This window comes from Apium graveolens, chromosome 4 (assembly GCF_009905375.1).
Source record: "Apium graveolens cultivar Ventura chromosome 4, ASM990537v1, whole genome shotgun sequence".
NCBI classification, from domain to species: Eukaryota; Viridiplantae; Streptophyta; class Magnoliopsida; order Apiales; family Apiaceae; genus Apium; species Apium graveolens.
The window spans coordinates 259,286,252-259,358,340 of record NC_133650.1 but is presented as its reverse complement, the minus strand read 5'-3'; the positions used below and the strand labels follow the sequence as shown (position 1 = coordinate 259,358,340).

The following is a 72,089-nucleotide window of genomic DNA, read 5'->3' as shown; positions in this document are numbered from 1 at the left end:
TAAATTTTAATTGATTATTTAATTCGAGTTAATTATTTCTTATGATTTAAAAATTTCGAAAAATAGTTCGAGCTTTAAAATATTATTTTAAATTATTTTCCAAGCTCAATAATTCTTATAAAATTATTTTCGAGTGTTCGAGCCCTATTATTTAGTCATAAAATGATTCGGAGACCCGATTTAATTCCGAAAAATATTCAAAAATTCATAATAAATAAATTGTTCATCCGTATATTACGGAACGAACGCGTATAGACTCAGAAAAATATTCTGCTTCTATTAAAAATACTTTCGAGACCCAAATTCTTTTGTTTCGAAAGGTCGCTTGTTTTACGAATCATTCTGAGTCGATTTTTGATCGATAAATCCTATTTTTGACCCGATTTCAGTTTTAAACGTACCGAGTCCTGTGTTATATGAATTATGTGATACGTGAGTTATGTGATTACGTGTTATATGAATTATGTGTGTATGTGGATCAAGAGTCCTGTGATTGTCTGTTATATTTATGTGTTGGCTATCGTATGGGTAGACGATAGGCTTTTGATGCGCAGTTCGTCGAGTGATTATCGTTTAGACGATTAAAGTTCTATATTTTAATTATAGATGCGGATCTCTCAAGTCGATCAGGACCAGATGGAATGGGTGAAGAGTAGAGTTGAATAGTAGGGAATCTTGGGTTGAAGCACTGCATGAGCAGCAGACCAAATGATTAGTTGAATAAAGACGGTGATGTTTTGAGGCAGAATGTCATAATAGATGCGTCTTTGCGATTGTGACTAACTGCTAAAACCCAAAGGCAAGTATCCCTATCATCACTTATTGTTCAAGTGATATTTATCTTGAATCCTATTATGCAAGTATTGCTTTCCCTATTCAGTTCGTAATAGTTAAATGTTTTACATATCATTGAATTAAATAATTCTGTTTATACAAATGCTCATCTGCTATTCTATATTCAGAATAGGCAAGTGTTTTTACTTATCCAATTATCGGATTTATAAATGTTTTGGATTTTGAGAAAAGTGATTTGGTTGCGAATATTCCTACCCAAGAATTGGGGGAATAAAATTATTTTGGGTGTCGATTATTATGACCCCATTTCAATAAAAGGTTTTAAGATTGGATCATAATTGCGTAAGTGACCGGGACGGACGGTCCAGGGGAGGGCTATTTCTAAGTGCCATATGAAATATTATGACACAACTTTTGCCACAGGCAGGTATATTGCCTTTTTATTTGCGTACTCGTGTTTTTGGGGTCACGTTTCTATGAATCATGACCTTGTGTTATCACACGGGCTGATCAGCATGTGATAGTACATCCGTCGGAGGATGATCCTAATCTAACTTAACATATTTTTTTTGATATTCATAGAATAAATAATTTATCAACTGTTTCTGTTTTGGAATAATGGTAAAGTTTGGTTTTGATTCAAATTTTGATTTATGCTGATACTTACGATGTTGTTAAATATCAAAGGTGGTATTAGTGTAGATGAATGATGTTGACTTCAGTATGGAATGTTGTGAGCATCAAAGTTCGTATTGATGTCTAATTTGATATGACAGCAAAATAAGTATTAATTTGAAGAGTTCGGTTTTGAATAAAGTTTATGATTCAATCCATAATCATTATCTCATGTTATTGTGGTTTTTGATATTTCCGTAAACACTATTTAACGAGTTTTATTCTCATCAAGATTCAAAGTATTGCTGAAGCATCTCGCTCAAAAATATCAAATTGGTTTTGAATACAATTAAGGAATTAAATCTGGGATTCCTCAACCAAAATTTTATGATTCAGCAACTATGATTTTAAATGTTCTGCTCTAATGCAGATGTCGGTTTTATATCAAAACGACCCTATATATGTCATAATGATCTTGCTGAGCATTTCTTTCGCTCATACTTGCCTGTTTTTAAATTTAACCTCCAGTGAGGATTAGCTTGCTGTTTAGCCGCGTAATTCGAGGAAGCAAGAAGAAGCTCTTGGAAGGTGGTTGGTCCAGGGTTTGCGAATTACTGTAAGTTCTTTTGTGTAAAGTTGTTTATATTATATTATACTATAATTGTATATTTTATAGTTGAGCCTAGTATACTTCATTTCGAAGTTATACTAGTGGGTTTAGTTTTGAGTTGGTATTTGTTGAAAAGAGTTTTAAAAGTAAAAGAAAGAGAAAAATTATTTGTGGAATTTTGATTTCTTGTTTCTAGAACTGTAACCTTAAAAGATCTTGGATTAATTGGGGTCATTTATGCTAAATATCTTCCGCTGGCATTTGTTTATTGATTAAACAGGTTGATTTGGATTAAAGTTTTATAGTGACGACCAAATCCTCTGACCCCGGATTTGGGAGCGTTACGGGTTGGTATCAGAGCTGAGGTTATAGTAAACTAGAAACGAGAGTGTGTAGGAGTGTGTATAGCTATGTGAGGACGCTTGAGCTCCTATCGAGTTCTTGTTGGACTATTGGATATAGTACCAACGAATAAGTTAAGATAGGCGCATTCGTTCGAGATGGTTGTGTTGAGCAGGATGGAACTCCGTGAAGCTGCAAACTTCTATGGTGGAATCTTCCGAGGCTACTACGATTCGACGACGATGAAGATTATCGATATCCTTGGAACATGAAGAAGTGTCTAGAATTGGATGATGAGTCAATAAAAGGGTTCAAATAGAAGATAAGTATTAAGACCTTGGCAATACCTTCTCTTTCTATAATTCCTTTTGACATCTCTCAAAAAGAAGTAATTGTTAGAAGATATATTCCCTAACACTCATTTTCAATTATATCTGTGTTTCAAATATGCCAGAGGCTGTCATGAAGCCTATTTTTCAGGTTTTGATAGCTCTGCCAAGTTATGATAATTTAATTCCACTTTTCTAATTTGATGGATAGTTTCTTGGTGATGTGACACCACTTGCTCATTTGGTGCCAGAATTTTGTTCTCTGGATTTCATTTCCTCTAGAAATATTAGCTTTGAAATCTTTTCATTTTTATTCATTTGATTTTGGATTCCTTTGATATTCTTTTATTCTGACTGAGATGAACAACCCTAACTATAGGGGACACAAGGTATACATGTCTGTGTGATAGGAGTTGGATGGGACGCCATCACTTGTGTGTGTTGTGAATACATGAAGGTTAACAACCTTTAGTAGTGTCCTAATTTGGGCACGCAATACCAAGTTCATTTGATCATATTGATCTCTCAGTTATTCTTTTATTTCAACAATACTTTTTCTCAAATTCAGATTTTGGTTCCGTTATGGTATCAAATTCTTTTCTTTTTGAAATTCCATGATTTTATTATCTCAAACATTCGAAGGTATGCCAATCAAGTTAAGTTGAGTATCCTGGTCAAGTCAAACTAAGGCGATGTGATGGAATTACGAAGGATGACAGTGGACTGCAATGCGATTAGAATATCAGTGGCATATGGCGAAGTCAATCTGTTCTTTTATTTCTCTCTCTATCTTTCTTTCTTTTCTTCTCTCTATCTTTCTCTCTATTCTTCTTTCTCGCGATCAGTAAAAGTAATTCTATTGAGGATTTGGAAAAAGGATGTAGACGGAACAGTGGTACATAGTGAAGCTCCTGTAAAAGTTTTATTATACAAGGAATATAAGATTTGTTTGAGATTATGGAAAATTGAGGTTCTTTGGAAATGGAAAGTTGGTTAGAAAACCCTTAGGGTTCTCTTCTGCTGATTCCGAGGACGGAATCCTTATAAGGGGGGTAGATTGTGATATCCCGTATTTTCAGAATTATTATTATTATTATTTGAATATGTTTAGGTGATTTTCTGATTTAGAAAGAATAAAATGGTGGATATTTTATTCCTAATTGACGAGTTTATGTTATTAAATGGTAATGTGCTAATTGTTGAGTGTTATATCGATCCTTGTTAATTTCTAAAAACATTTGCTTAAATGTATTATTTTCAAAAGTTATTTGAAAGCCGATTTTATTGATATCGGTAAATTGAGTTCGTTTAGTAATATTAGGGATTGAATGGATATTTTGTCTGCTATGTGTTATATATAATATTAATCGTTTGGGACTTAGTTGTGATTGAGGATTATTTGTATTATTAATTAATGAGTCGTATCGTTTTGCTTTTGTATTTAAAAGTGATTTTATTGAAAATTTAATTTAATAAATATTTAAATTATCTTAAAAATTATTTTTACGACTTTATAATTACAATAATTATTTTTGGGATTTTATAAAATTTAGAAATTAATATTTCATCAATTATTTAGCCCTGTATGATTTTCTGATTTCATTTATTTGTAAAATCCGTATTTAATTCCAAAATTCTTCAAAAATTACGAAACTCAGATTTATTTAAGTTTGGAATATTCTGAGAATTTTAAAATTATTTTGGGAATTTTTAGGATTAATTTTATTCGCGCGTTGAATCGTTTAATTGCTAAAAGCGGGTATAAATTGCGTTTCAAAAATTGTTTTAAAATTTCAAAATTTATGTTTTTATAAACTTCGGGATATTTGTAACATTTTAAGACTATTTTCGTAATTTTCTGAATTTGTTTCAAGTGCAGCTCGGTTCGTTAATTGTAAAATGCGGGTAGGACGCCCAAGTCAAAAATGCTTTAAAAATTATGAAAATTTTATTTTATTAGTTTCTAATTATTCCGAGAATTTTAAAACTTATTTGGTAATTTTCCGGTTAATTGTACCCGTAAATCTGCTCGTTAAATTCTAAATTTTGGGACAAAATTAGGCTTGTATGTTGATAAGTACTGCAAGTAGTACAGTCGATAAAAGAAAAAAAAAAAACAAAACAAAACGTGTCAAATAGCCACCCACCCCCTGCCACCTAACCCCCCTTTACCCCGTCCCCTTATTTCCTTTCCTTCCCAACTTCCCTCTCCCTTCTCTCTGTCTCTCTTTCTCTCGTATTATTTATTTACTTTTAACTTTCAAAAATTCATATCTTCTCAACCGTATATCCAAATTTCAATTATTATATATATAAACGATCAGCGCTTCGATACCTACGCATAGGTATATATATTGTAAGGTTTTGAGAAGAAAATTTACGGGGCATATTTCCGTTATATTTCCTTTTTAATTTATTTTCGGGGCATAGAAAAAGAGTTTGGAGGCGGTGATTACTCCACATGGCATCTCAGCGTGTATACGTTTATGGCTATTAATTTCGAATTTTTTTGGAGATATTTTCCGGACATTAGATATTCTCTTCGGGGTGATCAGAATTTATTTTGGGTAACGATTCCGAAATTCCGCCTTCGTACTTTTGTATATTATAGCATGTTAGTGTTTATATATTTATTTCATAATTTTTAGAAATTGTTGGAGAAGTCACTTTTGGTTCGAGTTTTGGTTCAGGTGGCCGTGTTATTCATTTCTGGAGTGTTTATACGCGTAAATATAAAGTATTGTGTTGATTGTTGTTGGTTGTGTCGATATGATATCGACTGGCAGTCCGAGAAATAGAGGAGGTGCTGTCCGATTTCCAAGAAAATATTATTTTTAGTTCTGAAGATTATTATTTTTATTCTTATTCGAAAATAAATCCAAATTATTTAGTTAATGAATTTTAATTGATTATTTAATTCGAGTTAATTATTTCTTATGATTTAAAAATTCGGAAAAATAGTTCGAGCTTTAAAATATTATTTTAAATTATTTTCCAAGCTCAATAATTCTTATAAAATTATTTTCGAGTGTTTGAGCCCTATTATTTAGTTATAAAATGATTCGGAGACCCGATTTAATTCCGAAAAATATTCAAAAATTCATAATAAATAAATTGTTCATCCGTTTATTACGAAACGAACGCGTATAGACTCAGAAAAATATTCTGCTTCTATTAAAAATACTTTCGAGACCCAAATTCTTTTGTTTCGAAAGGTCGCTTGTTTTACAAATCATTCTGAGTCTATTTTTGATCGATAAATCACATTTTTGACCCGATTTCAGTTTTAAACGTACCGAGTCCTGTGTTATATGAATTATGTGATACGTGAGTTATGTGATTACGTGTTATATGAATTATGTGTGTATGTGGATCAAGAGTCCTGTGATTGTCTGTTATATTTATGTGTTGGCTATCGTATGGGTAGACGATAGACTTTTGATGCGCAGTTCGTCGAGTGATTATCGTTTAGACGATTAAAGTTCTATATTTTAATTATAGATGCGGATCTCTCAAGTCGATCAGGACCAGATGGAATGGGTGAAGAGTAGAGTTGAATAGTAGGGAATCTTGGGTTGAAGCACTGCATGAGCAGCAGACCAAATGATTAGTTGAATAAAGACGGTGATGTTTTGAGGCAGAATGTCATAATAGATGCGTCTTTGCGATTGTGACTAACTGCTAAAACCCAAAGGCAAGTATCCCTATCATCACTTATTGTTCAAGTGATATTTATCTTGAATCCTATTATGCAAGTATTGCTTTCCCTATTCAGTTCGTAATAGTTAAATGTTTTACATATCATTGAATTAAATAATTCTGTTTATACAAATGCTCATCTGCTATTCTATATTCAGAATAGGCAAGTGTTTTTACTTATCCAATTATCGGATTTATAAATGTTTTGGATTTTGAGAAAAGTGATTTGGTTGCGAATATTCCTACCCAAGAATTGGGGGAATAAAATTATTTTGGGTGTCGATTATTATGACCCCATTTCAATAAAAGGTTTTAAGATTGGATCATAATTGCGTAAGTGACCGGGACGGACGGTCCAGGGGAGGGCTATTTCTAAGTGCCATATGAAATATTATGACACAACTTTTGCCACAGGCAGGTATATTGCCTTTTTGTTTGCGTACTCGTGTTTTTGGGGTCACGTTTCTATGAATCATGACCTTGTGCTATCGCACGGGCTGATCAGCATGTGACAGTACGTCCGTCGGAGGATGATCCTAATCTAACTTATCATATTGTTTTTGATATTCATAGAATAAATAATTTATCAACTGTTTCTGTTTTGGAATAATGGTAAAGTTCGGTTTTGATTCAGATTTTGATTTATGCTGATACTTACGATGTTGTTAAATATCAAAGGTGGTATTAGTGTAGATGAATGATGTTGACTTCAGTATGGAATGTTGTGAGCATTAAAGTTCATATTGATGTCTAATTTGATATGACAGCAAAATAAGTATTAATTTGAAGAGTTCGGTTTTGAATAAAGTTTATGATTCAATCCATAATCATTGTCTCATGTTATTGTGGTTTACGATATTTCCGTAAACACTGTTTTATGAGTTTTATTCTCGTAAAGATTCAAAGTATTGCTGAAGCATCTCGCTCAAAAATATCAATTTGGTTTTGAATACAATTAAGGAATTAAATCTGGGATTCCTCAACTAAAATTTTATGATTCAGCAACTATGATTTTAAATGTTCTGCTCTAATGCAGATGTCGGTTTTATATCAAAATGACCCTATATATGTCATAATAATCTTGCTGAGCATTTATTTCGCTCATACTTGCCTGTTTTTAAATTTAACCTCCAGTGAGGATTAGCTTGCTGTTTAGCCGCCTAATTCGAGAAAACAAGAAGAAGCTCTTGGAAGGTGGTTGGTCCAGGGTTTGCGAATTAGTGTAAGTTCTTTTGTGTAAAGTTTTTATATTATATTATACTATAATTGTATATTTTATAGTTGAGCCTAGTATACTTCATTTCGAAGTTATACTAGTGGCTTTAGTTTTGAGTTGGTATTTGTTGAAAAGAGTTTTAAAAGTAAAAGAAAGAGAAAAATTATTTGTGGAATTTTGATTTCTTGTTTCTAGAACTGTAACCTTAAAAGATCTTGGATTAGTTGGGGTCATTTATGCTAAATATCTTCCGCTGGCATTTGTTTATTGATTAAACAAGTTGATTTGGATTAAAGTTTTATAGTGACGACCAAATCCTCTGACCCCGGATTTGGGAGCGTTACAATAGATGATTTATTTGATCAGCTGAAAGGAGCTAAGTGCTTTTCCAAGATTGATTTAAGATCAGGATACCATCAATTGAAGATCAAAGAAGACGACATCCCGAAGACAGCATTCAGGACAAGATACGTATATTATGAATTCTTAGTAATGTCTTTTGGTTGACTAATGCTCCTGTAGCATTTATGCATCGGATGAACTAGGTATTTAAAAAGTATTTGGACAAGTTTGTAGTGGTATTCATTGATGATATTCTTATATATTCAAAGTCAGAAGAAGAACATATGCAGCATCTATGGTTAGCATTGGAGATACTCCGACAAGAGAAGTTGTATGCCAAGTTTTCTAAGTGTGAGTTCTGGTTAAAGGAAGTTCAATTTTTAGGACATGTTATTGGAAATGAAGGAGTCAAAGTGGATCTGGCAAAGATTGAGGCAATTATGAGTTGGGAGAGACTAAAGACACATACGAAATTGCGAAGTTTTCTAGGATTGGCGGGATATTATAGAAGGTTTGTTAAAGATTTCTCGAAAATCGCCATGTCATTGACTAAGTTGACTAGGAAGAATCAGAAATTTGAATGGAATGCAGAATGTGAAAATAGTTTTCAAGAATTGAAATAGAGGTTGGTTACAGCTCTGGTACTAGTATTACCAGATGATCAAGGAAACTTTGTGATTTTCGGTGATGCTTCATATAAGGGCTTGAGTTGCGTGCTAATGCAACACAACAAGGTGATCGCGTATGTGTCAAAACAGTTAAAACCACATGAATTGAAGTATCCTACACATGACTTGGAATTAGCAGCTATAGTATTTGCACTTAAGATCTGGAGACATTACCTTTACGGAGAAAGGTGTGAGATCTACACGGATCATAAGAGTTTGAAGTATATTTTCACTTAGAAGGAGCTCAATATGAGGCAAAGGAGATGGTTGGAATTAATTAAGGACTATGATTGCTCAATAAATTATCATCCGGGAAAGGCAAATGTGGTAGCTGATGCTTTGAGTAGGAAAGAGAGGTTGAATATGGCAGCGGTATCAAATGAATTATCTGGAGAAATCAGGAGATTTGAATTAGAAATGTGTGTTTACGGAAAAGCTGAGGAAATACTATGACTTTTCAGCCATCATTGTTGGAAAAGATAAAGAAATGTCAGGAAGAAGTGGTGAAATAAGAGAATAATCAACTAACCGTAGAAGAGATTTGTACTCAAAGGGATGAACAAGGTATAATAAGGTTTTCCTCAAGAATTTGGATTCCTCATGTGACTGAATTGAAGAATGATATATTGCAAGAAGCTCATAATTCTAAATTTTCAATCCATCCGGGAAGCACCAAGATGTACCAGGACTTGAAGCAGAACTTTTGGTGGCCAAATATGAAGCGAGAAGTAGCAGAATGGGTTGCGAGGTGCTATACTTGTCAGAAAGTGAAGGCAGAACATCAAAGACCAAATGGATTAATTCAGCCTTTAAAGATTCCAGAATGGAAGTGGGAAAACATTGCCATGGACTTTATAGTAGGATTACCTCGAACGAAATCCGGACATGACGCTATATGGGTTATAGTTGATCGCCTTACGAAGTCGGCACATTTTCTTCCAATTAACGAGAGGTCTTCACTGGACAGATTGGTCCACCTGTATGTGCGTGAAATCATATTACGACATGGCGTACCTGTATCAATAGTTTCGGACAGAGATCCATGATTTAACTCGAGATTCTGGAAGCAATTTCGAGAAAGTCTCGGCACCAAGTTAAATATGAGTACGGTGTATCATCCGCAGACTGATGGTCAAAGCGAGAGGACAATTCAAACAATTGAAGACAAGTTGCGTAGCTGTGTGATTGATTTTGCGGGAAGTTGGGACGACCACCTGCCATTGGTAGAATTCTCCTATAACAACAGCTATCACACCAGTATTAGCATGCCACCATACGAAGCTTTATACGGACGGAAGTGCATATCACTAACCAGCTGGGATGAAGTGGGAGAAAGAAAGATTTTAGGCCTGGAATTGGTACAACAAATACATGAGACAATCAAATTGATTCAGAAGAGATTACTTGCTGCTCAAGATAGGCAAAGAAAGTATGTAGATCCGGCACATAAGGATATCAGATTCCAAGTAGGTGAAGCCGTATTGCTGAAAGTATCACCGAGGAAAGGATTATCTCGATTTGGCAAGAAAGGGAAGTTAGCACTTAGATATATTGGTCATTTTGAAGTTTTGAGTCAAGTAGGGAAGGTGGCCTATGAATTAGCTTTGCCGCCTCGGTATCAGCATGTGCATAACGTGTTTCATGTGTCATTACTTAAGAAGTAAAATCCTGATGCCAACCATGTGATAGAATATGAACCTATAGAGATTCAGGCAGACCTGTCATTTGTGGAGCAACCTGTCAAAATACTCGACTGGCAAGAGAAGAGTCTTAGAAATAATTTGGTCAAGTTGGTAAGAGTACTTTGGAGAAATCTCAAGGTTGAAGAGTCAACGTGGGAACTAGAGTCGTATATGCGTAGCCGGTATCCTCACTTATTCTCCTAGATTCTGAGGACAGAATCCTTAAAGGGGGAGAGGATGTTACGACCGGTATTTCTAAACCCTATCTATATATAATTGTGTGTTATAATTAAAATTTAAATTATGTGGAATTGTAAATGTGGATGATCTATATGACCGAGTGCCTATAAAAACTAAGTGTTTAATGTATTAGTTTATATAAAAAAAATTGAAAAGAAAATCTTATCATTTAGTATTTTTAAATAATAATCAAAATTACTTCATTATATATAAAAAAATTAATTTTAAAAATCTTTTAACAATAAATTCTCAAATTTTATATCATAAATTTCTAAAATCATAAGCTATATTATGATTTTTATTTTGTGATTTATGGAGGTGCATTTATATTTATAAAAATTATTTTATATAAATTAGTTGATTTTTAAATTGCAAATTACTTAGTTGCCCATACATGCAAATACCTTCCAATTCAATTTAAAGGGCATAAGAGACAATTCATACCCCATTAACCTTCTTCTATCCACCAAAAGACTAAACTACCCTTGCATGCACTTTTGCTTGGTTATTGGAGAAGGGCACTTTAGTACATTCCAAATTCCACTATTGAATTAGTGCATGATGAACCATAAAGAGAGGAGTTAACCCAAAATCACACTCCACTCAAGCTCATCATTTTCACTCTCAAATTTTTTCTCCTCCCCCTCTCTTTTTCTTCATTCGGCCAAGGCCCCTTCCCCATTCCCTTCAATTTTTCTTCATCAAATCCTTGCAATTCTAGTGTAATTCCATTACCCATTCATATAATATACACTTTACAAGAAGTTCCATGCTTAGGAGATGAAGTTTAATGCTTGCATGTCTTGATTTTATGTGATCTCCAAAGAGAAACTCTTAATTCATGTGGATTAAAGAGTTCTCTATGAGATATACTTTTTATGTGCATAAACTAAGTGTTTCCATGAATAAAACTCTTTTAAAACCTTTGCATGCTACTGATCTTTAGTTTTAAAGTCATATTCTACTTTGCATGTTAGAGATAGGGCATTATTTTCAAGTATAATCATGTTATATATGCTCTTCTTTTTGAAAATGTACATGCATGCTTAGTGTGCGTTAAATTCGACCTTATATGTGCTTAAAACGAATTGTTTCCTTCATATTATGCTTGATCTTAGTTGTTAAAAGGTAGTTTGCATGATCTTTTGAAGTAGTTAAGTATTTTAAGTCGAATTTATGAGCTAATAACCCTCTTGTTTAGTCGAACTTGATTTAGTGATCATCTTGAGTTGCATGTTAAGTTTTATTTTGCATGTTGGTACTATAGGGCATGGAAGATCTCCATTATTGGTTGAGGCCTTAGTTTAGAGTCTTATAGTAGTAAATTTGCCTTGGTTGAGATTTAATTCGTGGTTTTAAAGTGGGAGTTAAGGTGGAAAGGCTAGGATAGAATCCTGAATTTTTTTCCAGATTTGCATGTGAGTTTTGTGTTAATTTTGAAGGGGCATTTCTTAGGCATTGTTAGGCCCAAGCCAAGGGGAGTTAAGAATTGGGGTATAATTTAGTCTAGAAGTCACAAATTAGAGAAACCCGACCATTTAGTGAGGTGCACACACCAAAATTTAGAATATGTCCAGCAGGGGACAGTTTTGTTGCAACTTAGAAATGAGGAGTTTTGACCATGTCATGGGTAGGTCCTCACTAGGCCTTGGTTAGCCCTAGTTAGAGGGAGTGTCAGAGGATTTTTTCCAACCATAGTTCATAGGAATTAAGTTAGAATTATGTGTCATAACTTAGTGCAAAATAGGACACTTTTCTGTCCAGAAAATAGGGGAACATTGGAATTTAAACTTAGGCACGGGTAGGCCCAAGATAGGCACTTGAGCCACACCAAGTTTGAGAGTTGCCTTATGGTCAGAAGAGTGTAGTGTAGAAGTTTGAGAGGTAAACTTGAAGTTAGTGAGTATATATTATAATGAGGATATTATTATTTTGTGTAGGCTCTCGAGATGAGGGTAAACTTGCCATTAAAGTCGAGTGAAGCTCCAGTTGCTCCCACCTGCCAGTCAAGTCAAGCCTTTCTCAAGGCAAGTGTTTCAACCTACCTTTTTGTTTATACTGCAAGATAATGTTAGCCCAACTTTTATATATGATGCGACTATTCTAATTCACCTTGATATATATGATCCAAGTGGTTTCAAATCTATCTTTCGTATTATATGCAAATGCCATGAACCCTCAAGTATCTATTGCAAGTAGTTTAACTTTGCTTGGAGATTTCTATGCAAGTAATTCAAAAGTCGTACCATGTAAATATACCAAGTAATTGTGATGTGGAACCCTGTGCAAGTTATACTCAGTAATTTTATCTTGATACCTAAAAGTCATCTATCCCTTAAAAGTCGTTCATGATTGCTTGATAACCCTATTCTTACTCCTAAAATATGATACCCTATTATACTTTGAACTAATGTTCACCTTCTTTATATTTCAATACCTATGTCTTATCTGGAACCATTACCTTGAACCTAGTTTGACTTAGTTCCTTTATACTATCCGATAACCCTGCTAAATCTCATTGTCAAATTCCTTGTGAATAGAAACCTTGCAATTCCCTTGATAAAATATAGTCTAGTTGATCATGGCCTTGAAATTTAGTGGACCTATTCCCTGTGCTTCAAAGTTGATCTAGAACCCTTCATAAGATGCTCACTGTTTAAGAAATTAACCGTCACTTGGCATCAGTTTTTAAAATAAAAAGTTAAAATTTGGATTTCCAGTGTCAAAGGGGGACAAATATTTTCTTTAGATAGTGGATCTGGACCGAGACGCAAGTCCTTTCCGCTCTTAATTTGTAGGCTTAAAAGTTGCCTAGGGATCCCATTAATGTTCTTGAACCCAGCAAAGTTCGGGATTACTTCGCGGCTGATCACCGACTGTAATCCGTAGCGTCATAAAATAGTTTTTGGTAAGGAAATGGTTTTGAATGGTTTTATTACAAGAAAAGATGCCATCACCCTGTAATTTTATCTCTTGATACTATATTGTTGAATCTTTCAATTCCATTGTTAATGTTTTATTCTTTTTTATGTATATTATAGCGCTTGCTGAGCATTTGGCTCACTACTTGCTTTCACCCTGATATTACAGCTAGCAGATATGGTTAGATTCAAGTAGACAACACGTAAGACTTGTGATGCCGATTCGTATGTTCGAGCTTAGGTAGTTAGTGATTTTGTGTGTGAGGACTCGATATTGAAATCAGGTTGTAATAGTTAATAGTGTTGGGCTGTTCCAAACCCTATACTGTAAGATCTTGGATTCAGATGTATTTACTTCCTTTTGTTAACTAAAATAATTACTCGTATATAGTCTTTTCTAAATGTTTGGGGCGTGACACTATAGCAATAATCCTATCAGACACAAGACCCAGCATAGACTTCAGTCTAACTTGGATGTGTCTCTTTGTCTTAGCATTATACTTCACACTTATAATATTGTCGATAGTTTTACGGTTATCATAATGAACTGAAATGGCAGGAAGCAGCTTTCTTAGTACAGGTAACATAGACATAAGCCCATATAGGCATTCAGCTTCCATCCCCGTGGCATCAAGTGCACACAACTCAACCTCAAAAGTAGATCGATTAATTAAAGTCTGTGTAGAAGACTTCCAGGACACTACTCCACCCGCAAGGGTAAACACATCCAGTCACTCCATTGAAACTGGATTTCTTAGCTATTTAACTTGCATCACTATACCCCTCGAGTACCCCTGAAAATCTCCGGTGATGCAAGCCAAGGGAAATAGTTCCCTTGAGATATTTAAGAACTCTATCCAGTTTCTCCCAATGAGTCTTGTTTGGACAGCTTGTATATCTATCTAACTTAGACACAGAATAAGAAATATCCGGCCTAGTTGTAACGACTGGGATTTTCGCGATATAATTATATGAATAAAGTATAATTTTGTGAACTAATTGTGGTTTATGTGGGAATAAATATAAAGTTATATAATTTTGTGGCTTATATGTAATTGTTGTAAAATAGTATTAGGGAACGTGCAATGTCTCGTTCCAGTTTGATGAGTCGGAGAAAGGTATAAGTTATGATTGTCGGGCCGTCAGGTAGAACGGGACATGTTATGCTAAAGGTGGATTAAATAAAAAGGATTAAGAATAATAAAATTTGGAGGATTATATTAACTTAAGATAAATGTTGAGCCCTTTGTGTGGATCTGTGAATTGGATTCGTAACTGAGAAAATTGTATCATATTTGAATTATCGGAAAAATTTTACTCGCGTAATCAGCTATAAAAAGGGGAATGATGTGTTAAAGTGTACGAATATGGAATGTATTTGATGTTATTGTTTGATTATATGTTATTTTTAAGTTAAGAGTATGAATCTGTGATTCACGAATTTATAAATATTTTTTTAAAAGAATTAATTTGATTAAAATAAGGATTAATTGGTCCTTATGTATTTTTATAAAATTATTAAAATATGATCAAGGTGCGAAATTTATGTTAATATCTATGTAATGGTCTACAGACTTTTTGAAAATGATAGTTTGGCTTATTTTGATTGTTTGGTATTTTAAAATAATTTTCTAAAGTTTATTTCTATTATTGGGGATTTATTTGTAAAATCCATAGAAATTTATCTGTTAGCTCAAAAAATATTCTGAAAATACGGGGAGAGAGCTAATTTCATATTATTTATATTAAAAATGGATTTGTGGCACTTTCGGGTTTTATAAAGTTATTTTTATATTATTAAATCATGTTATAGTAATTTGATATAAAAAGAAAAGAGAAAACAAGTAGCAATTACTCTTTTGCCCCTTCACCCCACTATATATACTCCCACTTTCTTTCCTCCTCCTTCTTCTTTTCTCCCCGGGCTCACTCTCTCTTTTCTCTCTTCTCTCTCCCGAGTCCTTCTCTCTCTCTCTCTCTCTCTCTCTCTTACATGCAAGATCAAAACCTAGTTAGTTTTCAAAGATTTTACCAACAATCTTAATCTTTTCTAATCTTCTATCACTACACCCTTTGCATGTAAGTTCTTGAGTAAGTTTTACAAAACCCTCACTTAGAATATATTCAAGAAAAATACATTTTCTTGATGTATGTTCATAAGGGTGAATAGTATATTTATTTTACAAGATTTAGAGGTCCAAAATTTGAAGGGAGACCCTTGCATGGGCACCCTCGAGTTCGACCACCACCGGCCATGACCAAATGGGAGCCGGTGGGTTTGTTAAAGCTTGATTTTCGATTTGATTTAGTATAAAGAGGAAGTAATGTAAAGTGCATGCTTCTTAATTTGTGTTGTTTGGATTTTTGGTGTATAAATCAAGTTTTATGCTTAAAAGTTTGGATATAATGATTAGTGGTAGTTATTTATGTGAATAGTTGAATAAAGTGTTAATGCATGTCACTAAATCTTGATGCATGTTATTAAATATGAATGCATGTTGATTTTCTAAAGTTTCATTCGGTTTTATCATGTTTTGGTTCGAATTTTTGATAAAAATATAAGGAGATGATTACTAAGGGTGATTAATGCTTGAGAAGTCTTATAGATTAAAGAGTGTGTAGAAGCTAGAAACTTTTTGTATATTAAAATTTTGAGTTTGGTCGAATTAGGGAACCATTTTGGTTCGAATTTTTATAAAAAAATGGTGAAAAAGAATGGTTTTAAGGATGGTTCGTTAATAAAATATGCATGGTAGTTTGTGTAATTTTGATAAGCCGAAATGCATGATAAGTGTTTTAAGAGATCTTTTGATATATGAGATGAATATGCTAATTTCATTTTGCATGCGAAGTGATATGGGTTTATCGTTAAGATGATTATAAGGATTTGTATTCGGTTTTAAAATAACTAAGGATTTGAGTCTTGTATTGTAGTTTTGAATTGTTATGCCAAGTCATTAGTTGCTAATCATATAGAGTTGAGATGCTTGATTCGTGTTAAGAGTTAAGTGTTAAAAGTGATTAAGTATACTCGATTATGATTGATTTTTGTGGTTGAATTCATATGATAAGGATAAGCGTAATTACGAATACGTCATGCCCGATTTTTGAAAAGAAAGTATATAGATAGGTATATAGAATATAGTCGATATGAATTAATGAGATGTGAAGTCAGATTATGTGAATATGTGCTTAATTTCTATATATAATGTATCGAGTTAATCGAGGATATAAAGCATATAAAGGTATTTACCTATTATGTGTTACGTGTGATATGTGTATGATCGATAAGCGAATATCGTGATTGGGGTAGAAAGTTCAACATTTTGAGAAACGTCAAGACTTGATGAGGTGTTGATTAGGGTTTACTTTATGATTGTAGATTTGGAAAGCGGAGGCATTCAGGCTAGAAAATGAAAAGAAGTCTTAGGTGGCAGTAATCTGAATTTCGTGAAACAGGAAAGATTTTTTAGGCAAGTAACTCTGCCTTCTATTGTGAATTGATTATAGAGAGATTGTTGATGCTATGCACTGATAGAGTAAAGAATCTTCATAATACTGTTATTGATCCTTGTGATAAACCTGTTATTGATTCGTTTGATAAACCTATTATTGATCCTTGTGATAAACCCTAATAGTAACCCCTTATTTTAAGCACTTATACCCTATTTTTGTATTTTTGCTATCTTTATGATCCTTTGACCCTAAGAGACGTATTGAACCTTTCATACTTCATAACTTGTTAAACTATATTCCTATGATATTAAACATGTGCTATGATTGATCATTCCCTCACTTTCAATATCTTTATTTCCAATTTGCTTATTTCCCTTGGACTCTTGAATTGAACCTAAGAATGACTTTCGACTTGAATGAGTCCAAACGATTTCACAAATTGGTAATGTTAAAATGAATCTAGTTAAAACTTCTTTCCTTCCAATATAAAGGTTTTCCAAATGAATTCCTAAAGATTGGATAGAGACGTAAGAGACTAGTGGGACTAGTCCAGTCATATAAGAAGCTAGCGGGGCTAGTCCAATATAAAGGCTGAAATAATTCCATAGGTACCTTAATGACCGGATGGAGGTCAGTACGGGCTGATCACACATATTATATTTAAAAGATAGATATTCCAATCAAGGGTTCTTTATTGCTACAGAATAAAAGTAAAAGTTTTATAAATATTGCAACAAGCATTATGTTTTCTTTTGATTTGAAATTTAATTGTTTGAATTTAATCTTCTTTATAGTTCTGAGAAACTTATTCGAGAACCCTGTCACTCTACTTTTATATTGATGCTTAAAACTTGGAGCGATTTTTCTCGTAAAGTGTGAACTCTCTGAGAACCCTATTGATTGATCTTAAGAAACATTGATTATACAAACTTGAATCTTAAAAGCTTTGAAACCTTCTTTTGAAACCCTTTCCTAGAAATTAATAGAATATTGCCACCTAGCTTATCGGGAATAGAATGCCTAAGATAATGTCAATATTTTAAATTGTTTATATGTTACTTGCTGAGCCTCTTTTCTCATTTATTTGTGTTGATCTAACCATGGCAGTGAAGAAAGAAGATGGCCAGACTTAGGCGCACCGCTCGCAAGAGCATTCCTGGCAGTCCCTATCGTACCGTGGGATTTCAGTTGCCAGATCAGGTAGAAACTGTGGGAGGAAGCGATAATAAGTTCATGGGAAGTATGATAGTTAAATCAGATACATTTGGGTCATATGTCGATTCTAAGTCAGAATCGTATAATTTGGTTTTATAATATTAAGGGTTGTAATAATTATATTCTGGTTGGTAGTTGTAATCTTGTCTCATATTTTTTCGTGTTTAGATCCTATTGGTTTTGGGGTTTATTATATATTTATGCTACTATTATAATAGTTTATTGGTGTTGTGGGTCCTCATTCATAACCCCAAGATTGAGGGCGTCACAAGTTGGTACATGATTTAGTCCCTGAGACAAGTTAGGATAAAAGGGTATTATGGGTGATTAATTAATACAAGAGTGTTCGACTCATATAGAGTTGAGTTTATTAGGTATAGTCTAAGTAAGTGAATAGGACAAGATAGTAATTAGATCTAGGGCATCGAGTCAATTGGAGGTTTTTATTTAACCCTAGTTTTGTTTCTTGGCTGCTATTTTATGTTTTATCTCAGGACCCTGATAGTAGTTCAGATGATAGTGGTTTTAATTCGACTCTTCCTGCCAGCCCTCTTGGTTCACCAGTGGACTCTTTTCCACCCCCATCAGTGGAGCCCCGGTACATTAGTTCAGATTCTGAGAAGGATTCGTCTGAGGATACCGTGACCCCTATGCCTGCTTCTCCCCTGATACCAGTACCGGATTCGCCAGAGGTTAAAGCAAATTCTCCAACTCCTAGGCCTGAGTCCCCGACCCCTGATAGAGTTGATGAGTGGATTTTATATTTACTTGGAATGTTTCATTACAAGCTTAAGTTGGTGTTTTAAACTCAAGTTGTTGGTATTTTTGATGTGTTTTTGTGTTTTTGCATCTCAGGCATTACATGGAGGATGAATGGAGTTTTTATTGAATATATGATGAAAAGAGTCAAGAATCAGAAGTGAAGTCCATTCCCAAATTGTAGAGGATCTCGAGAGCTTCACATGGACTATTGGATCATCGAATTCCGATAAGTGGAACTCAACTTACAAGCAAAAGAAGAAATTGGAGCAAAAATCCAGAAGCACGGTGTGCCCACGCTGGGAAGCGGGGTGGCCGTGCTGAAAGAGCAGTAGCACGGCACGCCCGCACTGGAATGCGGGGTGGCAGTGCCAGAAGGATAGAAACAGCGCGCCCGCGCGCAAGGCGGGGCGGCCGCGTGGGTCGTGATCAGCAAAATCCTGTTTTGACTTGATTTTTGAGAGATTTGAAGCCCTGCTAATCCTGAAGCCTATATATACCAATAAAAAGATGTTTTTAACAACAAGGAGACCATGGAGAGCCAGAAGAAGACCTAGAGAGCACGAGACAGCTACGTAGAAGAAGACTTTTATTTTCTTTGATTTAGGCGATATTTGGATGCTTATTTTCGATTTGTCTTTGAACCCTAGTACTCTTATATTATTTATTATCATGCTTTCATTGGAACCCATGGTGATGATAAGTTCGATTATGAACTAATCGTTATCATGGGGTTCTAACAGATTTACTTATGGATTTCTATAGTTAATTTGTTCAATATCTTGGTGTGTGGTGATTGATTTATATCCTAGTATTAGTTGTGCTTAATCGTCTTATGTGCGTAGCTAACATATAAGATAACGTGTTAATCTATATTGAAGTGAAAGTGAATATAGAGGTTTAGAACTTGCCATGCTAGCATAGGTTCATGTATAATTGTTATGCATCATAGGTAATTTTAACCATCTTACTTGCCCTATGTAATCACGATAGATAACTTGCACATTAAACCTTTATGTTGTCAAATTTTATAGACATATAGGGTCTCAACATAATTGGTGTCTATTCAACTTCTATCTCTTTTGTGGATGTCTGGTAGTAGGGTATTCGTACAACGACAGTTGGCGTTTACTAGTTTCTTGTTATCTGATTAATGTCATCACCATTGCATGCTAAGGTTAAGAACAATGAATTTGAATGAAGTAGTAATGAAGGTATAATCCCATGTTTATCTCATATAAGTAATTCAACCTCAATTCTCTTAGTTAATGCTATTTAGTATAATCTCTTAGTTTAATCAAAACCCAGTTTGTTAATTGTCTTAGCATTAAATGATAGCCATACCATTGTTGCATAAGTGCATAAATTGAACTTAACCTAAACCAGTCTCTGTGGGAACGAATCTGATCTATATCTTATACTACTTGCGAACGCGTATACTTGCATGAATTTTAGTGCGTGTTTTTGTCCTAACAAGTTTTTGGCGTCGCTTCCGGGGACTCGGTGTTAATTTTTAGTTTATGTGCTTGTCATCAGTGGTCGTTAAAGTTCACTGACTCGGACTCTTTTACTTTCATAGTTTACTTGTTACGTTTCAGGTACTCATTACAATGGGAGATCCAGCAGCATGAACAAAATCCTTGATGGATTTTTCTCAACCCAAGATCAATGACATTCAGTCTAGCACTGTCAGACCAGCCATATCGGATAATACTTTTGAAATCAAGTCTAGTACAATTCAATAGGTGCAGAATTCAATCCAGTTTGGGGGTTCTCCAACGGAAGATCTCAATATGCACATTAGGGATTTAACTGAGATATGCGACACCTTCAAGTTCAACGGTGTTTTTGAAGATGCTGTGAAGCTGAGACTATTCCCATTCTCTCTGAGGGACAAGGCTAAGAGCTGGTTACACTCTCTACCAGCTGGTTCGATTACTACTTGGGAAGATCTTGCTCAAAAGTTTCTAACTAAATTCTTCCCTATGGCAAAGACATCTGCAATCAGGAATGCGCTTACTCAATTTGCACAGCAATCAGGAGAATCTTTATATGAAGCTTGGGAGTGCTACAAGGATATGCTTAGGAAGTGTCCTCATCATGGAATGCCTGATTGGATGATCATCAATTGTTTTTATAATGTGTGGGAGCACAGTTCAGACCTATGCTCGATGCAGCATTAGGTGGAGCCTTATAGGCTAAGAGCTACGATGAAGCTTATGATCTAATTGAACTGATGGGTGCTAATGAATATCAGTATCCAACCCAGAGATTGACACAGAGCAAGGTAGCAGGAATTCGTGAAGTAGATACAGCTACGGCTATCACTGCTCAACTAAAGGCGTTGTCTATGAAGATCAATTTGTTGGCTAACTATAAAGTTCATCAGAGGACGAGAGTTTGTGACCTGTGTACAGGTTCGCATGCGACGGAGCAATGCGCTATATCTAGTGAATCGGCTCAGTTTGTGAGCAACTTTTTGAGATCACAGTAACCAGTTCCATACACTTATCATATTGAGAACTGGAATCATCCTAACTTTAGCTGGAGCAACAATCAGAATGCGGTACAATAGCCTTATCAGCAGTTTGGATTCAATCAATTCAATCATCCTGCTTTTCAGCAACAGTATGCACCAATATAACAACTCCAACTTCAACACTACCCGCATGGAAGTGTCAGTCAATCTGCTAATGAAAAAACTGAATTGGAGGAGTTGAGACTTATGTGCAAAAACTAGGCTCTTATATGCAAAATCCAGGTTGAGTCTAACAAGAATCTGGAGAATCAAATGGGACAGATTGCCAATGCTGTGTTGAATGGACAACCCGGTACACTCCCTAGTGATACAGAAGCCAATCCAAGCAAGAGGGAAGTCGAAGAACAGGTGAACGCAATCACATTGAGGTCTTTAAAGGTCCCGAGCCCCCAAATTCAGCAAGATGAATATTCTGAAAATTCTGTCCAGAATGCAGGTGCGTCTGCATCCTTACCAATTTCGGAAAATGAGATTGTAGCTAAAACAGCGGTGCTGAAGGATGTTGAGGTGGAAACAAAGAAGAAAGCTGTTGTCAGCACTCCTCCTGAGGGTAATACATGGGAAAACAGTTATATCCTCCATCTTCTTTTCCTAAAAGGTTGCAAAAGCAGAAGTTGGATAAGCAATTTGCTAAGTTTTTGGAAGTTTTCAAGAAACTTCACATCAACATACCCTTCGCTGAAGCTCTTGAACAGATGGTTAGCTATGCGAAGTTTATGAAGGGTATTCTATATCGGAAAGTGAAGCTCGATGACTTAGAAACTGTTCCTCTTACGAAGGAATGCAGTGTTGTGTTGCAACAGAAGTTGCCTCCGAAGCTTAAAGGTCCTAGAAGCTTCACTATTCCTTGCAGCATCGGAAACTTATCTTTTGACAAGTGTTTAAGTGACTTGGGAGCTAACATCAATCTGATGCCCTTGTCTATCTTCAAGAAGCTTGGTCTGCCTGATCCGAAACCAACGTACATGTCATTGCAACTAGCTGATCGTTCCATCGCTTATCCGCGAGGAATAGTGGAGGAAGTCTTGGTTAAGGTGGACAAACTCATCGTCCCTGCTAATTTTGTAATTCTGGACTTTGAGGAAGATAAGAAGATTCCCATTATCTTGGGAAGATCATTCTTGGCTATAGGCCGAACTATAGTTGATGTGAAAAAAGGAGAGCTTACAAAGAAGGTTCAAGATCAGAAGGTCACTTTTAATGTGTTCAAGGCAATAAAGTTACCCATAGCTAAAAAGGAGTGCTTTAAAGTAGAATGGGTCGACTCTGTAGTGAATTCGGAACTAGAGAAATTGCAAAAGTCAGATACCCTAGAGAGATCCTTAATAGGGGAATCAGTTATTGAAAAGGAAGAAGGAGCAGAGCAACTGCAGTATTTCAATGCACCTCCATGGAAGAGGAAGTTGGATATGGCATTCGATTCAATTGGGTTAACAGAGCTGAAAATTTCTCAGGAGCGTCTCGAGCCGTGTATTGAAGATGTTTCCACACTTGAGCTTAACCCACTACCAGATCACTTGAGTTATGCATTCTTAGGTCCACCCCATGATAAGGGCTTGGGATATATTTTTTATGATGTAGATAGTTTGGATGTTTTCCAGTTTTCCCTCTGTTTAACCCTATTATGTTATTGTACTTGGTTTCCAGAACTCTGTTGTACCTAAAACTATCTATTTATGCACCCTTATTTCCTTATTGATGTTCTTTGATTTGTGTAACATGTTTACCAAACAATCATATTCAGCACCTTTGTGATAACAAATCTTATGTCATGTGAGAACCCTAACCGGTGAGCGAATTATGTAGTAATATAATTGCATGTGCAAATGGGTAAAACTTAAAAATCATAAAACTATTCCTAAAAGAATCATTATTGTCATGTATGCCATGCTATCATATTTCTAAATAATTCCTCATCATGTTTATAAAATGGTCACTTCACCAAATCACTTTGAAGAAGAAATGCAACCCCAAAACCAAGATCAAATCCAAGACACCCCGGTGATGAACCGACTTCTTCAACTCCTACAACAACCCTCATCCTCGAGAGTCAGAAACTTCAAACACTTCCAATCCATTCATCCACCAGAATATGTAGGTTTGCCCGATCCGATTAAAGCTTAGTCCTGGTTAAGAGAAATGGAGAAAGCTTTCGAGTTAGCAGAAGTTAAGGACGAGAAGAAGACGAAATACGCAAATTATTACTTGAAGGATGAGGCTAGCTATTTTTGGGAATATACCAAAGTGTTTAAGAAGGAGAAGTTATTTCTTGGAAGAAGTTTACTGAACTATTTCTGGAGAAGTATTTACCGAGTTACATGCAAGATCAGTTAGAGATAAGGTTTTTGGATTTAAAGCAAGAAAATATGACTGTAACGGAGTACGAAGTGAAGTTTTCAGAGTTAGCAAGGTTTGTGCCCGAGTACGTGAATACAAAAGCGAAAAAAGCTAAAAGGTTTCAACAAGGACTTAAGCCGTGGATTCGGAGTCAAGTGGCTCTTCTCGAGATAAGGACATATGTTGTCGTGGTATAGAAGGCGATGATTGTATAAGGAGAAAGAGAAGCAACTAAAAGGGAAAGTGAAGGGAAGAAAAGGAAGATTGAGGATTCAGAACAGGATCAAGGAAATTCTAAGTTTAGAGGAAGATTTGGGAAGAATGTTAGCAATGTTGGTTATAAATTCCAGAGGTTTAATCCTGAAATGGAAATCAAAAGTGTTGTTTTCAGAAAGAGGGATAATCGATTAGGGACAACAGACCCCAGATTCAGGAATGCAAGACTTGTGGGAAGAGACACCTCAGAAGATGTAATAAGCTCAACGTGACATGTTTCAAGTGAAACCAGAAAGGTCATTACTCAATAGAATGCACGAGTGGTATGGGAAAGCCAGAGATTACTTGTTTCAAATGTGTAAAAGCTGGTCATATGGCAAGGAATTGCAAGGAGCCTATTCAGAAGGCAAATGTTCTCAGGATTGATGGACCACCGCCTCCACCAGCACAATCGATTCAGCCAAGGGCGCGGACATTTAATATGACAATGAAAGATGTAGTACAGGATGCGGATGTGGTAGCAGGTACGCTTGCTATAAATTCAGTAGAAGTCAAAGTGTTAATGGATTCTGGAGCTACTAGATCATTTATTTTCTGAAAGTGTTATTGATAGACTAAAGTACGTTACGTACCCTTTAGAATCTAATTTGATTATAGAAGTAGAGAATCAGGAAAGAGTTGCTACCAATAGAATTTGTCCTAGTTACGATATCGTTATAGAAGGTCGGCACTTTTCTGCTGACCTGATACCATTTAAGTTAGGAGAATTCGACGTTATTCTCAGAATGGACTGGTTAGCAAACCACGATGCACAGATTGAATATAGAAGCAGGAAAGTGAAATTGAGAACCAAGGATGGAACTGAGGTGATATTCAAAGAAAAGAAGCAACACGGGAAATTTATAACAGCAATTCAGACAAGAAGATTGTAACGACATGGATAAGAAGCTTATTTGGCTCGCGTAAAGGATGTGGAGATGGAATCCCCTAGAATTGAGGACATTCCTATTGTTAAAGAGTTCCTCGATGTATTTCCCGATGAATTACCTAGACTACCTCCGGATCAAAAGATTGAATTCACGATTGATTTGTCTCCTGGAACGGAACTAGTTTTGAAAGCCCCATATCGAATGACGCCCATTGAAATGAATGAACTAGTGACACAGTTGCAAAAGTTGTTAGATAAAGGAGTTATTCGACCGAGGTATCCCCGTGGGGTGCACCAGTGCTATTCGTAAAGAAGAAAGATGGAAGTATGAGATTGTGTATCGATTATGACGAACTCTCAATAAGCTGACTATCAAGAATAAGTACCCTCTACCGCGAATCGATGATTTATTAGATCAACTGAAGGAAGCTACTTGTTTCTCAAAGATCAATTTAAGATCGGGATATCATCAATTGAATATTAAGGAGAAAGATATTCCCAAGACAGCGTTTCGAATGAGATATGGATATTACGAATTTTTGGTAATGGCATTTGGATTGACGAATGTGCCGGCTGCTTTTATGGATCTTATGAATCGAGTATTTAAGAAAAACTTGTACAAGCTTATAATAGTGTTCATTGACGATATCTTGATTTACTCAAAGTCGGAAGCAAAACAGATGGAGCATTTGAATATTGCTTTAGAAATCCTGAGGAAAGAGAAGTTGTACGCAAAGTTTTCTAAATGTGAATTTTGGTTAAAGGAAGTTCAGTTTCTTGGACACATAGTCAACAGTGAAGGCATCAAAGTAGATCTTACAAAGATTGAAGTTGTTATGAATTGGGAAAGACCAAAGACTCCAATGGAAGTTAGAAGCTTTTTGGGATTGGCTCGATATTATTGGTGATTCGTTCAAAATTTTTCTAAGATTGCAGTTCCACTGACTAAGTTGACAAGGAAGAACGAGAAATTTGTTTGGACAGATAAATGTGAAGAAAGCTTTTAGGAACTAAAGAAAAGATTGATTTTTGCACCGGTGTTGGTTCTACCTAATTAGAAGGGCAAGTTTTGTAATATATAGCGATGGTTTGTACAAAGGATTAGGTTGCGTGTTGATGCAACAAGGAAAGGTGATAGCGTATGCATCACGTCAATTGAAGCCGCATGAGCAGAAATATCCAACGCATGATTTGGAATTAGAATCGATTGTGTTTGCCCTTAAGATTTGGAGACACTATCTGTACGGAGAAAAGTGTGAAATTTATATAGACCATAAGAGCTTGAAGTATATCTTTACGTAGAAAAAGTTGAACATGAGACAAAGAAGATGTTTGGAATTAATCAAGCACTATGACTGCATGATAAGTTATCATCCCGGAAAGGCGAATGTTGTTGCGGATGAGTTAAGCCACAAAGAAAGATTGAATGTGTTAACTTCATCTGCAGAATTGATCAAGGAATTTGAGAAGTTGGAAATAGAGATACAACTCCCGAGTTTAGAAAAGGAAGTGATATACATAATGGCATTTCAACCAGAGATTCTGGAAAAGATTCGACATTGTCTGGAGCAAGTGATGGACCACAAGAAGGATAAATTATCATGAGAAGAGATTAGAGCTTAAAAGGATGATAAAGGAATATTCAGAGTCTGTTCACATATTTGGATTCCTAATGTTACAGAGTTAAAGCACGATATTCTATACAAATCACATAATTCGAGGTTTTCGATTCATCTTGGAAGTACGAAAATGTACAAAGACTTAAAAGAGATCTATTGGTGGCCAAACATGAAAAAGGAAATTGCAGAGTGGATAAGAAAGTGCTATACATGTCACAGAATTAAGGCAGAACACTAGCGACCGAGTGGGTTGCTTCAGCCACTAGACATACCTGAATGGAAATGGGAACATATCGAAATAGATTTCATAATAGGATTACCAAAAACCAAGGCTAATTATAATACGATTTGGGTAGTTATCGATCGACTAACAAAGTCAGCGCATTTCTTGCCAATCAACAAAAGATTCTCACTAGAAAGATTAGTCAAGTTGTATCTGGATGAAATTGTGATGCTTCATGGAGTACCGGTATCTATCGTGTCTGATAGAGATCCAAGATTCAATTAAAGATTTTGGCGATAATTTCATGATCATTTGGGTACGAAATTGAAAATGAGTACCGCGTACCATCCGCAGACAGACGGACAAAGCGAAAGAACTATTCAAATGATCGAAGATATGTTGAGAACCTGTATATTAGATATCAAGGGAAATTGGGATGACCATTTGCCGCTAATAAAGTTTTTATACTACAAAAATTATCATGCGAGTATTGGCATACCTGCTTATGAAGAATTGTACAGAAGAAAATGCAGATCTCCTACATATTGGGATGAAGTTGTTGAGCGTAAGCTGTTGGATCCAGAACTAGTTCAGCAAAATGAAGGAGAAAGTGGAAGTGATTCGCAAAAGGCTGGTAGATGTTCAAGATCGACAAAGGAAATATGCAAACCAGAATCGAAAGGATATGGTATTCGAACCCGAAGAAAAAGCATTTGTTAGGTTCGTAATCAACTGTAGAGAGGGGATAAATACAGTTTATGCAAATAATTTGATAAAGCTTTAACAGAATCAACAGTTTTTATATTAACAGATAAAACGGATTACAAAAGTACTCTCTCAAAGGATGAACAATTATCCTTGAGAGCTGCTAGGTTATTCGAATGATATAACAATATCGCAGTGCATATAGCATGAACCTAATCTATGCTTTATATAGAGCACAGTTACACAATCAATAAGGAATCCTATATTATTACAATAAGGAAACCTATAACATATCAATGTATGATTGCTTCTGAGATAAAGTCCTTCACCGTCTTGAATTCCTGATTTCCTTTTCCTCCTCGAATATCTACTGAAGTGACAAATCCTGATGAGATCATCTGCTAATCATCAAGTATTGATATAAGTACCGATGATGTCACTCTTCATTATATACTGATATAAGTCATGATAAGAACTTCTGATAGTGTATGTCCAGATTCATCAATTATATCTAACAATCTCCCCCAACTTGTGCATTATGAAAAATATGTACAAGTTCCAATTGATGATGTCAAAACTATCTAAATGCAGTAATCAAGTAAACATTTTCATTCTTACTTCAGTGAATGTCAGACTTTACTCTTCATTCTGAACTCTAACACAGTCTGGAAAATCTTCAAGGAACTTCCTCAGTAGATTTTCTTCCATTACATCCAAATACCATTGCATCCTTTGTTTCTGTTCTTTCAGTTCATCTGTTGATTCATCATTCTGGTAGATGGCAGCCATGAGATCATGTAATTTTAAATTTCCAAGAGATAGATCATCCAGTTCCAGAAACCCAATTTTCTTTCCATCAGGATTAAAGGTTAAAACTTTAGTCCCTAGACTCATTTCTATCATGGCTCCTCCAATAGGCATATCAACAGCATTTTTAGTTTGATCAATGTCTTTGGAATGTAGTTAGATTTATAAGGCATTCCTCTTTGTCTTAACTGTATCAGGTTCTTTATGAATGCAGACCATCTGGCAGTTACAGAATTTGTTACCTTGAGAATTGTAGCAATAAGTTCCAATTACTTCCATGGTTTGTCTCTTAACTGTTCTTGAGTCAGCCATATTTCTTCCAGAATTCAAAAAATCAATCATTTTCTCTCCAACAAGATCAGTAACAATTTGAACTGATACGATCTTCTGTAAGTCTTCAAGCATCACATTGTCTCCATTTTTTGTCAAATTAGCATGCTTCCTTAAAGTCAAAGCATCTCCTACAAATGGATCAACATTTAACCTTCCCAGACCACTTGTAATTCCAGGTTTTCTAGAGTAAGAACTTTCACTATAAATCTTCTTTAATGTTTCAGAAGAATCACTTCTAGGTGCTAGTTTCTTGCTTCCCCATAGCAGCTTCTTCTCTTCAAAAGTAAGTTATGGCTTATCAGAGACTATGTCTTCAAAATCAGGATTTGATAATTCAGCTTGGATTGGGTTTGAAAAATCATCAACATGAGTAGGATCAGAGGTTGTTATTGGTTGAATAACAGCTTCTCCTTTATTAACTTGAGCAATGTCAGAGGTTAACTTCAATTTTTTAGCCCAGTCAGCTCCATGAATCTTCCTTCATTGATGAGCTTGACTGACTTCTTCTTCTTCAGCAATTTCATCATTATCAAAAGATTGAGAAACTGTGTAGATTAGATCTATCAATATTTGTGTTTTAGTTACTTAGATATTGTTTTCTTCTTAACAAAAGCTTTGGCTTTAGGCTTTTAAGGCTTTGACTTTTCTCCTATCTTCTCTTTCCCTTTATGATTTCTGTCAGCAGTTAAGATATGTTAAGACTTAAGAAATCTTTCAGCCTCTGCCTGACTCACCTCCCTTATGACTACCCCTTTGGTTGGTCTATTAGGAGGATCATCTTCATATGGATTGTGAGAGATAACAGCAGTATCAGTATTTGCTGTCTTCATGGAATTCTTGAAATCTTCCTCCAATTACCTTAGCTGTTCTAGATCAACTCCAGGATTTTCTTTATCGAAGACTCTTCTACTCACCCCAGAGTCAAATGCTTGAATCTTTGGTCCTTGTAGAATAGAGTTGTCTTTCTTCCTTTTACTTTCAGAGTTTGAAGATATTGACTTGCTTCTGCACCAGCTTTTATCTTCAGAATACCTTGGTCTTCATCATCAGTTGTGACTTTTAAAGCTTGTTGAGTTGTTGTAGTCACATTTAGTTCTTGAACTCCTCTTTCACTTCTCTTACTTTTTCCACCTTGTCTAGATTGAGACCTAGTGATTACTTTTGATGAACCACTAATCCCAACTAGCTCTTTACTTATTCTCCTTTCACTACCCTTCTGTCCCCCCTTATTACCTCCATCGGGATTTTCATCATTAGTATTTGTCAATGTCAGCTGCTTGTATTTAGATTGAACAATTCCCCCCCCCTTTTGGCATCATCACCAAACAGTAGAGTAAGAATCAGCTCCATTAAATTCTATACCTCTGTAAGTTGTTTATACATTTGAACTTGCTTAGCTTCCAATCTAGCTTGATTGGCTTCAATTGTAGTTTGTCTGGCAATAATTGGTGCAATTTGCTTCTGAATTTCCTGATGAGTAGTCAGCCTTGAAGCAATCAATGATTCTTTGATCTGATTGATTTGATAAGTAGTTGCTTCTTGACCTATATGTAAAGATCTGACAACCAGAGTAGATGCTTTCAGATGAGTCAGCATATCAAGATTTTGAATTTTTTGTTCAGTTGTTTCCAGATGTTCAATGGCATTTTGTTAGGTCACACAACACTGTAGAAGGGGGTTGAATACAGTGTTTAATACAATCAAATCGATTTTGAACACAAGTAACAGTATACAAATATATTCAATCTAATAAACTCTGTTACAATGGAACTGTTCTCTCTCAGTGATGAACAAATATCACTAAGAGCTTCTAGGTTACAATGTATAATATTCTCGATAATGATAACACATATAGTGTAAACCTAAGTCTGTGTTTATATAGTACACAGTTACAAGATATATTCTAATTGATATGGAATATAATTCTATCTCCTAAAATATATCAATCAGATATCTTCTACAAGTCTTCCAGTCTTATAACTCTTTCCATGCATATCTTCTTTTGTTTTAGTCTCGATCTTCTACTGTAAATCAGCTTCCTTCCTTAACTGTAAGTCCTCCCGCACTTAAGTTCTGATATTAAGTCCTGTTTTACAGTAAGTCATGATTTCAGTAAGTCCCGATTTGTCCTATTGTTAAGTTCTGAAAACTAAACACAAATCATATTAGACATGACATCTCAAATATATCTAACAATCTCCCCCAACTTGTAAATTATGCAAAATATATAAGTTAATAGATTTGATGATGTCAAAAACATTTAAGTACAAATGCAATAAGAGTTTAACTAGATAACTAACTACAACTTATAGTCCTTGTAGCTTTTACCAATCTCACTGAGTCAATCTAAATCCATAATGATTCTTGACAAAGCTTGATATCAGCTTTTCTTCTTTAATCCTCAGGACTTGAGCTATTGTAGTCTTGACTTGCTTCATCTCTTCATTCTGACCTCCAATCTGGTAGATTGCAGTCCTTAAAGCAGAGATGTGGTTTCTTTCTAAACCATCATTCAGTCTTATTACCCTTGGATAAGAAGAATCTTCATTATAGCATAGACATTTCTCATTCGGTAACACCTCAAGCTTAGCAGAATTCTTCTTCATTTGAATTTCACTTCCATCATTTTCAACAATACTAGGAATGAATTTTGTAACTCTTGAACCAGAAATTCTTGCTTTATCTTTGATGGTCTTCAATATGAAATTTGACCATCTCCTGGTAATATCAGACTTTACCTCTAAAAGGTAATGACAGAATTGAAGTTCTTTCAATGATTTGTTCAGCACATTTGATTCTGACATTTGATATGTCCTTCCATCTTCAAGAAATAGAATCAGATTTTCCTTAACATTATGCTTGTTATGAGAATCCAGTACCACTTGAACAGATATAACTTTATCAAGATGTTTATGTGTAACATCTTCAAGAGGTCTTTCAGTCAATAGAAATGGATCTCAAGTAGCAACTTCATGTCCTGTCATGATCTTATCTTCATCAGAACCTAGCCCAGCCCTATCTCTTGGTTCTCTAGCATTTAACTCAATAGTCATGAAGGTAGACACTAATTGGATTTTCTTTGGATCTGATGGTTTGACATTTTTCCACATAAGTTTCTTTTTATCAGCTACTTCCATTTTATCTAAATCAACTTGAGCACTGTCAGAGGTTGACTTGATGACTTTATCAGAACTTGCTATTTCTGTTGTATCTTGCAGTTCTTCACTCTGAACAACTTGAGCTTTGTCAGAGGTTGTCTTTGATTCTTCAGAAATCTTCTTTCTTTTCAGAGTTTGAACATCTGCATCTTCAGCAAGAATATCATCAGTAACTTGAACCATTTTGCATACAGGTTTTATCAGAATTTGAGGAATTTTCATCTCCTGTGGCTTGACTGGTTCATCAACTTTTCCTTTCCCTTTGTCTTTGGGATCAATCTCAATCTGTGATCTTGTTTTGGTCTTTGATGCCTCAATATTTAATTTCTCCTTGATCACAATGTCTTTTTCCTTAGGCCTTGGAGGTTTCTTTGCAACAGAAGTTTTTGGCTTTAGATTTTTCTTTTCAGCTTTAAATCCAGCTTCTTCCTCCTTGTGATTTTCTAAATCCATTCCAGGATTATGCTTCAGAAATAATCTTCTAGCAATTTCCTCATCAAGTGTCTGAATCTTGGGATCCTTGTAGTAGATAGTAGTTTGCTTTCCCTTGAGCTTTAGAGTTTGCATGAACTTTTGAGAATCTTGACTTCCACCTTGTATCAGAACATCAGGCTTTGTCATCAGACTTTGCTCATCAGAACTTCATATCAGATTTTGAGTTTGAGTACTTACTATCAGATTTTGAGTTTGAGCATCTTCAGAACTTGTCTTCGTTTGAATAGAAGATTTGCTTGCATCAGTAATTAGTTTCCTTGAAGAAACCTTGCTTGTTGTGAATATGTTGTGTACTTGATGATTACCTAAACAAAACATCTAAGTAGATTTTACTTAGTGAAATAAAGTAGCACTCGACGGATAAGAATTATAGTCCCGACGGATAACTCATTATAGTCCCGACGGATGATTAACTTATTATCCATCGAGTGAGTAGCTTATGTAATAATAAGTTTGTAGCACAGTGTTGTATGCACCTTTGTATAGAATCTGAAGTAGCATATAAGTCATGTTGACTTTAACTAGATATGCAGAATAGGTTGATTAACTGTACATAAGCAATGTCTTGTAATTCTGTATAAGTGAAATGAAGTCAAGTGCCAAAATAGCTACCAACGGATGATTAACAAAGCTTCGACGGATGATCAAATGACTATCAACGGATGTTTAACATAGCAGTCGACAGATGATCAATCAAGTCATCGACGGATGATCTGAAAGTCGACGGATGATCATATCAAGAATTCAAACATCAGTTGAACAGTGAAAGCTGACACACAGCCGTTGAGTTGGATACAAACACACTGTGGAAGCCCATTAACTGGGTAATAGAGGACGAAAAGCAGCAAAGATCAAGATTGTTAGATTTTATATTTGTTCAGTCTTTTTGACTTTGTAATCTTGGTAATATATAAACCAAGAGAGTAGCAAATAGTAAAACAACTGAGATAGCTAAGAAACAACAACAGAGAAATCTTTGTAAGCACTATCTTTAACATTTCATGTGTTCTTAGCAGTTTTATTTTTGTGTAAGCAGCTGTGAGCATTTCTGCACACAGAGTCCTCTCGATATATTAAATATATCTCTGGTGGAATTGTTTAAATCCACCAGAAAGTTTTTAAAGACTCTTGTTTTTAATTACTTATGTTTTGATTCATTCAAGTTTACATTCCGCATTGTGCTAATCAAAACAAATATATCCATAATCGAGTTGAACATTTTTATTTCAAGAAAAAGGTTCAAGAATTCCATTCCACCCCCCTTCTGTAATTCTTGCTATATTGTTAAGGGACTAACAATTGGTATCAGAGCAAGCTCTTAATCTACAAAGAGTTTAAAGATCAAAACAATTCAGCAAGATGAACAAGAAAGATGTTGGATTCAAGATTCCTTTTCTTGATAAAGATAATTACCATCATTGGAAGGTAAAGATGCATCTTCATATGCTTTCTCAAGATGAGGCCTATGTAGACTGCATAGAAAGAGGCCCTCATGTTCCAATGAGAGCTGCAACAGGAAATGAACCATCTGTTCCAAAGCCAAGGCATGAATGGTCTGAACCTGATATGGAACAAGTCAGGAAAGATAAAAAGGCCATGAACATTCTGTTCAATGGTGTTGATGCAGACATGTTTGATAACATCATCAACTGTAAGACTGCCAAGGAAGTTTGGGACACAATACAGATAATCTGTGATGGTACTGAGCAAGTAAGAGAAAATAAAATGCAGCTCCTGATTCATCAATATGAGCATTTTCACAATGAAGAAAGTGAGTCACTCACTGACATTTTTAGTAGATTCCAAAAGCTACTAAATGCTCTTAAATTGCATGGAAGAGTCTATCAGACTAAAGACTCCAATCTGAAATTTCTCAGATCTCTTCCAAAGGAATGGAAACCAATGACAGTCTCATTGAGAAACTCACAAGATTATAAGGAGTTTACTTTGGAGAGACTGTATGGCATTCTGAAGACCTATGAGCTTGAGATAGAGCAGGATGAAAGAATGGAGAGAGGAAAGAAGAAAGGAGGATCCATTGCACTAGTGGCTGAACTGGAAAAGGAGAAGGAAGTGAAGATGAAAGCTGTGGAATCAACTTCAAAGGCCTGTGAAAGCAAGGGTAAAGGGCTAGCTGCAGAAAGTGAAGATTCATTGAGTCAAGATGACATGGAGGACATTGATGAGCACCTAGCATTCCTTTCAAGAAGATTTGCCAAGCTCAAGTTCAAGAAGAACTTTGGAGCTGCCAAGCCAAATAGAAACATGGTGGATAAATCAAAATTCAAGTGTTTCAAATGTGGCTTGGTAGGGCGTTTTGCAAATGAGTGTAGAAAGTCAGATTCCAGTAAGAAAAGATTTGAGTCTGTGGATTATAAGCAAAAATACTTTGATCTACTCAAACAGAAGGAAAGGGCTTTTATTACACAAGAGAATGACTGGGCAGCTGATGGTTTGGATGAAGATGAGGATGTCAGCTATGTCAATCTAGCCCTTATGGCCAAGTCTGATGAAACAGAGATAAGTTCCTCAAGCAATCAGGTAATCACTACAAACCTTGCATATTTATCTAAAGCTGAGTGTAATGATGCAATAAATGACATGTCTACAGAATTGTATCATTTGCGTGTTACACTTAAGTCCCTCACTAAAGAAAATGCTAAAATCAAAGAAAACAACTTGTTTTTGAGTGAGAGGAATAATGTGCTTGAGTCTCAGTTTGTTGAGTTTGAGAAACTAAAAATTGAGTGTAGAATTGCCAAGGAGAAATTAACTGAGTCCTTGAAAAAGGAAGAAATTTTAAAGATGCATCTCGATCGTGAACAGGAGGTGATTAAAGCATGGAAAACATCCAGAGATGTTCATGCTCAAATCACCAAGGTTCAAGGAATTGAGTCTTTTTGTGATGAAGCCTGGAAAAAGAATAAGGAGAAACTAGAACCTATTTTGGTAGATGGATTGCTGACAGATGTAGACTCGACGGATGATGAGGACTATCCGTCGGATAACAAAAAGTGTTATCCATCGAATGATAAAAATCCTCATCCGTCGGCTGTGAGCAAACCCATTAGCAAAGCCAAATTAACCAAGCTAAATGGAAAGTATGGGTCCGTTTCCAAGAACTTTGTTTCAGGAGAGTCAAGTCAAGCCAATAAAGGGAAGAAGGCTAATGTTGGTCACATGACTGTCAAACAGTTAAGTAACAGACTTGAAAAGATAGAGGTAAAAACAGAGACTAAAAGGAAAAACAATAGGAATGGTAAAGTAGGGATTAACAAACATAATAACTACACACCTGACAAATATGCTCCTAGAAAAATCTGTGTCAAGTGTGGTAGTGTAAATCATTTGTCTGTTAATTGCAAATCTGCCATGCCTACTCCCATGTCTGTTCAGCCTCAATTCTCTAACATGAATGCCATGCCTCCCATGCCTGTAAATGCTATGCCTATACAGAACAAGAATGCACAGTTTGCTAATATGTCATTTGCACCTAATCCATATTATGCTGCATACAATATGCCTCAAATGCCATTTAGCATGCCTTACTGGAATAACATGTTTGCACCAAGCATGCCATTTCCTGTTAGCCATAACATGCATAATAATTCTGTTGCATCTAGTGGTTTCAAAGGCCCAACCCAAATGACTAAGGAAGAATCTGAAATTCCTAAGTCAAATGAGTTAAGACCTAAGAAACAGAAGAAGAAAGCTAACAAGGCAGGACCCAAGGAAACTTGGGTACCAAAATCAACTTGATTTGATTTTGATGTGTGCAGGGAAACAGAAGGAATCTTTGGTACTTGGATAGTGGTTGTTCAAGACACATGACTGGTGATTCTACCCTGCTCACAGATTTTGAAGAGAGAGCTGGCCCAAGTATCACTTTTGGAGATGACAGCAAAGGTTATACTGTGGGATATGGCTTGATTTCAAAGGACAATGTCATCATTGAAGAGGTTGCCTTAGTGGATGGTCTCAAACACAATCTGTTGAGTATCAGCCAGCTTTGTGATAAAGGCAACTCAGTAACCTTAAACAAAGAAACCTGTGTTGTGATTAATAATCAAAACAACAAAGTGGTTCTCACTGGTGTGAGAAGAGGAAATGTGTATCTAGCTGACTTCAACTCAACTAAAGCAGAATCTATAACTTGTCTTCTCAGTAAAGCAAGTCAAAATGAAAGTTGGCTATGGCACAAAAAGCTATCCCATTTGAACTTCAAGACCATGAATGAGGTGGTAAAGAAAGAGCTAGTTAGAGGCATTCCTATGGTGGAATTTACAAAGGATGGACTGTGTGATGCCTGTCAAAAAGGGAAGCAGATTAAAGCATCATTCAAGAAGAAACTTGATTCAGCAATTGAAGAGCCTCTACAACTGCTTCACATGGATTTGTTTGGACCAGTCAATATATTGTCAATCTCTAAGAAAAGATTTTGCCTAGTAATTGTAGATGATTTGTCAAAGTTCTCTTGGACCTATTTCCTAAAGTCCAAGGATGAAGCTAGTGAAATCATCATCAATCACATAAGGCAAGTTAAAAATCATCCTGATTTCAAAGTTAGAAGAATCAGGAGTGATAATGGAACTGAGTTCAAGAACTATGTCATGTGTAACACCCCCAAATCTGGGGTCGAGGATCTGGGTTGTCACGAGTTCCATTTCCCTTAATAACACCCAATCTTAATAAACAATCAACTACTCTGTACTGTGACCCCACAATAAACACACACACCACAAGTTATAGTCTCAGAGATGAATATCCAAAAATAATCACAAGTCGTTTTATTCCACAATTATATGCCAATACACCTTAAAAAGGTTTCTGAATAAATTTACATTTCTTTGCAATTATTACAATTCATAAATATACATAATCTGGTACATCAAAAGTTGAAAGCCTAGCCTATTGGTAGTTCCTACCTCAGCTACAGCGACATCAACGCCTATAGGAAACTGCGGAACGTTTCCTATCCGCTCGCGAATTGGGAGCTTGGTCCTGTTCATCTTGTCTATCTGATGTTGTGTGATGAAAGAAGAAAGCAAGGGTGAGCAACAAGCCCACCAAAATAATATGTATACTGATTTACAATATATGAGCATTCTCATAGTACTCATGAAAGTCTTGGTCAAGAAGAAATGAACCAAGTTGATATCTTAACGCGACCAAGTCGCAAAATATTCAGTATATATGTATATATACTTTTTAAAATCTTGGAAGTCCTCTTCCATGCATAATATACACAGAGTTCCAGTTTATAACTGTATAAAAATATCGTTGCAAGGTGATCTCATATATCTAACCTTGTCTCAACGTTTTTCTGAAAATCTTTGTCATGCATAAGATAATCATTTACTAGATATAAGTTTAAAAGATGAAGTTACAAGATACTCCAATATACTTATATCCGAATACTACTTGAACTACCACCGTTCAAGTTATAATCAGTTTCAAAGTTCATCACCCAGATGAGACTATAAGACTTGAATCGATTCAATCTTTGAAATATCATTATAAATAATGAAGTTACGAGATACTTCATTAAGTCCTGATATATATATCCATATATATATATATATATCTCATACATTTCCAGAAAATCTCTGTCATGTAAATTATGAACAGAGTTGTAATATCCAATGAATTTGGAAAGAAAAGAATTTTGGCATAAACCTGATATCTTGCTGATCAGGCAAAGATACCCATTAAGTAACCTTTTCTACTAGTAGATGGATGAATCCCCCACCGGTCATCACCCTGGCCACATAAGGACCATGTGCTGGACCGCCACCCGGCCTCTTACGCGTTGATGGACTGCCACCCAGCCACTTATACTTTGATAGACCGTACCCCGGCCTGTCGCTTATGCCGACTCAATTAGATGGGCTTACTTCCCGAACGTTGGGTAAGTAATCAATTCATTTGTTTTCTCAAAACAGCAACCACGTTGCGAATGTAAAATGCACCACAGAGCTGGATCCCCCAGGTTTTGAGCGAGTATTTAAATCCTCTTTGAAAGGAAGATCTTAAATTATAAAAAAATGAGTTTTGAGGTCCACACTAACTTTAAAAATCATTTTGAAGACTCGAAAACATTTTTAAGAATGTTTGGAGTACTGCTGATTTATTAAAATAAATCAGTCCCGATATATTAGAAAATATCTGAATATTATTATTTAAATAATATTCTCATAAAGATAATCCTTATAAAAATAATCGAAGTAGAAGTTTTAAAACTTATACTTGAAATGGATATTAAATAACCAAAGATATACTTATATGAAAGTACTATCTTTATTTGAATAATCGAAAATAAGTTTGATTATTGACACCTTATTCTTTAATAAAATAAAGAATATATTTCAGTAATAAGCGGAGTCATAATACCTCGAATGAATATTATAAATAATATTCATTAAATAAAATAAAGGAGTCATACATCCTCAAATGAATATTCAAATAATATTCAATTAATAAAATAAAAGGAGTCATAAGCCCTCGAATGAATATTCGAAATAATATTCAATAAATAATATAAAGTTATCGAATAACCCTTATTCGATTAATAGTTGTGAAAACTATAACCATATATATATAAATATATATATATATATATATAAAATCTACTCGGGATCCTCGACTCCCGGTTTTAGAAAATGTTTTCACCTTTGGGTCCCTATACTAAGGGTATATGCAAATTACCGCTATTCTCTAGCATAGGTATTATCAACTGAACCAACAGATATATATGGTAAGAATACGAAACAGGCATGCATATGTACCATATCACATGCTACAATATATCGCAAGAATTTGCTAATAACAAATATGCATTTATCGCAAGATCATGCATATACACATATACATCACAACAACAGTTATAACGGGTAGAAAACTTGCCTGAGCGACTGGGGGTGATAAAAGGCTCGGGACGAGTCTGGTAACCTCTAAACAATAAGTAATTTGGGATTAAACCAAAGTCACTTGTAAATCTATACTTTAACTAACTTAGACTCTAACGCTTGTTTTGCGCTTACTGATTCTCTTAAGTCACTCGAGTACCCTCGGCTCCACCATTTTTAATAATTTAACCATTACGAGTTTCAAGGCGATTCTTTCGCGGGTGTCTTACCAACTGCCTAACACTCTTACCATAATTGTTTCATACACTAATTAACCCTTTTTGGTCTTTAACCTATGTTTCAAAGTAAGGCGAGGGGAAAAGTTTCGTTCGCGAAACGCCGTTACTTAAAACGGTCGTTTCTCCTAAACCGTACATCGGAATCAAACGAACTACATATCAAAACGAAGCTCGTAATATGAAATATCTAAAAATGGCAATGGTCAACATCTAGCAGGGGGTTCTCGGGTCCTAATGTTATGAACAAAAGCAGTCTAAAGTAAATCGAACATTATGACGGCTATGTTTACGCGATTTCCCAAATTTAAACCAATTCAAAACAACCACAATTCAACCCCAATTCACAACCCAATCAAAACTCCATCCAAAATACATTACAACAGCCCCAAACCAACTCATTATAATCCATTTACTTACTCCTAAAACTTGAATTTAAACTATACTACATTCTTTAACCAAATCTTAAGATTTCAACAAATCAATCACCACCATTCCAACCCAAACTCTTAAACAAACAAGTTTCAAGCTACTCTTTACTCTAACAACCAAAATCAACCTAATATACAAATTAAAGCTAGGGTTTGGAGATGATATACCTTCCTTGAAGTGGTGTGAGTAGCTAAGAAGCCTTAGGAAGCCTTGAGGAGTCTTAGGAAAGCTTGGATCTTAAAGGAAAAACAAGAAAATCAAGTTAAAATTCTTGAAGTCACTATTCATTGTCTTCTTCATTGATTTCTTGAAGAATATTGAGAAAGAATCGAAGGCTTAAACTCATAAGATAGCTATAACTATGCATAAGGATGACTTGGGAATTATCTTACCAATTTAGGAAGCCTTGATCTTGAGTTTTGAATTTTGTTTTCTTTGAAATAGTAAAAAGCCGAGAGCATGAAGAAAATAAAATGCCTTGTGTTCTTGGTTTGATGAAAAATGAATTGTTTGGCTTGGTTGGTTGAATTATTGATTTGTTTTTGGTTAATTACCAATTTAACCTTGATTTTTGTGTGGTTAATAACCATCCACATCTCCTTCCTCCTTATGTCATGCTTGTGTCACTTTGTGATGTCATCATCCCTCCTTTGTCCTCCTTCTATTGGTTGGGTGACATCATCCTCTCTAATCCCTTTGATTAACTTCCTAATTGTTTGCCTAATGACCGCTGATCTGTTATACGGTTCGCTTAACTTTCGTTTTCGTTTATCGTTTGAGGGATCATACCCGGGATCTTATTACTTAAGTTCCCTTAACCTTTCTCAATATATTATATTCCTTTTATGATCCTCTCTTATAATCCTTTAATTTAAATCCTTTTTATCCTGTTACCTCATACTCAATTCTTTCCCTATCTAGTGGATTTCCGGGAAAAATCAAAGTGTTCGAAATTGGATTCTGACAATCTTTACATACACTTATATACCATATAAAGTACTAATAAAATCTCAGAATATCCATAACAGAACCCCTACATAGTGTGGCATGAAAAGTTTTGTCATTCAGCTAAAACACTATTCATAAGGGTTACAAAAAGTTCAAAATTTTGGGGGTTATTACAGTCTCCCCTCCTTAAAAGGATTTTGTCCCGGAATCAGATAGAAAATGAATAGGGATACTCTCTTAGCATTACACTTTCTAACTCTCAAGTAAATTTTCCCACATTGTGGTCCTACCACCAAACTCTGCCTAGTTTGATAACCCTTCTCCTAAGCACTTATTCCTTTTCACTCTATAACCCTTCCTGGTTGCTCCATATAGGTTACGTCTGGTTGCATGTCTATGCGCTCATATGCCCCTATTTATCTGGCATCCGAATTACACTTCCTTAACATTGATACGTGAAACATGTTATGAACTTGTTACATGTTCGGGGGTAGGGCTAGCTCATATGCTAACTTCCCAATACGTCTTAATACCTCAAAGGGTCCAACAATTCGTCGGCTTAGCTTTCCTTTCTTTTTGAACCTCATCAATCCTTTCCAAGGGGTACCTTTAACATTACTAGGTCCCCTATTTCCTATTCTTCATCCTTTCGTTTCAAATCAACATACTTTTTATGTCTATCTTGGGCTACTACCAGCCGTCCTCTGATTAGATCTATTATATCCTTGGTCCTTTGGACCACTACTGGTCTGAGCATCTTGCGCTCTGCAACATCATCCTATCATAAGGGAGATCGACATTGTCTTCCCTTAAGGATCTCATAAGGCGATATCTCAATACTGACATATGATCTATTATCGTAAGAAAAATCAAATCGTGTTAAGTGATCGCTCCAATTTCTTTCAAGTCTATTGCACAGACCCTTATCGTAGCTTCTAGAATTATAGCTTTTGCTTCTCAATACCCACTCTTTTCCAGTTCGTAATCGCTATTATCTTCCGTTCCTAATATTATACTGGTTACACCTTTGCTCGTTAGCATTTTATAACCTTTTAATACACGCGTCAACCTTAGTATCACGAATATGTCTCCATTCCAAATACCACCATAACTTTACTACTCCTTTTTCAGCTGTTTCTATTTCCCAAAGTTTGATCAATCATATAGAAGTAAAGGAATTTGTTGAGAGATCACTATGATCATGAACACTTGTTATATCGCATAGTTAGTACAGAAGGTGGCCAGCCTTTAGTACTTGACAAGCAATTAAACAATAGATGGTATCCTACTAGGCTTCTATCACACAGATAGATAGTCATTTGGCAATACCTCCCCTTCTGGAAGGGTTGTTCTTCTCAGTTTATATGAAATGAAAAGAAGAGAAAAGAACGAACTGAAGAGAATTGTATATACGTAAAAAAATTTATTGCCATAAAATATCTGGCTTGGAATCTACCTCTGAACTATAGAGGTCTGTCATAGGAGAACAAAATATATATGTATTTATATCAACATCAAGTATTATAGCATCGTATTTCTCATGCCTAAATATTTTCGCTATTCCGTCCATCCTTCTATGGACCCATGCTCTTCCTCGAGCTTATACACAATCACCTTTGAAACTCCCTCGATATTGAAAATCGAACCTGGGATCTCATTCTAGACATCATCGTTACTAGAATTCTATGCTTGCACCGCAACCTTCCTCATATAGTCATACGACCCTCTATTGATAAGGAGGAATAAATATTCAATAGGTAAATAATCTACTTAATTAGTCTATTCAATGATAACTTATACATCACCACGACCCGATTAGTGGTACTTAATCTCAACATCCATTCCAATACAACTCTCATGGTTGTAACCAGCTCATTACTCGCAGAATCATTGCTGCATTACTATGGTCCACCACTGACCTACTGTCGTCATTCACTTTTCATGAAATCTTAATATCTAACCATACGGAGTCCATACATGTCGTATAGAATACTTCTAAGGAGTTAACATAACCCCCATTCATAATTCATGAAGAACACTCCAGATCCTGACGTACTTTCATGACATGAAGCAGATAAAATTGCAGAAGAGTTTCAATCAAAGCAACGATAGCAGGTTAATACCATTCTTAATCATATGCCTTCAATAGAAGACTTAACTCAAAGGTTCATTTAGTCCTTTTTGAAACATGGTCCTGGATTATTCTCAAGATAGTACCTTCTGAGATAGATAGCCCGCTCATGGCGATTACACAAATTAAACCTTTACCAAACTACTATTACGGTTGGGTATTGCACAGTCATCAGAAGGAATGTCAATCTTCCAAACCATAATACAACCTTCATATCTTTAACCATCATCACTGTATTCCTTTGGCACAAGCGCCTATAATTATCCTCTTACCTTTAAAGTGTCGGCCACCTCTTTGGCCTTTCCTGATAGTAAAATTTCCTTACAGTCAATGTCATTTTAACCACCTCCAAATAAATTTTATACCTCATTTCAATCACAGCTTATGTGAAGATGTTTTCCTTAAAATCTGATGAGTAAAAAAGAAAATATCACCATTTTTCCATAAGTTATTGCCTCAGTCTTTAGAGGTTAATCACTGTCACGACTGACTCTCAATTATACTTAGAACATCTTTTATCTTAGGCTCTAATTGCCCTAAACAATTTCGACCTTTATTGGTTCGATCCATACTTTCTCGTGGTTTAACACGTGCCCCACTTGGCATCATTATAATTATGTCATATTTCCTTTATCAACATTTCTATTCTTGAGAATTTTTGAATATTACCTTTCTCCTTGTAAAACCTCTAAGGTTATCCTTCAATCGTTCCTCCTGTATTCCCTAGATACAGGGCATATCAAAATACCATTTACTAATACTTAAACCATTGTCTATATACTTCTGAAAAATTTCTCCACTGATTCTTAAAGGTTGTTGTTACCTTAACCCTTTCCAAATCATACTGTCAAACTCATACTGTCCCTATTAAGGGTGAAATGCCAACCTTTATGCATTCCCCTAGGATTCATTTTAAGTTACCGATGTTTTATCCTTAATTCCACCTTTAAAAAGGTACATGCATCCTTCCATGGATAATCAAGTCATATATCCCTGATAAGGGTGTCTTATTCAATCATTCCCACCTCGGTAGTATATGCCTAATTTCACAATAACATTTGTATTCAAAATGAGGTCAATCAATATGGCCTCCAAAAGATAACAACGGTTATCCGCTTTTCTTGCCTAATTTGGTAATGATAACAAGGATGTTCTGGAAGATATTGGTCGTGTTCAACGTGAACTTCTTCTTAATAATTCCTTATTTACTTTTGTTGTTTATCCCAACAGTCATCTCAATGTTGGGATAACTCTCATACCTGGCGTCTCCCTTTTTGGGTATCGAGCCACCGGTCTTACATTTCACATTCTTGAAGGTCACTTCTTTCATCCAATTTTCCTACTTTCTTACTTTCTTGTCTCCTCTGTTTTACCCACGTCTCATTATTTATCCTTCGAACTATCTCAAGGTTTCCTCGAATCCTCCCAACTTACAGGAGATAAAATATATGTATCTCTTATGCCTTCAACCATCAATTTTAACTCATGGTGAATCACCCTCATCCTGACGATTACATACTTTTCTATTTCTATTGGTACGAGTCTTTAGGGTTTCCTCATACCCAACTCCCTTATCATTCCTCAAACTCTATTGCCTTTATATTCCTTTCCACTTCAGTTTCTTTTTATTCTCCTTTCTCTTATCATTATTTCATGAACCAACACAACATAAGCATTGATTTCAAACATCTCGTCATTCTGGATTCGTGTCCCCAGAACGAATCTTGACAACTTTTACCACTTAGATTCATAATTCATCATACTCGCCCGCTTTTGTTCTGGCTCTAAATCTGTTACACTACCTCCATAACCTTGGGATTTACTTTCTCGAAAACAATTGACTGAACTTAAATCAATTTATTATAATCTCTTGCTCTGTGCCTTCCTTGGTCTTTCACCAGCGGGTGGTCTCTCTCTTAGGAGGGTAAGTGACAAAAACAGTCTTTTGTGGTTCATCAATCATTTAGAATCTCAAATGATTCCTATATTTCCTTTAGCCAGGCTCTTGCCTCGACTGGGTCAGCTTGTTCCTTGGAACTCTGAGAGCTTAGCAACTTAAAGGTCTTGAAAGAATTTCTCACCGCATTATTTCCTCAGGGTGGTGGTTGGGGATAATAGTCTAAGTTCTGTCTAGAAAGGTCCATAAATTATCATATAGGAGTACCGTCTCGGTTCTCCTTTCCTTACTCGACTTCTATTTCCTTAGTCTGAACGTTTCCTCCTCCTCCCCGTAATCGGGGTCATCCTTCATGTTTTAAATCCTCATTTTCCACTTCATTATGTTATGGGTTCTTTCTATCTTGATGGTGACCTCCCTGACTATCACGTTCAGGGTTAGCTCTAAATCTTATTCCTCAAACTAGCTTTCATCTAAGATCTCATCTTTAAGCTCTTGAACATTTGGAACCCAAATTCTGTAGGAATACCTCATTATTCCCTTATCATCTTTCTCGATATTAATCTTTTATCTAATTGTTGGCTCTCTGCCTTCGTTCATCACTTTTTCTGGCACAATCTGTTCTTTTCCAATAATTTGAACTGTATTGCAATCTCAAACAGCTTTTTGGTACCGGCTCCGGTTACCTTCACTTCTATTTCCATTTTCTCAAAATCTCTTATAAACTCTCCAAAAGACATTATCATCTTGAGTCTCTCCTTTTTACTAAGGGCATCAGCCACCATATTGGCTTTCCCCGAATGATAAAGAATCTCCCAATCATAATTCTTGATTAGCTCTAACCGCCTCCTCTGGCGTATGTTGAGCTCTTTCTACATAAAAATGTACTAGAGCTCCTATGGTTTGTGTAAATCCCGCACTTCTCTCCATATAAGTAGTGCCTCCAATCTTTAGGGTAAAACTATTGCCACGAGCCTAAGCTCATGGGCGGGGATATCGAATTTTATATTCCCTTAATTGTCTTGACACGGACGCGATTATCTTGCTGTGCTGTATAAGAAGCACCCAAATTCCTTATGCGAAGCGTCACTACAAATCACAAAATCTCCTTTTTCCATCAGGCAACGCCAACATAGGGGCCATCACCAATCTTTGCTTCAGTTCTTGAAAGCTGTTCTCGCATTTCTCTGTCCATTCAAACTTCTTAGTCTTACGAGTAAGCCGCGTTAAAGGGGTTACTATCTTTACAAACTTGAACGAATCTCTGGTAGTGACCAGCCAATCCTACCTCTGGTAATTCCCCGAACCATGGTCATCAATTCCTCAGTGGTCCTTTATTCATTCTTGTCAGGACCCTCCACGGGATTCTTCTCAGCAACAATCCCTTCTAGGACAACATCCTCAACTGCTACATCCTCAATATGAACATCATCCGGTCCCTCATTAGGGTGTTCCATTGGATCCACAATCTGATCTCCAATAACTAATGAAACATCATCACGTTGTTGCTCCTCAACCTCAGGGTTCGGAGTCCCGCTACCATATACGATAACGAACTACGCTTATATCACGATATTTATAAGGGTTCCCCTAAGGGTTTTAACTGTCAGTACTATATTAGGTAGTCCGACTATGAACTTGGCAAGAGTTCTTATTATCTTAGTGAACTTATTATCTTAACGTCACATCATCTCTGAGGTTTATAACGCTTAGCTCTGATACCACTTCTGTAATACCCCCAAATCCGGGGTCGAGGATCTGGGTTGTCACGAGTTCCATTTCCCTTAATAACACACAATCTTAATAAACAATCAACTACTCTGTACTGTGACCCCACAATAAACACACACACCACAAGTTATAGTCTCAGAGATGAATATCCAAAAATAATCATAAGTCGTTTTATTCCATAATTATATGCCAATACACCTTAAAAAGGTTTCTGAATAAATTTACATTTCTTTGCCATTATTACAATTCATAAATATACATAATCTGGTACATCAAAAGTTGAAAGCCTAGCCTATTGGTAGTTCCTACCTTAGCTACAGCGACATCAACGCCTATAGGAAACTGCGGAACATTTCCTATCCGCTCGCGAATTGGGAGCTTGGTCCTGTTCATCTTGTCTATCTGATGTTGTGTGATGAAAGAAGAAAGCAAGGGTGAGCAACAAGCCCACCAAAATAATATGTATACTGATTTACAATATATGAGCATTCTCATAGTACTCATTAAAGTCTTGGTCAAGAAGAAATGAACCAAGTTGATATCTTAACGCGACCAAGTCGCAAAATATTCAGTATATATGTATATATACTTTTCAAAATCTTGGAAGTCCTCTTCCATGCATAATATACACAGAGTTCCAGTTTATAACTGTATAAAAATATCGTTGCAAGGTGATCTCATATATCTAACCTTGTCTCAACGTTTTTCTGAAAATCTTTGTCATGCATAAGATAATCATTTACTAGATATAAGTTTAAAAGATGAAGTTAAAAGATACTCCAATATACTTATATCCGAATACTACTTGAACTACCACCGTTCAAGTTATAATCAGTTTCAAAGTTCATCACCCAGATGAGACTATAAGACTTGAATAGATTCAATCTTTGAAATATCATTATAAATAATGAAGTTACGAGATACTTCATTAAGTCCTGATATATATCCATATATATATATATATATATATATATATATATATCTCATACATTTCCAGAAAATCTCTGTCATGTAAAGTATGAACAGAGTTGTAATATCCAATGAATTTGGAAAGAAAAGAATTTTGGCATAAACCTGATATCTTGCTGATCAGGCAAAGATACCCATTAAGTAACCTTTTTTACTAGTAGATGGATGAATCCCCCACCGGTCATCACCCTGGCCACATAAGGACCTTGTGCTGGACCGCCACCCGGCCTCTTACGCGTTGATGGACTGCCACCCAGCTACTTACACTTTGATAGACCGTACCCCGGCCTGTCGCTTATGCCGACTCAATTAGATGGGTTTACTTCCCGAACGTTGGGTAAGTAATCCATTCATTTGTTTTCTCAAAACAGCAACCACGTTGCGAATGTAAAATGCACCACAGAGCTGGATCCCCCAGGTTTTGAGCGAGTATTTAAATCCTCTTTGAAAGGAAGATCTTAAATTATAAAAAAATGAGTTTTGGGGTCCACACTAACTTTAAAAATCATTTTGAAGACTCGAAAACATTTTTAAGAATGTTTGGAGTACTGCTGATTTATTAAAATAAATCAGTCCCAATATATTAGAAAATATCTGAATATTATTATTTAAATAATATTCTCATAAAGATAATCCTTATAAAAATAATCGAAGTAGAAGTTTTAAAACTTATACTTGAAATGGATATTAAATAACCAAAGATATACTTATATGAAAGTACTATCTTTATTTGAATAATCAAAAATAAGTTTGATTATTGACACCTTATTCTTTAATAAAATAAAGAATATATTTCAGTAATAAGCGGAGTCATAATACCTCGAATGAATATTATAAATAATATTCATTAAATAAAATAAAGGAGTCATACATCCTCAAATGAATATTCAAATAATATTCAATTAATAAAATAAAAGAAGTCATAAGCCCTCGAATGAATATTCGAAATAATATTCAATAAATAATATAAAGTTATCGAATAACCCTTATTCGATTAATAGTTTTGAAAACTATAACCATATATATATAAATATATATATATATATATAAAATCTACTCGGGATCCTCGACTCCCGGTTTTAGAAAATGTTTTCACCTTTGGGTCCCTATACTAAGGGTATATGCAAATTACCGCTATTCTCTAGCATAGGTATTATCAACTGAACCAATAGATATATATATGGCAAGAATACGAAACAGGCATGCATATGTACCATATCACATGCTACAATATATCGCAAGAATTTGCTAATAACAAATATGCATTTATCGCAAGATCATGCATATACACATATACATCACAACAACAGTTATAACGGGTAGAAAACTTGCCTAAGCGACTGGGGGTGATAAAAGGCTCGGGACGAGTCTGGTAACCTATAAACAATAAGTAAGTTGGGATTAAACCAAAGTCACTTGTAAATCTATATTTTACTAACTTAGACTCTAACGCTTGTTTTGCGCTTACTGATTCTCTTAAGTCACTCGAGTACCCTCGGCTCCACCATTTTTAATAATTTAACCATTACGAGTTTCAAGGCGATTCTTTCACGGGTGTCTTACCAACTGCCTAACACTCTTACCATAATTGTTTCATACACTAATTAACCCTTTTTGGTCTTTAACCTATGTTTCAAAGTAAGGCGAGGGGAAAAGTTTCGTTCGCGAAACGTCGTTACTTAAAACGGTCGTTTCTCCTAAACCGTACATCGGAATCAAACGAACTACATATCAAAACGAAGCTCGTAATATGAACTATCTAAACATGGCAATGGTCAACATCTAGCAGGGGGTTCTCGGGTCCTAATGTTATGAACAAAAGCAGTCTAAAGTAAATCGGACATTACAACGGCTATGTTTACGCGATTTCCCAAATTTAAACCAACTCAAAACAACCACAATTCAACCCCAATTCACAACCCAATCAAAACTCCATCCAAAATACATTACAACAGCCCCAAACCAACTCATTATAATCCATTTACTTACTCCTAAAACTTGAATTTAAACTATACTACATTCTTTAACCAAATCTTAAGATTTCAACAAATCAATCACCACCATTCCAACCCAAACTCTTAAACAAACAAGTTTCAAGCTACTCTTTACTCTAACAACCAAAATCAACCTAATATACAAATTAAAGCTAGGGTTTGGAGATGATATACCTTCCTTGAAGTGGTGTGAGTAGCTAAGAAGCCTTATGAAGCCTTGAGGAGTCTTAGGAAAGCTTGGATCTTAAAGGAAAAACAAGAAAATCTAGTTAAAATTCTTGAAGTCACTATTCATTGTCTTCTTCATTGATTTCTTGAAGAAGATTGAGAAAGAATTAAAGGCTTAAACTCATAAGATAGCCATAACTATGCATAAGGATGACTAGGGAATTATCTTACCAATTTAGGAAGCCTTGATCTCGAGTTTAGAATTTTGTTTTCTTTGAAATAGTAAAAAGCCGAGAGCATGAAGAAAATAAAATGCCTTGTGTTCTTGTTTTGATGAAAAATGAATTGTTTGGCTTGGTTGGTTGAATGTTTGATTTGTTTTTGGTTAATTACCAATTTAACCTTGATTTTTGTGTGGTTAATAACCATCCACATCTCCTTCCTCCTTATGTCATGCTTGTGTCACTTTGTGATGTCATCATCCCTCCTTTGTCCTCTTTCTATTGGTTGGGTGACATCATCCTCTCTAATCCCTTTGATTAACTTCCTAGTTGTTTGCCTAATGACCGCTGATCTGTTATACGGTTCGCTTAACTTTCGTTTTCGTTTATCATTTGAGGGATCATACCCGGGATCTTATTACTTAGGTTCCCTTAACCTTTCTCAATATATTATATTCCTTTTATGATCCTCTCTTATAATCCTTTAATTTAAATCCTTTTTATCCTGTTACCTCATACTCAATTCTTTCCGTATCTAGTGGATTTCCGGGAAAAATCAAAGTGTTCGAAATTGGATTCTGACGATCTTTACATACACTTATATACCATATAGAGTACTAATAAAATCTCAGAATATCCATAACAGAACCCCTACATAGTGTGGCATGAAAAGTTTTCTCATTCAGCTAAAACACTATTCATAAGGGTTACAAAAAGGTCAAAATTTTGGGGGTTATTACATCATGAGAGCATTTTGTGAGGAAAATGGAATCTTGCATGAGTTCTCAGCAGCAAGGACTCCACAACAGAATGGAGTAGTGGAAAGAAAGAATATATCTCTTATTGAAGCTGCAAGGACAATGCTTGAAGAATCAAAACTACCAACATACTTCTGGGCTGAAGCTGTAAACACTGCATGCTACACTCAGAACATCTCTCTGATTAATCAAGCAAGATGCATGACACCTTATCAATTGTTCAAGAACAAGAAGCCAACTCTGAACTTTCTTCATGTCTTTGGCTGTAAATGCTATATTCTGAGAAATCAAACTGATCAAAATGGGAAATTTGATGCTAAAGCAGATGAAGGAATTTTTGTTGGATATGCTGTTGGTAAAGCATATAGAGTCTACAATCTAAGAACCAACATTGTTGTTGAATCTATACATGTTGTGTTTGATGATAAAAAGATTGAAGGACTAAAAGATGGAGATTACTATGAGAGCCTCAAATTCGACAATGTTGAGATGGTCAGTGATGAAAGTGATGATGAGAGTGATCAAGAAACAGTGTCTAAGGATAATGCAGACAAATCTACTACAAATGAAGCACAAAACTCAACATCCGTCGAGTTACATAATGCTTCATCCGTCGGAAGGCAATCTGTATTATCAGTCGGAAGACAACCTGCCTCATCCGTCGGTACTCAAAATTCACCATCCGTCGGGTTATCAAAAGGAGCAGGAAGTCAAGGCAGATCACCCATAGAAAGCACCCCAATCTCAAATCAAAGATCCACAAACTCAGGGGGAGTTTCTAGCAATCAAAACTCAATCACACATCAAGACAACATTGAGGTCTCTTCATCTAGGGCTAATCTACCTCAACCAAGAAAATGGACAAAAGATCACCCCTTTGAACTGATCATTGGTGATGTTTCTTCCAGAGTTCAAACCAGGAGAGCAACTCAAGAAGAATGTCTATACAGCAGCTTCCTGTCTAAGGAAGAACCAAAGAAGGTAGAAGAAGCCTTGTTAGATCCTGATTGGATTTTAGCTATGCAGGAGGAGCTAAACCAATTTAAAAGGAATAAAGTATGGAAGCTGGTACCCAAGCCTACAGGAAATAATCCAATAGACACCAAATCGGTATTCAGAAACAAGATGGATGAAAATGGCATAGTAGTAAGGAACAAAGCAAGATTGGTTGCTAAAGGCTATTGTCAGCAAGAAGGAATAGATTTTGATGAAACATTTGCTCCTGTTGCAAGACTTGAAGCCATCAGAATCTTCTTAGCCTATGCAGCCCATGCCAATTTCAAGGTCTATCAAATGGATGTCAAAAGTGCCTTTCTGAATGGAGATTTGGAGGAAGAAGTGTATGTAAGTCAACCTCCTGGCTTTGAAGATCCAAATTTCCCAGAGTATGTCTATTATCTACTGAAAGCACTTTATGGACTGAAGCAAGCACCTAGAGCCTGGTATGACACTTTATCAAAGTTCCTTTTGGAAAATCACTTCACAAGAGGTACTGTAGATAAAACTTTATTTTTCAGAAATATGAATGGCTCTAGCATACTTGTTCAAATTTACGTAGATGATATTATTTTTGGCTCTACAGATGAGAAACTTTGTAAAAAGTTTGCCAAACTGATGCAAAGCAAGTATGAAATGAGTTTGATGGGAGAACTAACTTACTTTCTTGGTTTACAAGTTAAGCAAGTTAGTGTTGGAATATTCATTAGTCAGACTAAATATATTTTTGATCTTTTAAAGAAGTTTGATCTAATAGATTGTACATCTGCAAAAACTCTCATGGCCACTGCAACTAAGCTTGAACTAAACACTACTGAAAAGTCTGTGGATATTTCAAGTTATAGAGGCATGGTTGGCTCACTTCTGTACTTAACAGCTAGTAGGCCAGATATAATGTTTGCTACATATTTGTGTGCTAGATTTCAGGTTGATCCTAGAGAGTGTCATTTAATAGCTATTAAGAGAATCTTCAGATATCTCAAAGGAACACCAAACCTTGGCATTTGGTATCCTAGAGATTCTGGCTTTGATCTAACTGGTTATTCAGATGCAGATTATGCAGGTTGCAGAATTGATAGAAAAAGCACAACAGGAACCTGTCAATTTTTAGGAAACAAGCTTGTGTCCTGGTTCAGTAAAAAGCAAAATTCAGTTTCTACTTCTACAGCTGAAGCTGAATATACTGCTGCTGGCAGTTGCTGTGCACATATTTTATGGATGAAAAATCAATTGCTAGACTATGGTTTGCAAGTTGAGAGAATTCCTATTTTCTGTGACAACACAAGTGCAATTGCCATCACTGAAAATCCAGTGCAACATTCAAGGACAAAGCATATAGACATCAAGTACCATTTCATAAGGGAACATGTAATGAATGGTACTGTAGAGTTACATTTTGTTCCAAGTGAGAAGCAACTTGCAAATTTTCTTACCAAACCACTGGATGAATCCACCTTTTCTAGGTTGGTAAGTGAGTTAGGTATGCTTAATTACTCTTGAACTTATCTGAATTATTTTGCAAGTTGAAAAGTAGCCAGAAATTTAACTGATTTTTAGTCTTGGATGAAAATTTTGGCTAAGTCAAAATTTGCATCTCGACGGATGACCATTATCCATCGAGTTGGGTCATCCGTCGATATACAAATTGTAAATAAAAATCAATTACTTTTCTGGAGTACTTTAAAGCTCGACGGATATCAACTTATCCTCATCTATCGAAGTGTCTAAATCTTAACCGTTAATTCCCTGAAGATTATCCATCGAGTATACTTACAGTTTGTAAGCATTACACGACGGATAATGGGTGGAATTTTTACAGTTTATTTTAAAACGGGTATTTTAGACAATTTCTATTGGGTAATTTACTTCTCTTTATTATTTTTATCAATTGATTTTGAGTAAAGTATAAAAGCTTATTTCTTTCTAAACATTTTCTTTTATCATTCTCAAATTCAACTGTGTTATTTCATTCTCTCTCAAGCAAAAATCCTCTTTCTTTTCAAGCTTTTCTTTTCTAACAATGGCACCCGTAGTTAAGATCATGTCACAGACTGGGTTCATCTATGAGAAGAACAACTTCACCGCCTTGGTCAATAAGGGGATTCAGCAATCTGAAGACTATCATAAGATGATGGACTTCGTGAACAACTGCAAGTTAAGTTTTGCCATGCTGGAATCACCAACAATTTATTGTGAAGTTGTTGAGAAGATGTGGACAACAGCAATCTATAACTCTAATGACAAAACCATCACTCTAACCATCAAAGATAATGATTTCTGTATCAATAGTGATGTCATAAAAGCATGTTTCAAGATTCCTGATGATAATGTAACTGCACCACACACTGACACTAATATTGTCAATATGCTCAATTCCATTCATTATGCACTTCCTACTGCAAAACTAAGTGAAATTAGAAGACTAGGTCTTAGGAAGGAATGGAGTTACTTGTGTGATGTAGTAACTAAAGTCTTTTCTGGAAAAATCAGTAATTTTGATTCTGTGAACATTTCCATGCTTAACATGCTATACATGCTAGTTACAAACAAATATTACAATTTCAGTGACCTTGTTGTGTATGAGTTAGGTTTTAAACTAGGTGACTTAGCCAAAAGAGGAAAGAATATTTACTATGCTAGATTTTTTATGCTTTTGGCTAACCATCTTTGTCAAGAGATTGAACTTGAGAACCCAAACAACAAATTAGCTTGTTGGGTTCAAGAGAGAAGAATCATTGCAGACTTGAACAAAGCCAACCATCACAAAGATGTGCCAATGTTCTATTTTCCTGTAATGCTGACACCTCAGATAAGTGAGGTAAGTTCATCCAGACCCTCAACTATTCCAATCTCTTCTATTTCTTTGACTTCAGGCATAGCTATGGCAACTGTGACAATGACCAAACAGTTGCCTACCAAAGCTGCCAAAACAACTACAATTTCTAAATCCAAATCAAAGAAAACCCCCTCTAGTATCTCTCAAAAGGTACCAGTTCAAAAATCTACCAAAACCAAAGAGGGGAGTGTGAAGGAGGTAAGATAGGTGAGGGAAGGGGTGAACATCAAAGAAACCCCAAGGATAAGGTTGGAGAGTTGAGTGAATCCCAGCCTAGCCACACTGCAGTTTCCCAACAAACTATAGTGCTTAAAAAGGACAAAAGCTCACTTCTAGCTGTATCCTCCCAAAAGGATGTGGCTATTGAACAAAGCTCTCATCCAAGAGCACAGGCCAAGAGGGTTAGGGACACAAGCTCACACCAAACTTACACTAGAAAGAAGAAATCCAAAACAACTGGGGATGCACAGGGCATACACTTAGTGCAAACTGGTGCTAAAGACACAGTCCCTGCACCTTCTCAAATTCAGATTGATGTGGCTCCAATAAATGTGGAGTCACAGCCAAAATCTCTCATTATAGAAGCCACTGAAACACAATACTCACCAACTAACTCACTGGAAGTGGACATGATAAACACTTCAATTCCTGATTCCCCTTCTTTAACTCTGTTGGGGAAGCCAAAATCCAGTGCAAGTGAGCATCATCTTTTAGATGATTTGTTGGCTCACTTGCCAATTCTTTTTGATTCAATTGTGACATCTGTGCCTCAAATAACTTCAATCAACACAGAGTCAACAATAGTTTCTCTTCCCACCTCATTCATTTCCACTCTCTCGATGGATATTGCTCATCCGTCGAGTAGTGATTGTATCCCGACAGATAAGCTTAACAGCAGTTATCCGTCAGATAGCTTTACCACTCACCCGACGGATATCACTTATCCGTCGAGTGTCTCTGCACAACTTCAAACTTCAATAATTTCAAGTGCAGAAGATTTGGTGGTAATACAATCACTCTTAGGACTGAGAGAGGAGAGTGCATTGAGTGAGAGGCTGGGTTGCTCCCAGGCAAAAGGAGAGGAAAAGAGTGAATCTCAGCAATCCATTCATTCAGGATTGGCAAAAGTGAGTGAGAGGAGTCCCACCTTAGTAGGTGAAGGTGAGGGTGTGAGGGTGGGGAGCCAGGGTGAGACCCTGATGCAACAAAAGAGAGAATATGAGAGAAAGGCAGGTACTGGAGAAATAAGGATGGAACCAGCTATTGCTAGTGAGTCAATGATTGTGGATGATGCTGAAAAGGAAAGACAATTTCAACAACATTACAAAGCTGTAATTGATAACATTTCCTTGGATGCTAACACTTTTACTCACCCTATTTCAGCCTATCAACTGTTTGCTGCTCAGGGCAATGTGGAGGCAGAGCAGACTTTGAATTTAGTGAACACCACAGAATCTCTTCAAAGAGATAAAGCTGCTGTGAACATAATGCCTTCTCAAGCTGGAGAGCCATCTGAAGAATTTGGAGTAAATTTTGATGATGATGACTCTAGTTCTTTGGATGGAAGCATGAACGTAGGGGGAGCTGAAGACCCAAGTTCTGCTTTCAGTTTACCTAAATGGGCATGGGCAAAGGAATTTTCACCAGGGCAATTTGAGGTGTCTTTGGTAAAACAAGTAATAGCTATTCAGCAGGCCCTTCAGGAAGCTTCAGATGCTGGTACCAAGGCTGTTCTTCAAGCTCACCTAGACTCTTTGCACTTAATGAAGATCCAACACTCAAGACAGAATCTCAGTGTGGATGAATTGAAAAAGGAGATAGCTGACTTAAAGACATATAACTCTGAGAAGCTGGATTCAATAATGCCATATGGTACCAAGCATGATCTATTACTAAGGTTGAGAAGAGAATCAGATTCTGACAAGAAGATAGCCAAGCTGGAGAACAAAGTTCAAGTTATTGAGAATTCAGTGGCTCTACTTCTTCAAAATCAATAGACTCAGACAAATCTTCTTATGCAACTGGCTAAAGCACAAGGCCTAACTCCTCCACTTGATGATAACAAAAAGGGGGAGAGAGAATCAAGTAAGGGGGAGAAAGGACCAACTGAGGGGGAGAAACTTCAAGTTCAAATCAGCAAAGTAATTGTACCTTCAATTACTATCTTCAAGCCACCAGTTGCAGATGGTATAGATCTTATAAATACAACAGCAGCAAATTTGAAAGATGCTGATAAAGAAGAGTTGACTCTGATCAACTGGAAAAAGATTGATGAGGAAATACAGAAAAAGTTTCAATTAGTCAAGGAACCAGATCAGTCAGCCATCCATCACTCTCATGTCAAGCCAATCAATGTGAATGAGATGAGCATGAACTATCTGGAGAAAGGACAATCTTCCTGCATCAAGACTACAAAGGCTGAGATAATTCTTAAACCAAGGGCAAACTATCCAAAGTTATCTTTGAAGAACCCTATGGATTCTGTGTATGAGACACCCAAGCCTGATGAAAAGAAGCTTCTGTCAAGATCTGTTCTCCTCTACAAAGATCCAGCTGATTCAGCCTCAAGAAAGAGAATTGCAAAGATATTCAGAAATGGGAAGGAAATTTGTGTGGTAGCTGGACATCCACAATTTGCTCATGCAAAGGAAGAAGAAAAAGCCAGATTGAAGCAGGAAAAGAGGCAAGCTGCTCTAGATGCAAAGAAGTCTAAACAAAAGAAAGAACAACTTGCTATCTTGGCCAAGCTACAGGCTGTGAATTCTTCTCAACAAATTCCCTCTCAACCATCTCAAGCTGCTGAATCAGAGAAGAAGATTGAAAAACAGAAGAAATCCCCAAGAAAGAAAGAACTGGCTAAAAGAACAAAAAGAAAGTTGGATGTTGTTGACAAGGAATTGGAAGATCAATTTCCAAAGGAATCCACTCAAGCTGAAACTCAAGCATCAAAGCCCTCTGTGGTGTTTGAAGACATAAGGGTGGTGGACCCCTACAGGAACATACATGGAGAGCCTATTGTGCCAAAGGATGAGCCAATAGAGTGGGATAAATTACCAATTCCTGACTTCAACTTGCCAATTCTTACTAAGCCAAGAAGGACAAAATCAAGGGCAGTCAAGAAAGTGAAGCTGTCACCTCTCAAATCCAAGTCAGTAGTCAAAGCTCAACCCAAGTCAATAGGGGAGACTACTTGTACTTGTGTGACATCAAAGAATTCTCAGATCTAAACCTCTATCTGGAGGAGCTGGATGAGGTAAGGGCAATTGATGCATACAGAAACCTACCTGAAAGGTTGGTGTTCAAGTACAAAGGGGGAAGGGAGATTCAGTGGTCTCTTCACAGGATACTTCAAGAAAGCCAAGCTGTGTTGATCAAAGTCTACTCATCCTTCAAGAAAAACTTTGGATTCAATGTAACTGCAAGAAGATTAGTATTGAAGAAGATTGAAAAGATAAGGAGTGTTAGAGCCAAAGATGCACTACCCAAAACTCTTATCATCCCATACACAGGGAGAAGAGTGCATTTAAGGCCCTACTGGCTGATGGAATTCATGGATGATAAGGGTGTGAGAAGATTCTTCAGACTAGAAGACCAATTGAGTATCTCTAGCAATGAGACTCTCTTGGAAATGCAAGAAATGTTAGATCTCTCAGAATCTGATGAATTAGAATTCCACAGACAGCTCCAGAATTAAATTGAAGAAAATAACAGAAAGCTTGGAAGAAGATCTAGACCTTCAAGAATCTAGAAAAATCTGCTCAGACTAGAGGAGCATCTTGAACTGACTGTGAGCCAAACCTTGTACATTTTTGTTTAAATTGAAGCACTTTCAGTTTTATCTACTTATCTTTAAAGGTATATATTTAGGATGTTTTGTTATCATCAAGTATCTCTTAATTTATGGCTACAATTCCAGTAGACATAAATTGGGGGAGATTGTTATGAATATGTTGTGTACTTGATGATTACCTAAACAAAACATCTAACTAGATTTTACTTAGTGAAATAAAGTAGCACTCGACGGATAAGAATTATAGTCCCGACGGATAACTCATTATAGTCCCGACGGATGATTAACTTATTATCCATCGAGTGAGTAGCTTATGTAATAATAAGTTTATAGCACAGTGTTGTATGCACCTTTGTATAGAATCTGAAGTAGCATATAAGTCATGTTGACTTTAACTAGATATGCAGAATAGGTTGATTAACTGTACATAAGCAATGTCTTGTAATTCTGTATAAGTGAAATGAAGTCAAGTGCCAAAATAGCTACCAACGGATGATTAACAAAGCTTCGACGGATGATCAAATGACTATCAACGGATGTTTAACATAGCAGTCGATGGATGATCAATCAAGTCATCGACGGATGATCTGAAAGTCGACGGATGATCATATCAAGAATTCAAACATCAGTTGAACAGTGAAAGCTGACACACAGCCGTTGAGTTGGATACAAACACACTGTGGAAGCCCATTAACTGGGTAATAGAGGACGAAAAGCAGCAAAGATCAAGACTGTTAGATTTTATATTTGTTCAGTCTTTTTGACTTTGTAATCTTGGTAATATATAAACCAAGAGAGTAGCAAATAGAAAAATAACTGAGATAGCTAAGAAACAACAACAGAGAAATCTTTGTAAGCACTATCTTTAGCATTTCCTGTGTTCTTAGCAGTTCTATTTTTGTGTAAGCAGCTGTGAGCATTTCTGCACACAGAGTCCTCTCGATATATTAAATATATCTCTGGTGGAATTGTTTAAATCCACCAGAAAGTTTTTAAAGACTCTTGTTTTTAATTACTTATATTTTGATTCATTCAAGTTTACATTCCGCATTGTGCTAATCAAAACAAATATATCCATAATCGAGTTGAACATTTTTATTTTAAGAAAAAGGTTCAAGAATTCCATTCAACCCCCCTTCTGTATTTCTTGCTATATTGTTAAGGGACTAACATTGCTGCTCTGCTCTTTTCCTTGAACTTGACCTCTACCCTTGCTAGGGTTTCCCTGGTCATCAGCTTCATCATCTTTCTTCTTCAGTAATTGATCATTTAAGCATTTGGACTTAACTATCTTCTCCCCCTTTTTGGCATCATTTGATAATAGGATTGAGAGAAGAAGTTCCACTGAAGATAGAATATCATTCAATTGAGCCTATTGAGAAGCTTGATTTGTCAGAACCTCAGAGATTTGGGCCTGTTGCTTCTCTTGAAATTTCTCAATTGCTTCTACTTTCTCAAGTGTAGGTCTGAATATGTCGATTCAAATTCAACATTTGTTTGTCAAATCAGCACAAATTATTAGTAACCATAATTTTAATCAAAACATTCATCAAGAAATACAATTCAAGTAGATGAAGTAAAGATTAACAGGCTGTAATGAGAACATTCACATTCACATAATACGAGATAAACAAAGACGAAATCTTGCAATCTAAAGAATTTTCATTAAAATATTCAAAAAGTACATCTTATGAAATTTGTAGATTACATGCAAAAGATTACAAGATAATCCTAGTCTAAGATGGTGAACATCAACAACCTTGGTCTAAGAAGGAAAGCTATCAATTAGTTCCTCCTGCTGCTGACAAACAACAATGTAAGACGGATGATCCGTTCTTGCTGAAGAAGAGCCTCTCTCCGTTCTTCTTCCAAGCGATCAAGATGGAGTTGAGAGTCCATCTTAAACAATAAGAGATTTATCTAAACCTCTTGTGGAACCAAGTTCCATATCTCATCAGGAATTGCAGTGACATGCCATTCCTGTTCCCAGTCACCACAACTGAACTCGACGTTGAAGTTTTCATAGTTCATAAACATGTTTACAAAAACCATTTTTATGAAGGATGAAAATGGTGAGAATTAAAAGAGAGAGAATGATTTTGTTTGTGAATAGAAGATGATTTGTCTGAGATGAAATGTCGGTTAAATAGCCAATGGAATATCAAGGGACTAGAGGATTGATTAATTATTAAGTTTAGAGTTAATGATGCCTCGTCTCCCTAGACCGATGTGTAATAATAACAGTCATTAAAAAATTAAAGCAGAAATTAATAGGCACGAGAAATAAGCAACAATTACTATGCACATGCAGTTTTTCAAGACAAACACGTTTACCACTAACCCAAATGATTATGACTGTTTTTATCTCACCTAAATATATTCTGATTAAATATGACCGTTACAGAATTTACCACAAATAAGTCAAGTAGAGAATAATGCCACGTAAGCATCAGAGTTTCCATCGGAATTTATTATCAGAACTTGACTATTATAGGATTTTAACAGTCATCAGAACATGGTATCTGTATTCAAAAAGTGAATGTTTGTTACTGTGATTCTTCATACAAATACTGACTTGTTTCTTCAGAGTTTAATCATCAGAACTTCCATCAGAACTTGTTCTCAGAATTTATGCAAATGACACTTAACTGTTTGTCAAAAAAAACTTAATCACCACAGTAATTTTTATCATTCATATGGAGTGATAGTGTGTGCATTTTACAAAATATCGTATAAAGATTAAAGTCTGATAAACTTTAGTATATATTAGAAATAAGGCATAACTAAGAAAAGTGCTTAAAATTTGTCATTAATAATGAAGTCTACTATAGGATAAATTTGTGCATGAGTCCACCTCAACTATTTGTGCTCATTTTATGCATCTTTTAGAATTCTTTTCCACAGTGGCTTCTCAGTGTAAATGAGTCACAATTGCTATCAGAATTTATGCTATTATCAGAGTATTTCTCCAGTAATCAGAGTATGTGAAAAGTCACCAAGAAAAATTTATTTGCTTTTCTAATGCATAACTTAATACCAGCAATGCACTTGGGTCTTCCCTTCCACATATTTACTCTAGATCTCAAAGGAGTACCTGACTTTAATTTTCTTTTCTTTTCTTTTCTTCAGATAAGTGAGGCTTATCAGCATTTAGTTCATCCTTAAGATTTACTGACATCAGAATTTGACAGATAAGAAGCAATAATCTAGTTTGTGACTTAGTAATAAGATACACAAAGTAAATTTGACTAAGCTCAACATCAGAATTTGCTTGTGTTAATGAGTTACCACATAAACAACTAATTCAAACATGGGATTTCTAGTATGTTAAAGACTACTAGGTCAGCATCTAGCACATGTATCCTCATTGGATTGAATAGTCACACACCATTTAAATCACTATTAGAGTATATAGATTTACATCAGATAAAAATCAGCATTTAATGTATTTCAATTTAAGCACAGATTACATGAAGATAAGACAATCTGTAAACACTGATCATAAAGTCTGATACATGAGAACAAAAACTAAGCAGATTTAGAGAAAGAACCTGAAACCATTCCAAGTTCATTTACCAGTCTTGTAAAAGTAGCTTCACATAATGGTTTTGTGAAGATATCTGCTAGTTGTTGATCTGTTGGAACAAAATGCAATTCCACTGTACCTTCCATCACATTTTCCCTCATGAAATGGTACCTAATACTGATGTGCTTTGTCATTGAGTGTTGAACAAGATTACCTGTCATAGCAATAGCACTTTGATTATCACAGTAAATAGGTATTTTAGAGAATTCTAACCCATAATCCAGTAACTGATTCTTCATCCAAAGAATCTGTGCACAACAGCTTCCTGCAGTAATATATTCTGCATCTGCAGTTGATGTGGAAATTGATTTATGTTTCTTGCTAAACCAAGAAACTAATATGCCTCCAAGAAATTGGCAGCTTCCACTAATGCTTTTCGTGTCTATTTTGCATCCTGCAAAATCTGCATCTGAGTAACCTATTAGCTTAAAATCCGATTCTCTAGGATACCACAATCTTAGATCAGCTGTACCCTTGAGGTACTTGAAAATTCTTTTCATAGCTATTAGATGAGGTTCTCTTGGATCAGCCTGAAATCTTGCACAAAGACAGGTAGCATACATGATATCAGGTCTACTAGCAGTTAAATAGAGTAAAGAACCAATCATACCTCTGTAGTTAGTAATATCTACTGATAAACCAGTATCTTTATCTAACTTGGTTGCAGTGGCCATGGGAGTGGATGCAGTTGAACAGTCTTGCATTCCAAATTTCTTCAGTAAATTTTTGATGTACTAGGATTGACAGATAAAAGTACCTTCTTCATTTTGCTTGACTTGAAGTCCCAGAAAATAACTAAGTTCTCCCATCATACTCATTTGATATCTTGACTGTATTAGCTTTGCAAACCTTTCACAGAGTTTGACATTAGTAGAACCAAATATGATATCATCAACATATATCTGTACCAAAAGTAAGTCCTTTCCATGGTTGAGGTAGAACAATGTTTTATCAATTGTGCCTCTGTGAAATCCACTTTCCAGAAGGAATTGAGCTAAAGTCTCATACCATGCTCTTAGAGCTTGCTTAAGGCCATAAAGTGCTTTGTCTAATCTGTAGACATGATTTAGAAATTTTGAATCTTCAAAACCTGGAGGTTGTTCAACATATACCTCTTCTTCCAATTCTCCATTGAGAAAAGCACTTTTTACATCCATTTGAAAGACTTTAAACTTTTTGTGAGCAGCATAAGCCAAAAAGATTCTTATGGCTTCCAGTCTAGCAACTGGTGCAAATGTTTCATCATAATCAATACCCTCCTCTTGAGAGTAACCCTTAGTAACCAGCCTTGCTTTGTTCCTTATAATTATGCCATCACTGTCAGTTTTGTTTCTAAACACCCATTTTGTGCCAATAATAGATCTGTTCTTTGGTCTTGGCACTAGGGTCCAGACTTTATTTCTTTCAAATTCATTCAACTCTTCCTGCATTGGTTGCACCCAATCAGCATCTTGAAGAGCTTCTTCTACCTTCTTTGGTTCAGTCTGAGATAGAAAGAATGATAGAGACATTCATTTGATATTGCAGTTCTAGTTCTGACACCTACTTCAGGATCTTCAATTATTAAGTCAGGTCTATATGATTTGGTCCACTTCCTTACAGATGGAAGTTGATTTCTAGAAATGGATCCTCCCCCATGACCCATGATGTCTCCATCAGCATTTTCTGATGCTCCCCCTGTAGTTATGCTCTATGAAACTTCAGAATTTGAGTTGGATCCTTCAGGATTTGAAGTATCAGAGTTTCTAGAATTATCAAAATTTGGCTCATCAGAACTTGATGAATCAGAACTTGAAGAGCCAGTGACAGGTTCTGATGCTTCTTGTGAGTCTTGAGTTGTGGTAGAATCTTCAGCTTGCTCCCCCTGGACAGGTGCATTTACCCTTGGAGTAGTTACCACAGTTTCAATGACATCAGAATTTAACCTGTCAGAACTTACAGGATCAGAGTTTAAGTCATCAGAATTTACAGAATCAGAATTTAAATCTTCATTTTCAAATCTCAGCTGATCATGATCATTGAAATCTTTAAGTCCAGTAATCTTCTTATCATCAAAAGATACATTGATAGATTCCATGCCAACCCTTATTCTTAAATTGTAGACTCTGAAGGCTTTTATGGAAAGTGGATATCCAACAAAAATTCCTTCATCAGCTTTTAGATCAAAGAGTCTTAAGAACAAAACACTTACATCCAAATACATGAAAGTATTTCAGATTTGGCTTCTTTTTCTTCACCATCTCATATGGTGTTTTTCCATGCTTTTTTATGAGTGTAGCATTTTGTGTAAAACAAGTAGTCTGCACAACTTCAGCCCAAAAGTAGGTTGGCAGCTTTGCTTCATCAAGCATAGTTCGTGCAGCTTCAATGAGAGTCCTATTCTTTCTTTCTACAACTCCATTTTGTTGTGGAGTTCCAGGTGCAGAAAATTCCTGTTTGATTCCATGCTCTTTGCACAACTCTTCCATGATTGAATTCTTGAACTCTGTGCCATTATCACTTCTTATAATTTTGACAGAATCTTTGACCAATTTATCTAGCTGTTTGACATAATCAGTTAGAGTAGATGCAGTCTCATTCTTCTTGTGCAAGAAATACACCCAAGTGTACCTGGTGAACTCATCCACTATAACCATAACATATTTCTTCTTTTCAATAGACATGACATTGACTGGACCAAATAGATCAACATGCAGTAGGTGATAAGGCTCAAGAATTGATGATTCAGTTTTGCTCTTGAATGAAGATTTTCTTTATTTTGCCTTTTGACATGAATCACAAAGACCATCAGGAGCAAATACTAATTTTGGCAGTCCTCTCACAAGATCTTTCCTTACAAGCTCATTTATGTTGTTGAAATTTAAATGAGAGAGTCTTTTGTGCCAATTCCAGCTTTCTTCAATTGATGCTCTACTCAACAGACAGATTGCAGAACCATCAGTACTTATTGAAAGTCTGGCTTCATAAATGTTACCATGCCTATAACCTTTCAGAACCACTTTGCCTGTAGAATTGCTTACAACTTCACAGTGTTCTTCAAAGAAATCCACATGATAACCTCTATCACAGATTTGACTCACACTTAGCAGATTGTGTTAAGTCCTGAGATAAGAGCTACTGTTTCAATGATGACATTCCCAAGATTTATATTTCCATATCCCAGAGTTTTTCCCATGTTGCCATCTCCATAAGAAACTCTTGGGCCAGCTTTCTCTACAAAGTCTGATAGCAGGGCTTTATTTCCAGTCATATGTCCTGAAAATCCATTGTCCAGCACTAGAATATCTTTCCTGTTGCCCTGCAATCACAAAGACCACTATTGGTTAGTTTTAAGGATCCATACTTGCTTGGATCATTTGGCCTTTTTAAGTTTGTTAGCATTTGCAGCGAATTTAATTTCAGAGTTTATGCTAACATGCTGTTTATCAGACTTTATATCAGACTTTGCATCAGAATTTACACTATAAGGAATTACACTAACTTTCTTTAAAGAAGGTTTTACTTGATAATAATCATAGTACAAACTATGATATTCCTTACAAGTATAAATGTAATGCCATAAACTACCACAATGAAAATAAGGATTTTGTGGTTTAAACCTAAGAGACTAACTCTTAACTCCTGATTTAGGAGGTAAAGAGTTTATATCTTTATTTTTCCTACAAAAAGAAGCAAGATGGTTAGAGTTTCCACAGTTATAACATACTTTCTAGGAGTATTAGGAACAGGCATATAGTTATTGCTTTTATTCACACCTTCCTTTCCATTCCTATTTTTCCTACCTTCCTTTACCTTGTTGACATTCCTAATCTCTTTCAGCTTATGCTTAAGCTGCTTCTTTGTCATTAAGCTTATGTTGACTTCAGCTGGTTTATCCTGTTTTAATTTTTCAGAAGTTGACTTATCCTTAACTTCTGTCACAGACTCTTTCATCTTTTCAGAATCAGACTTTACAGTTTTTGCTACAAACTTAACAGGATTTACCTTTCGCTTAACATTCTATATAACAACAATTGGCTCAATTTGTTCAGTTCCTTTTTCACTTTTATCATCTCCATAACCTAAGCCCTCTTTCCAGTTTCCACTACTTAATAAATTCTGAGTTGATCTACCAGAGTTAGTCCAAGTTCTGATAATCTCTCTTTCCTTTTCTAATTCAGCTTTTAGAGATTTATTCAATTTTAACAGTTCATCTCTAACATATAAAGCATGATCTTTTTCTTTCTTAGTTTGATGAAGAATAACTAACTCCTTTTCTAAATAATCATTTCTCTTTTTTATAAGCAGAATTTTCAGATGTTAATCTTTCACATGTTAAAGTCTGATCTCTATAACTAATAAACATGGTTTTAAGATATAATCTCAACTCAGTAATATCATCAGTATGAAAAACATAAGTTGTTTGAGGTACCTTCAATTCAACAGGTTTCAGGGATGCTATCAGCATTTGCCATCAAGGCATAGTTCACCTCACTTTCAGAATCTGAAGTGTCTGTCCAACTTTTCTTCTTTGTGGCATGTGTCTTGCCTTTGTCACTTTTTCCTTTCTTGCAGTCAGGAGATATGTGGCCTCTTTCACCACAATTGTAGCATTTGACATTTGAGTTGTCTCCTCTGTCATACTTTGCACCTTTGCCTTCAGACTTTCTGAACCCTTTCTTATCAGAACTTACACCTTTCTTGGAAAAATTCTTGCCCTTTCTGAATTTCCTGTAGGCTATCTTTGTGATACCCTTCACCATTAGAGCACACAATTTCATCATCTCTTCATCAGCATCCATTTCAGGTAAACTTTCAGTTTCTGAATCATCATCATCAGAATATGATGACTCTGAATCAGACTTTATAATGAGAGTCTTTCCCTTGCCCCTCTTTGAGGCAACAACTTTAGGATATTCCTCCTCAGCCTTTAGAGCAACTGTCCTTGACTTTCTTCCATGCCTCTTGCTCCTTTGATCCATCTCAAGTTCATAATTCTTGAGCATACCATTAATTTCATCAAGAGTAGTTTTAGTAAGGTCATAGTTGTCTCTTATGGTAGTAGACTTCAAATCCCAATTTTCAGGAAGAGCTAAAAGGAATTTTATATTTGAATCTTCAAGATCATATTCCTTGTCCACCAGTGACGCATCATTCAAGAGTTTGACAAACCTGTCATATAAGTCAGTTAAAGACTCATCAGCCTTCGAGTCAAAGTGCTCATACTCTTGAGTGAGTATTGTCCTCCTGTTCTTCTAGATTGCATCAGTTCCCTGGCATCTTGTCTCCAAAACTTTCCATATCTCCTTTGCAGTCTTACAATGAATTACCCTGTTTGACATGACATTATCAATGGCACTATGCAGCAAATGCCTTACCTTTGCATCCTTGGCAATAGATGAGATGTCTTTAGCTGTGTACTCACCTTTCTCCTTTGGTATGGTATGTGCTGGTTTATCAGCAACTACAACAGAGAGCTTGGTAGGCTTATGTGGTCCTTCATTAATTCTGTCAAGGTATTCTAGATCTGTAGCTTCCAGAAACATAGCCATCTTCACTTTCCATATGGGATACTCAGAAGATCTCAGTATGGGAACCCTAATAGTCTCATATCGACTGTGGGTTTGAGTCTTTTGAGTTTCTTCAGTTTTGGTGGGTTTGGTTGGAGTTTGTACTTCTTCAGACATGATTATTTGGATCTTTACTGTATGTGTGTTAGCAGATAAGCTCTGATACCACTTGTTAGGTCACACAGCACTGTAGAAGGGGGTTGAATATAGTGTTTAATACAATCAAATCGATTTTGAACACAAATAACAGTAAACAGATATATTCAATATAATAAACTCTGTTACAATGGAACTGTTTTCTCTCAGTGATGAACAAATTTCACTAAGAGCTGCTAGGTTACAATGTATAATCTTCTCGATAATGATAACATATATAGTGTAAACCTAAGTTTGTGTTTATATAGTACACAGTTACAAGATATATTCTAATTGATATGATAGATAATTCTGTCTCCTAAAATATATCAATCAGATATCTTCTACAAGTCTTCCAGTCTTCTAACTCTTTCCATGCATATCTTCTTTTGTTTTAGTCTCGATCATCTACTATAAATCAGCTTCCTTCCTTAACTGTAAGTCCTCCTGCACTTAAGTTCTGATATGACCTTAAGTTCTGATATTAAGTTCTGACTTCCAGTAAGTCCTGATTTGTCCTGTTGTTAAGTTCTGAAAACTAAACACAAATCATATTAGACATGACATCTCAAATATATCTAACACATTTATTCTGGAAATAGGATATGTATCAACTTTCCATTTAGCATTCCAGATTGCATCAAAATAATCATGCTTCTTCTTCACATCTAACTTCTTCATTTTCTGTTGCCTCACATGAGTAGGCATATCTTCAGGGAAGAAAAGATCATTCTCAGGATCTATATGAGCATTCAAAGTATTAGCTTCTTCACCATCATTGAATTCTTCATTGACAACTGGATCTTGAAAAATCTGCTGAACTTAATCACCAGCTTCAGCATGTAAGATAGAATTAGAGATTGGTGCAATATGTGATCCAACAGCTTCAGAAGCTTCCATACCAACCAACATCATTTAACTCTACATCTTCAAGAATTGTAGATAAATGAACTGGAGCTTCAAATTTTACTTTTAGAACCTCAGTTCTTGTAGAGTGTTATTGTGACCCTGTAGTGGATGAAACTTTATAATGGACTATTTTGTGCTACTACATCTTCAACAACAACAGAGAGAATTTTAGGTGGTAGAATAGAAGATTGAATGGACTATTATTCAACAAAAGTAGGGATTACTTTAGGTGATGGAATAGTACAGTGAATGAACTGCAGGAAAGTATCAGTACTTAGACCTGTAGGGAGATTATCAGCACTTCGCACATCAGAGTTTATATGAGGGTCAACAGAGTGTTGTTCAGCAGCTATTTCTAGTGTACTCTGTGCACATGCAAATTATAAAAAGTAACACTTAATCTCTATATTCTTTTAAAGTAGTCTCACTACTCCTCACACCTCACAGCTCATAACTTTTAATAGTTAGAGTTTCCGCACAAGAATTACTAAATCATATCTCTCATCTACCTCTCCTTTTGCCAGGAAAGATCTTGACTCTCTTTAATTTTGTTTTTCTCTAAATCTTTTCACACAATTCACAGAAAAGCTCAGATAATTTATCCTACAGTAATAAGAGGTGGCTAAAGAAGGGTGGTCTGTGGTCATACAACTAGAGGTAGTCCTTAAATAAGGTCTAGAAATAATCATACCAACATGATTTATAACATGCATAATAAATGCTGAAAATACCAAATCAGTATTTAAAATAAATGCTGATAAAGTAAAAAAAAAGTATTTATACCTTATGAATCTGAAGTCACAATTGAACTCACAGTCGAAACTGTGGTTATGACAGTGTGTTGTTCACTAATTATGGGAAGCTCCATTTGAATTGGAGAGGATTTGACTAGGTTACTATCATGTACCATGGTCTCAAACCTTGTTCTTCTTACAGAGAACTGACACTTAAATGTGTTATTAAAAACTATCACACGGTCTTCAGTAAAAACTGATGAAACCCCTATGCTTTTGTTGGTGTCATAATGATCTACTTCAGCATGTAGTCTCTTACCAACTTAATGTTATTTCTGAGTGGTGAATATAGTTGTAGGAACCATGTCACTTGATTTTGGGCAACATTTGAGAAATGGATTCAAGTGTTTCATTTTAAAGAAGAAATTTAAGATAGAAGATATATGATATTGAGACTGAGTGTTGATGACTTCTTTTGAAAAAAAAAGAAAGTTTCAAATAGTATGTCTTGTTTCATAATATCGGACTTTTGAAACATAGATATGTTTAGACATTTTGATAAACAAGAACACTCAAAGATCATAATTCTCATAAAATTATAATTAAAACCTTTTATCAATATCTTCTATTATATTAGTTGCTTCTTGTAATGTTGTGCTCAATATGTACTGTAGTGAACATATGTTATAAAAGACATGCATGTACTTTAACAAGACTAAGACATTTTGTCAACCCTAACTAAGTTGTATTGTTATCTTAATTTGTATTTTGTACTTGTAACATTTAAAGTCTGTAAAAATGTCAAAGGAACAGACTGGAGCCTTTTTCTATAAACAGTATCAAGCCTAAGAATTCCATCTGAAAGAAGATTAAGATGATCATGCCTCAGAAGAATTATAAAGAAGCTTGGAGTTGAATAAAGCTGTTTTAGGAAAAATACTCTAAGTCAAGATCTCTACAAGTCACAGATTTAATGTTATAGAGAATTCATTCGAGAACTCCATAATGGCTTATAGAGAAATCAGGAAAGCTACTAGAAAACTCAGAGAGATATCGACAAGTCAAGAAGACATGAAGGTTGGAGATATCGACAAGTCATTTCTTCACTAGAGAACTCAGAGTTATCGACAAGTCTACATTCATTAGAGAACTCTAAGTTATCGATAAGTCAAGTTCCACTAGAGAACTCAGAGATATCGATAAGTCTAAGTCTACTAGAGAACTCAGGGATATCGATAAGTCAAAATTCACTAGAGAACTCAGAGATATCGACAAGTTAAATTTTGACTAGAGAACTCTAAGATATCGATAAGTTAAATTTAACTAGAGAACTATGAGATATCGACAAGTCAAGAAGCTACTAGAGAACTAAGAGTTATCGATAAGTAAAAGTGAAGATGTGAAGACTAGAGATCTCGACAAGTCAAAATTCTCTTATAGAGAACTGAAGACCTCTACAAACTAAACTAAATATAGAGTACTAGATATCTCAATAAGCCAATATACTTATCGAGATGTCAAGTGCTCTATAGACCTAAACTGGAGATCTCGAGGTACAATCTCAAAGTACAAAGTTGCAGATCAATTCAATATCCAAGATTAACAATCCAAACAGCTGGATTGATAAGTCTACAAAAAGCAGCTTGAATAATGTGCAAGATCAATGGTAAAAATTAACTGACAAAGGAAGATCAAAGTGAACACGGGATGCTAAAGATATGCTAAGCCAGAAATGGAAGATCTACTTTTCTATAAATAGAAATGACAAGTGACAATTTAGAAAAGCTAATAGCATGTCTTATTGTACACTGTGTAAACCAGCAGTTAACTAAGTTATAAAGTTAACACTGGTCCTTTAGTCAGTTGTAACAATTTAGATCAAATTTGTTGTAACACTCTCAAGGAGAAGCTAAGCTCTTTATCAACAAAGAGCCTAGAAATTTTGTAGCAAAACAATCTTAATTTTAATATAAAATTAAATGAGTTTTGAAGATCTGTGTTCTTCATTTTCTGCAAGCTTAAATTCTGCATGAACATATTTCATTACAAGATTTAGTTTACTTTATTCCATAAACATTCAAGAAAAGCACAAAAAAGTAAAACACATTCACCCCCCTGTGTGTTATTCATTTCCTAACAACATATGTAACTCAAGCAGAGATTAGTGGTACACATGCACTATTGAATATTTGTTGTATTTAACCATGCAGTACTAATATGAACAGTCGTAATAAGTTAAGAACAAACAAAACAATAAACAATCATTCAACTAAGAAATCAAAGAAGGCAAAAGATTTTTCATTAATATTAAGAAGGTAAGTACAAGATTTAGAATTTTAAAATTAAAATCCTAATATAATCTAATCTACTCAATCTTCTTCTTCTCATTATCTTCCTTCTCCATCGCCCTGTGATGGAATCTATCTATATGAATAGGACTCAGTGTTCAAGGCTAGGATCTATGTAATATGAATAGTAAGTTGCGCACCCTTCTGTCCCTATGTTGTTGTAAGGTAGGGTGAGTAAAGGGCTTTTCTTGCTTGTTTAGTAAAGTCTCACTTTTTGATAGGAGTAGGTGCTTGCTAGGGTGGAGCACTCTTCATTCGAAACTAATGAATGTCGGGTCGGGGGTTCTTCTTTAGGGAGTGGCTCACGAGCCAGTTAAGATGCGAGACTTGGTACTTGCAAGAGAAATTATGTTCTTTTGCAGTGCCAAGCATCCGAGACGACGCTGCTCGGCCTCCTCAGCCCTTCGCATCTCCTCGAAGTGGATATCCATTCCGAAAAGATGTAGTGATAGAGTGTCGTCCCAGTCGGAGGATAATCTTGACCGCCAAATATGACCCTGAGATGGAAGGGATCGAAGTATAATTTTCCTAGTTCAGGATTGGGAACTGGTCGATAAACTCCATGTT

The 72,089-nt window shown here is 35.7% G+C and overlaps 1 non-coding gene across 1 annotated transcript; it reads right to left on the bottom strand.

Moving 5' to 3' along the window:
* Window positions 1-20,889: 20,889 nt before the first annotated feature.
* Window positions 20,890-20,996, bottom strand: LOC141723145 (small nucleolar RNA R71). Its single transcript, XR_012576135.1, has one exon. It is a non-coding gene; the product is annotated as a small nucleolar RNA R71 (small nucleolar RNA).
* Between the last annotated feature and the right edge of the window lie 51,093 nt (window positions 20,997-72,089).